The sequence below is a fragment of the Bactrocera neohumeralis genome, chromosome 2 (assembly GCF_024586455.1).
Source record: "Bactrocera neohumeralis isolate Rockhampton chromosome 2, APGP_CSIRO_Bneo_wtdbg2-racon-allhic-juicebox.fasta_v2, whole genome shotgun sequence".
NCBI classification, from domain to species: domain Eukaryota; kingdom Metazoa; phylum Arthropoda; class Insecta; order Diptera; family Tephritidae; genus Bactrocera; species Bactrocera neohumeralis.
In genome coordinates this window covers 73476164-73537860 of record NC_065919.1, presented here as the reverse complement: position 1 = coordinate 73537860, position 61697 = coordinate 73476164, and the positions used below count along the sequence as shown (strand labels likewise).

At 32.8% G+C, this 61697-nt stretch overlaps 4 protein-coding genes and 2 long non-coding RNA genes across 39 annotated transcripts; 2 read left to right on the top strand and 4 right to left on the bottom strand.

Moving 5' to 3' along the window:
• Positions 1-8556: 8556 nt before the first annotated feature.
• Positions 8557-44539, bottom strand: LOC126757014 (modifier of mdg4-like). 33 transcript variants are annotated; one of them, XM_050470765.1, is made up of 7 exons: positions 44385-44538; positions 43895-44203; positions 43698-43837; positions 42593-43394; positions 16682-16797; positions 16414-16586; positions 16072-16196 (listed from the first exon to the last, which is right to left on the bottom strand). In XM_050470765.1, the coding sequence occupies exons 2-6, from the start codon at positions 44106-44108 to the stop codon at positions 16416-16418; spliced, it is 1443 nt and encodes a 480-aa protein (XP_050326722.1). In that variant the 5' UTR covers positions 44109-44203; positions 44385-44538; the 3' UTR covers positions 16072-16196; positions 16414-16415. The 33 variants fall into 33 exon arrangements, with proteins under 33 accessions (XP_050326712.1, XP_050326732.1, XP_050326748.1 ...); XM_050470626.1 differs by lacking the exons at positions 16072-16196; positions 16414-16586; positions 16682-16797 and adding exons at positions 26705-26797; positions 27013-27173; positions 27229-27492 and having other exon boundaries at positions 44385-44539; XM_050470698.1 differs by lacking the exons at positions 16072-16196; positions 16414-16586; positions 16682-16797 and adding exons at positions 13724-14068; positions 14150-14294 and having other exon boundaries at positions 44385-44539.
• On the bottom strand, positions 20782-22757 carry LOC126757167 (phosphatidylinositol N-acetylglucosaminyltransferase subunit P-like). Its single transcript, XM_050470859.1, has one exon. It carries the CDS (start codon positions 21434-21436, stop codon positions 20900-20902), a length of 537 nt encoding a protein of 178 aa, XP_050326816.1. The 5' UTR covers positions 21437-22757; the 3' UTR covers positions 20782-20899.
• On the bottom strand, positions 27577-27970 carry LOC126757190 (uncharacterized). Its single transcript, XR_007666706.1, has 2 exons — positions 27893-27970; positions 27577-27826 (listed from the first exon to the last, which is right to left on the bottom strand). It is a non-coding gene; the product is annotated as an uncharacterized LOC126757190 (long non-coding RNA).
• Positions 28767-29526, top strand: LOC126757189 (uncharacterized). The gene is made up of 2 exons (XR_007666705.1): positions 28767-29122; positions 29185-29526. It is a non-coding gene; the product is annotated as an uncharacterized LOC126757189 (long non-coding RNA).
• On the top strand, positions 30962-32964 carry LOC126757174 (uncharacterized). The gene is made up of 3 exons (XM_050470871.1): positions 30962-31084; positions 31144-31431; positions 31694-32964. Exons 1-3 carry the CDS (start codon positions 31075-31077, stop codon positions 32146-32148), a joined length of 753 nt encoding a protein of 250 aa, XP_050326828.1. The 5' UTR covers positions 30962-31074; the 3' UTR covers positions 32149-32964.
• Positions 44540-45340: 801 nt separating the features above from the next.
• On the bottom strand, positions 45341-60190 carry LOC126757007 (ABC transporter G family member 20). Of its 2 annotated transcripts, none has more exons than XM_050470558.1 (12): positions 60049-60190; positions 49915-50302; positions 49663-49822; positions 48654-48916; positions 48246-48339; positions 47785-48179; positions 47459-47690; positions 47145-47322; positions 46697-46883; positions 46330-46595; positions 46170-46256; positions 45341-46088 (listed from the first exon to the last, which is right to left on the bottom strand). In XM_050470558.1, exons 2-12 carry the CDS (start codon positions 50016-50018, stop codon positions 45877-45879), a joined length of 2178 nt encoding a protein of 725 aa, XP_050326515.1. In that variant the 5' UTR covers positions 50019-50302; positions 60049-60190; the 3' UTR covers positions 45341-45876. The 2 variants fall into 2 exon arrangements, with proteins under 2 accessions (XP_050326515.1, XP_050326526.1); XM_050470569.1 differs by lacking the exon at positions 60049-60190 and adding an exon at positions 59609-59629.
• Positions 60191-61697: the final 1507 nt, after the last annotated feature.

Here is a 61697-nt window from a genome sequence, read left to right as displayed (position 1 = left end):
TCTGCAGGAGAACCTGCGAAAAAGTGTCTGACTGAGAGAAAGATTTTTATGCTCAAAACTATCTCAAATCCAAAAACCAAATAAAAAGTATTTTTACTATAGATGAATACAAGTAATGATCGAAGGGTTGGTAAAAATTTAGATTTTTGGCAAAATTTCGGCTTCTCCACAAAAAGTCGTTTAAAATCGAAATTATTATCAAAAATCGTATATCTTCGATCATTAACAAATATCGGGTCTTTTCATGGGGACGTTACAACAGTAGACCGATAGGGATAGCAAACGACGCCATATTTTTCCCGCTCTTTTGACATTTCTCTCCAATAAGGTTTGCCTTTTCATCATGGAAAGATATACGATCTAATAACAAGTCGAAATTATTGAAATTTACTAACGAAATTTGGAGTAAGTGGCCGCAACTTTTTCTGGTGCATTTACATTAAGAGCACTACAAATTTTTGTTTAAATAAAACAAAAACGATTTCGGATTTTTATTCCTGTGAAAGTTGTTTCCCGAAAAAATTACGATTTGGTGCGGTTTATGGGTCAGCGATGATCAAGATCGTCATCGAAAAAATTAGAAAAACTTTGCTAGAAAATCGTTGTGTTAGCACATAAAAAATACATAGGTTTCCATCTGCAACATATGAATAGGGCTAAACGTATTTGGTGAATCTCACCGCTAGATTCGTACAGAAAGTCCTGATTTTTTTACAAAAATAATGTTGAGTGAATTCTCTGAAGAGAGATTTAGATAGATGTCAATTTTTTTTCTCCTGAGGAAAAAATGCAACGCCTCGTAATATATCGAAAATTGCTTCGAGGCTTGAAAATAAATTCCTTGAAAAAACTAGTGTAAATAATAGTCTTCAAGGATATAATATCTTCTTCTTCACTGGCGTAAATACCGATTATAGCCGAGTTAACAACAGCGCGTCAGTCATTTCTTCCAAGCGAAGCCAGGTCCTTCTCCATTTGGTCTGCCCAACTGAGTGGAGATCTTCCTCTTTCTCTGCTTCCCCTGGCGGGTACTGCGTCGAATACTTTCAGAGCACGAGTGTTTTCGTCCGTTCGGACAACATGAATATAATAAAGACATTCAAATATTTATACCCTGATGATTTGAACCAGTTTTTGAGATATCGATCTGAAATTTTTCACACATCCTTTTCTTCCCAAGAAGCTATTATTTTAGTCAACAAGATATCTTAACGAAATTACGCATGGATGCTTGTCTAAAGCAACGGCAAAATCTATAAACAAATTTTCCAGATCGGAACACTATAGCATATAGCTGCCATACAAACGGAACCGCTAAAATCAAATTCTAGAATGGAAACTTTTTTATTTGTGAAAAGTATACATATATAATTCGTTGCATCCGAAGCTAACGTTTTCTTCTTGCTTTGTTTTGTTATTAATTGTTACTGTTTGGATGGTAAATATGTATTTCTGAAGCAGCTTTGAAATTCTTTACTTACGTGTTAGAAAATTAGCCAAACCGGCTGGAATCAAGCTATCGTCTCACTAAATCTCGGGTATCTACGAAAAATATTTACTTACTCACTTAGCGCCTCCATAAAATCGAGTTTTTGGACAGGCACAAATACGTGCATAACAGTTGTAATGTAGCGGTACATCAGCTGCAATTCCCAACCGGCTTATAAAATACTTAATGCACGTCTAATAACCCAACTTTTGCTACGCTATAAGTCTCACCTGGTACTCGAAATGATTTACAACTATACGGAGCTACCAATTATATGAGTTATTGGTATAATTGTCTAGCAGCCAGGGTAATCCCACAGCGGCACAACCACAGTGTATATATTAAATACCAGCATTAGAATTCATGAAACATTTAACATTTCCCCCAAGAACCAACAGAGAAACTCAACTTAACTCCATACCTTCACGCCGACATACCAAATACATACCTGTAACATCTTAAGTCGCCGTCTGCCCGCAACCTTTAAAATTGAGTCATTATTTTGAGCACAGCTGTATGTATGAATGAAACTGATTTATACACTGTAGTAAATTGAGTCAACACCTCGTTTTAAATGCATTTGTTGAATCAACAGAGCAGCCTCTGAAAAGACATGTGTGCTAATATACGAGTATATTTGTATATGAATGCATGTGAATATGTATTTATGTCAGCATACTTAGCGAAGACATATTAAATTTACACTTACACTTTCCAAACAAATTTGCGCACATTGTAAATGGCCAAAGCACTTATATAAACAATAAGAAAAATTTAGACTCGCTCAGGAGGGAATTCAGACAGCGGTCACTTCCGAAACGCAAGCAAGGTGACACACACAAATCCATACATACATACGTACATGGGATGCCACGTCTCACAGCTACCACCTGCTCGTTCGCATTTAGATATTATAATTTTTATGTTTGTAGACTTGCTGTCTCCAGCAAGCAAGCAGTAAGCTTTACCTTCGGCTATTCTTCTTGTTCAATGAGATCATGTTGGCGCAAACGTACACCCGCTGCCTGTCAACCCGTCTAACCCACCCACAGCCAGTTACAAAGCACTTGCCGCAGGGAACGATACAAAGCCCCATACACAAGCAAAAGCATGCATGCATGCATGTGTGTGCGTTTTGCCTTGTGTATTTGTGTTTGCATGAGAGCATGGCATGAGCAACAGTGGCATGCAAAACTACCATCGTCTACTTCCACATGGGCGACCAAAGAACCAACCAGCCAGCTAACCAACCAACCAAGCAAGCAAGCGACTGCGTGCATTGCGAACATTGTACATTTTACTGCTGTGCCAGCAATAAATTAAAAGCATTCCCGCGGGATTTATTAACCGCACACGCACGGACACACCAACCTAGATCCGAATCTTTGTGTACAGGGCTGGCTTTGTGTCCCTACGTCTATGCGCATGTGTGTGTGTATGTGTTTGCTTATAACCACAACAAAAGCATTGAGGAATACTGACGGCGCTGTCATTAAAAAGCAATGCAGCACGGAGAAATGACTAAGGACTGAGACATAAAAGTATCTGCGAGCATTTATGCATTCATAAATGCTACATACCAATATTCTAACTAACGTACAAACGTAAGACTTACTAATATACATTTAAACAATTACAAAAATTGCCATTTGTACATACTTAAGTACAATGTATTCACCTGCGAACCTAAGCAGCCGATAGATATGAATATACATATGTACATATGTATATCAGTGAGTTTTAAAGTTGTAAATTTGTGTATTTCAAAATAAGATTTTCTCGCTTTAGCCGACTCTAATAAGTCTGATAATTGTAATCTTATCGCATAGCAACAGGTACAGAAGATTCTTCAAAGAGGTTTGCTGTATTTGAAGGACAAAAAAGATTTTTATTTAATATTCTTTTTGATATAAATAATAAAATTTTTCCTTGATGTTTTAAACCGTTTCTTCCATTAGACAGCTTCCAAATATATGCATATTTATGTACATATGTAGGTGAATTTCCATTATAAATTCAATTTAACGGATTTATACATCTAACGGTTGAATTTGTAAGCATTTGTTAAATAATCACATAATCGTAAAAACGTAACAAAATGAGTTTCCAAAAATCTCATTTTAATATTAAACAAGAAAAAACGTAAATTTCTTACAATATACTCCACATGTCAGTTTGTATAGCAGCTACATACATACATACATATATGCCCTAATAATCCGCTCTAAGCAATTTCTTCGGAGATTGTTTCGTTGACTTTAACAATAATCCATGGCCTAATTTCGTCAAGATATATTAAAAACGATTGTAGCCGTTCAGTTTATAGATAGAGGGGTCCGATATCTACGGTTCCGACAAATGAACCGCCTCCTGGAAAGAAAAGGATGTGTTCAGAATTTCAGATCGATATCTCATAGAGGACTATTCACTCATATACAAACGTACAGAAGGACAGACACCCGACCACGCTTAACGTTTTACAAATACAGGGCTTTTTCATAGGGACGCAACAAAAAGTAGACCTGTCCCTATCGGTCTACTTTTTTCCCACTCTTTTGTCATTTCTCTTCAGTAAGGTTTGCCATTTCATCATGGAAAGATAAAAAATTTACTACCGAAATTTGGAGTCAGTGGCCTCAACTTTAAGAGCGCTTCGTCCAATTTATGGTCGTCATAATCATCCTGTTAGATCAACAATTGAGTGTCTAATGGAAAAATTTTAATCCACAGTAAAACAAAGAAGCGCCCGTGGTGTCGAGGTTATTGCTACCGCTAGTGCATATGTAAATTGAGGAAGACCCAAATCAGTATCTCACACGTCGTTCTCAAGCATTGGACATCACTGTGATGTCGTTGTGGCGAATTTTGCGAAAAGATCTTGGCCTACATTCTTAGAAAAGGACAATGGACGAAAATTTATTGAAAATTTAAATTGACGCAAAAACTGTAGCCGCTGGACCACCAGAATCGTTATATATTCCTAAATTGGGCAGAGCAACAAGTTGAAAATAAACCAGATTTTCATCAAAAAATCATCTTCACCGCTCATTTCTTGCCGAATGGCTTCGTCAATAAGCAAAATATGCGTTATTGGTCAGGCTGCAAACCACACGTACTCCATGAGTCACCATTGCATCCCGAAAAAATTATGGTTTGATGCGGTTTAAGGGCCAGCGGCGTCGTTGCGCCGTACTTCTTCCGTGCTGATCAAGACCGGCACGTTACTGTGAATGGAAATCGCTACTGCTCAATGATAATCGAATATTTTTGAGTCGAATTGGATGATATGGATTTGGATACACAGCGAATGCAATCGATTTATTGAAAACCAAGATTGGTGAACTTGTTATCTCACGAAATGGCCCAGTCAATTGGCCGCCTTTCATTCACCAAATAATAGTTATCGATAGGTAACGGCGTGAGGGTTTTTAATCATATTTAATTTATGAAACCCTTTAAAGGGAAAACGCGATTTTGGGCAAAAAAAAATAAAATTTTGTAAAAAGTTGGATAATAACTTCCCGGCGTTACCTGGTAAATTATGCACAAAAATAGTGCTCAAAATTTCAAAAGATCGGGGCACTAGTTTAGGGTTATGAAAAGCACTGACTTCGAAAACGTGAGTTGAGGGGTAAAGGTTTTAAAGTTTTGAAACCTACTGTGAAAAGTTCATAAAAAAGGTACAAAGTGACGAGTATTTGTCAATTATGCTCCAATCGACTTAAAATTCCGACACAATATGCTGGAAATATTAAGCATTCCATTAAAAAAAATTTAAAATAAAACAAATAAGGAAGGGCTACGTTCGGGTGCAACATTTAATACTCTTGCAACTCTTATGTACAAGGTTTCAAAGTAAACAGGACTTAAAAAAAAAAAAACAACAAATGGTTTTTTCGGCAAAATCAATTTATTTTATTCAAAATAGTCTCCTTCTGCTTCAATACAGCTTTTTGCACGGTCCAAAAGCATGTCGAACGAGTGTTTTAGCTCGTTGGCCGGTATGGCCGCCAGTATGCCGGTGCAAGCCTTTTGAATGGTCTCTACGTCTGCATAACGCTTTCCTTTCATGGGCAAATGCATTTTTCCGAAAAGGAAGAAGTCGCACGGTGTCATATCAGGTGAATACGTGGAGTGGTTGGTTGATAGTTAAAATGTGATTTTTGGTGAAATAATCGTCCTTCGAATGTAGGATTCTGAGCAATTTTTGGTCGTCAGTCAATTTGTGCGAAACAAACCGTGCACACACCTTTCGTAAACCCAAATGTTCGGCCAAAATGCGATAAATCAATGTTTTGGAGATGTTCCATTCCATTTTCATGAATTTCAATGATGATTTTGGTTGATTTTTGATGAATTCACGCACAGTTTCGATGGAATTTCCGGTGATAACGGATTTTGATTGGCCCACATGTTGATCGTCATTTATCTCCTCACGACCAATTTGAAAACGTTGAAACCACTCGTGCACTCTGCTACGGGATAAGCAATCATCGCCATAAACTTGTTTCATCAATTGAAACGTTTCGGTAAAAGTTTTACAAATTTAAAAACAAAATTTAATGTTGGCTCTTTGTTCGAAGCTCATTTTGCATCGATAACACAAACATACTGACACTTAAAACGCAATAACTTCACTACCGATCGATGAAATGTCATGAAATACTCACTGGACAATCGATAAAGATAGCAGTCGACATATAGATGGCGCCACCGGAAGGCGCTAGATTCAAAAAGTCCTTTTTACTTTGGAACGTAATTTGTATATCACACAGATTAACCGTTATATTCGATAAAAAGTTCGCAATTGAAGCTTGGGTTCTCATATTCGGTATATGGGGGCTTGTATAATTTTGGGCCGATTTTGACAATTTTAAGTGATATATCCCGTCATATTAATTGCTTCTAGATTTATACATTGGAAAGTGAATGAATCAGATGGAATTTAAAATTGTGTTGTATGGAAAGTACGCGTGGTTGTAGTCTGATTTCGCCCATTTTCGCTTTATAAATAGAATCGGAAAATTTACCAAATTTGGTTAAAATTGGTCGAGCAGGTCCGGAAATATGGGTTTCATTTAAATAAAAGCAGTGTCTTGCCTATTGTCCCATTATGATACTGGCATTTATAAGGCTTTTTGGTATCATCTCGGGCGTTAAATTTTAGTATCTCTGACGCTTTTATTTATAGAGTTATCGCACTTTTGGTAGTTTTCAACATAACCGTTATACGGGGAGTGGGCAGGATTAAAATCCGAGTTAAACTATTTTTACACTTTTGTTGTTTGGTTGTTTTAGCTTAAGTTGTTTTGGAGATATATATGTACATTAAACTTATTAGGGGTCGGAGCCACGTCTACTTTTTAAATATTTTCAAACCACAGATGATCCTCACCACTGCAATCTTTTGCACCAAATTACAGTTTCGTATCTCAGTTTGGAGCTTAGTTATAGCACTATATGGGTTTTCGATTAATAGCAGTGGTCCGATCCCACCCATTTGCAATACCAACCCTTCTTAACTGCCAAGGAACTTAAGTACCAAGTATCATCAAGATATCTCAATTTTTACGGACGGACAGACAACCAACTGGATTTCAACGAGCCTCGCTTCCTAACCATTTATACATATATACAGCTATGGACAGAGATTTAGCGCACTTGCTTTCATAATTAGAAATATTACCGTTACTTTTAGGAGAGCGATATTTTCATGAATTTGTTATTAGTAGATCAATACTGCTTCTGTCGCCTCTTTAAATGCGTGGAAAACAACCGTTATCATTTCCCCTCAGATACCGTTAATTTGTTTTTGTTAAATCTTGTCATATATTCGCTGGACAATGATTTAGCGCACTTATAGTTTTCGGTCATTAGTTGTGTTTGGTCCAACGAAGAATTAATCTCAATTGTGAACTTGTATTCAATAGTTTTAGTAATATTACAAATTAAAAAAAAAGTGTTAGAGGGATATACTGTTCGATTGAAAAAAGAAAAATTATTTGGGACCTTTACAAAAACGGTTTAGAAAAATGGTGTACAATGCCATCAAAAATGTTAAGAGTGATCCAAATTTGTTAAAACAAAACAAAGTTCGTAAGGCTCCCCCTCGCAAAACAACCCTCCGCGAGGATAAAATAATTCTTAGAAAGTGTAAAGCTGATCCTTTCAAATCCTCACGCGCGATTATGGTCGAAGTCCATGCAGAATTGGACTTAATCGTGTCAAGTAGACTAGTACAAAGACGTTTAAATGAAAATAATTTGTATGGACGTGTGAGCAGAAAAAACCGCTATTGTCGAAAAAAAATATTAAAGCGCCTTTGTCATTCGCTCATAGCCATAGATCAAAAGATTTAAATTTTTGGAAAAGGATACTTTTTAGGGACGAAACTAAAATAAACCGGATTGGTTCTGATGGTAAAACATTTGTACATCGTGAAAAAAACCAAGAAGTCAATCCAAGGTACACCAAAAAGACCGTAAAGCATGGGGGAGGAAATTTAAAAGTATGGGAATAATTTTCATGGCGTGGAGTTGGACCCCTAGTAAAGATCGAAGAGAATATGGACGAATTTGCATACCTTAATATACTGAGGAATACAATGGAGCCATATTCCTATGATATTATGCCTGTAAACTGGATCTTTACGACAATGATGCAAACTGGCTTGCACAAGAAAAAATTCCACTTCTCGATTGGCCAGCGCAAAGTCCTGATCTAAACCCGATCGAGAACTTGTGGAATCATGTCAAAGAAAAAGTTTTGCAAAGAAAATTTAAAAATTGCGACGAGCTTTCGGCAGGAGTACAGGAAGCGTGGAACTCTATTCCTTTGGACAGATGCCAAAGGTTAATAGAGAGCTTGCCACGCAGATGTGAAGCGGTGATAACGAATAACGGTTATTAACCCAGTTAGATATAATATCGGAGAAATTTCACGCCACGTGTTAATAATATTTATTTTTCCTTACTGATCTTTTAAAATGCGCTAAATACTTGTCCAAGCCAATTTTGACTTAATAATGTAAACTGAACAAAAAGTTCATAGAAAAAAAAACTACGAAATTTTGGACTACTTTAGTTTTTAGTGAGGTAATAAATAGTTTCTTTACATTATAACGATTCTATTTTCTTTAAATATAACATTATTAAGTATCATATTTCACATTAAGAAAGTGCGCTAAATCTCTGTCCATAGCTGTATACGGATATAATGTATTATTCCATATCTATTTCGATTAATTTAAGGTTTTGCATTTTGCACGAGTATACAAAGGATAAAATCTCATCCCTACCTTAATTAAAATACCCTTTCTAATTCTAACAGTTATTTATAATATAAATAATTTAATATATTATATAATTTCGAAATGTATTATTTATTTTTTAATTAACATTATTTCTTAAATTCCCTTATGCTATTAAAACTAGACGTTTTCAAAAGTAATAGAAAACTTGTTTATTGTGTAGCGATCACTTTTCTGTAGGCAATGTCTAACTACCTCTGTTTTTATTGTAAATATTAAGCTTTAAATGGATATCTTAAATGTTTATAGTTTTTGTAAATGCTTGGTTTTGAATATGGACTACTATTATCGATTTGTATGCACATCTGAACGAACGTACAACAGGAACTTAACGCCTAAAAACAAATTTTCGAAATAAATTGCAAACATACCAGATATACACAGAGATTTGGGCTAGTTTTCGAAATAGAAACTTTACGATATTGAACACCAAAAATCAATTCGTTATTTCGGCTTCGTTATGATTCGAGCTCGATCCACTGAAAACTCTTTCCGGCGGATGATTGTGTTCGACATTCCGCACCGAAAACTCCTCTTCATTGACATCGGTTATAAGGCGGGCTTTACAATTGCGACTGCGCTGCTTTGCACATATCCAATATTTACGTGATTTCACCTTTTTAGCGCATATATACGAATAGCCATCACAGATCATCTTGCGAGCGCCACGCTGCCCCAAAACATAACGAATAGATTGTATGGCACAAATATCAGAACCCTCTGTAATGAAAACAACTAAAAATCCAATTAAAATGATTAAGTATGTATATAAGAGAGTAGACAAATGAATTAATGTTATTTGTTTAAGGTAAATAATAAATATAAATGTGTAGTGAGTGAAACAAGTTTACTTATTTTAGCACTGAAAAAGGAGCAATACACTTTATTCATTTGTTGTTTTTCTTTTCATTGTATATATCTTTCACTATTACGTAGTCATATGCTTCCACAGATTTTTATTAATATCATTACAGTTCTTTTTTGAAATCCTTGCGATTATTTGCCGCGCCGGGGAGCGGTGGTGGTGGTGGATGGTTGTGGCTTTGATTTTTAATGAGCAAAGCGCCAGTCTTAGCGCAAGTGATGATGCGCGCACGGCAACGATTATCGCGATTTTTTGCGCACAGCCAATAAGTCTTGGGGCCCTTGCTGTTATTTCGGAAGTATGCAAAGCCGGCGAATAACAATTTCGGTTTTCCTTTTTTGCCTTGTGTAATCATTAAGCCGCATTTCTTGGCTAAAGACTCCAAAGCTGGAAATAAAAATAAGCAATAAGAAGGAACGGGTCAATAAAAGCTTCATAAAATTTCTAAACGACTCTGAATTATCATATTACTAAAAATTAGAAAGCTTAAAGCGTTACAGTTAATAATAAAACTCGTCAAAAGTCAGCAAGTTTCTATGTTTAATTACGATTCAATTATTTATATGTATAGCAATTTATTAAATAAATAAGTTATAATAAAAATAGTACATAACATTTTAATTTTATTTTAATTAAGCGCAATACAATCTCACAGCGAGTATTATTTGTATAAGCATTATAGAGTACTCAAATTACGTTTTAGGCTTTTATTTATTTAAATTTTGTCACAATAAGAAAAACTCATTACAAAATATTTCTTGATGCAATTTGTTATTTATATACACCATTTTTAACATCAACTCACCAATCAATGCGTACGTAATAATAACACTCAATACGAAATATTGAAATTTTGTATTATTTTCTTCCATTAAACAGCGTTTTATAACTGTAATCCACACACAGTTGAACTAAAAACTTCAAATTATTAAAAAAAAACAGAACGTATTGTATTCAAATTGAATTGGGTAGTGATAGTAACAAAAGAATTAAATATAGATGGTACATACCAGCAAATACATCAAATCTTACTCTGCATTAACAAGGAATTTATTCATATTAAGATTGTGTTTTAAACCGTGAAACTATAATTGTATCTAAGTAAAAAATCTTGATAATTATGTATTGATATAAGCCATACGCATTATTTTTATATATAAGAAAATCATATAGGTCAATTAGGATCATAGTTTCTGACGTCATACAATATCCTTTTCGGAGAAAAACTATTTAGCTGGCAAACATCGATTTACTCGTGCGAATGTTCGGCATTTCTTAAGACGTAACGTTCTACACCGTTCACCACTCGTGTTGTTGCACGTGCCTTACATTTAGCACTTTTGTACCGGGCACAACGCCAATTGGTACTCTGCTTCAGCATTCGATCGATAACAAATTCGAATGAGTTAATAATCAACTTTTTACGCTTCTTCTTGGTATTGCCAAATGATGCTAGAGCAGAGAACGGCAATGTCTTGGATTTTTTGCCTGTAAAGATTGGAAATTTGAATTAGTATATGGAAATGATTTCTATTCTACATACAGTATGATTAAAAATAAAGTAAAAAGAAATTGTAAAATGTTATGCTGAAAAAAAGGTTTTTATTCCAAGTTTCATGTAATGAAGTAATATTCATAATTATTCATTGCTTTCTCAATTGTTGTAAATGTCCTTACTCGTATGTATTTATGTAACATATGTATTTTATTTATATTTTATTTAGCTATACCAAACAATATCTTCTTAAAACCAATTTCGCTTAATCAGAATACAACAGTATCCTACATTGAATTGTAAACTATTTGTATCCAATCCTCGTTATTTTACACTTTAAATATTGTATTTGTATTTGTTATTTGTTTATATAGCTTACTATTCAATTTATATCAATTAGTCGTTCAATTGTTAGACAATTTTGCGATGGTAAATATATTATTGCAGTTAATGCGTTTTTCTACAACACAACCCCACAAATATTGTTGCACTTATGGTCCACTCGGCCAGATTTTTGGGGCTTCATTTATACATTCAAGCATCGGGATAAAGTTTTTGAGTAGTTAATAAAAGCAAATTTTTCTTCAAATTGCACTCACGTTCCGAGGTTTTGTTTTTATGTCAATAACAAAGAAGGCTAATATTTTATATCGTTTTGTTGGACTTATACTACATTCCCTGCAGCATCACCCTCTTACTTCGACAAACGATTTCATATTTTCTCTAAATTTTTATTTTTACGAACATTGTTTTCACGAGCTTTTTTTTTAATTAGAAATCTGTAATTGAAAATAAAACGCTATTATTAATTTGGTAATTGTTTGTCTCGCATATTTTTAAAATAAATACCTGAAGTGTTTTCGTGAAAATTGTTTTTGTACGGCGAAAATTTCTGTGTTCATAAAGGAGCCCTCTAAGAAATATATATAATTATATACACAACAAATAATACCATAACGATAAGATTGAAATATAATCACTTTAATATTTTACAACTAAACTGAAATCACTTCACATTCGAAAATATCATTAAAATTAACAGATATATGCATATTATGTTTTCCTCTAGGCACAAAATATATTGTATATATTATTACAATTTTTTTTTATATAATAAATTTGCACGTATTCTCACTTTTCTGCAGAAACTTTAAGATTAAAAAATATCTAGAATAAATACGTACTAAAAATATATATTTGCTGTTTTGTATACAATACAAATCATTCAAATTCTCCGTAACACAACTATCAGTTATAAGGGTTACGACCCCATCTGCATCCAAACTATAAGCGCCTATACTAGTTTTACATTGGTGCTTTTGAGTATCAGTTTAGTTATTACTACGGATATGTGATTTTCTCTCCATTAATGTATTCGCATTATGATTGTGAAAACTTTTATGTACAATGCGCCCATTTTCAGTGTGTACCCGACCATGACATTTTCGTCGCGTTGTATATTGCGTACACCGCCAATATACCTTATTTCGTATTCGCTTTTCATGCACATAATGAAATCCTCTATGTACTAATAATGTACGTCCCTTTTGGCTAGAAATATAATGGATATCTGAGGCATCATCCACGTCTAGTATAGACCGATGCATATTTTTAGCATTATTTATGGGAACCTCAAACGATGTGGCGCCTGCAAATGAAATTAAAAGCAATCATTATAGCTCCTTACATAAAATTGTATGCATATATGCTTATGTTAATAACATGTAATAATTGCAGTTAAAAAAATTAAACGCTCACCATTTTCATGAAATTTGTATCACAAAAACGTGCATGATCAAGCATCAAACGCCTCTATTTACATAATTTTCATTTCTATTCTATTCTATAGCATAGTACAAATATATATGTATATAATATCAATAAAACAGAATTAGTGTTTATTGAACTAAACATCAACATGTTAACTTTTTGTTGTTGTTGCTGTTAAGCATTCTACTGATGTTGCTGACGTTGCAGCGTGGAGCTACCGATACTTTGTGTTAGAATTTCAATTTTAACATTTCCATCAACTTCCAATTCATGCTCCTCATCGCCTTTCATAGCTGTCACACTGTAACACTGTTGGTTCAGTTCCTGTTGATGTTGATCGTACTGTTGCTGTTGTTGGTGGTGATGATGTTGTTGGTGCTGTGCTTGTTTGCTCGATCCATATTTGTTGCGCTTTAGCTCTGCATGAATATGTTCCGCTTTGTTGATGATAAACTTTGGTGGACTGCCCTTTATCATTGTGATCCGAGCTGGACACTTAATCTTTTTGGTTGCCATCGAACTACAGCGCCATAATATTTTTTTTTTATTTTCACTCATTATTAGAAAACGTACGCCGTTGGCCATTATAGCGGGTCTACCGCGCAGCGATTGTGTGAAAAAGACTAGCACATCCTCCGGGTTTGGCACCACATCATTGGCAAGAACAACTGCAACGCATCACGTTTGAGTGTTGGCGTATGAAAATATATAGAGCAAATGGTACAATTTGTTAGTGATTATATTTAAATAGTGCATAGTTTACTTTTTAATACACTCCAAGTGTTAGCAAACGAATATTTTTAAACGCCTAATTGTTTATTAATACCACAGTGCTACAATATGGAATTTGTTTTCAATTGTTTTTTTTTTTTTGTTTCACATAAACTTAAATAATATACAGTTATAATTTGTGAAGTTTAAATTGTGAACATTTCTTGCTCATTATCAATTTCCACATCGGCCACAGTTTGAATATTGATTGCCGCCAAATGAGGTGGAAGTGCGTTTGCTATTGCCAGTGGAGCGACATTGGTGCCTTGTTGCTTCTTGCTTGACTTCACATGACGGTGTTTATGAATTTGGCGAAAATCACTGCTGTCATATTTATTCATGCAAATCAATACGGGACAACGAATACGCCTACAATAAAAAGATATAAAAGAAAGTTGGAATTATTAGTACAGAGCAAACTTAAAGCGGCGCTGTAGATATTTCACTTACCTGTAGTACCAGTGACAGCGCCAGAATAAATTCGTACGGTTCTCATTGTTGCGAAAATATTTGAGTCCATCCAACCAAAGTAACTGGCCACCACGTTTCGAGACAGAAAATTGTATCTTTGGTTGTGTTGCGTTGAATTGGCATCCTTACATGTGTTGAAAGCAAGTTAGTAAAAGAAAAGAGATTTATATATGAAAAGTAAGTGTTAACTTTAGTTTTCTTTGTTAAAGTTACTGCACAAAATTTTAAGAAGAAGTTTCACACAAAATTTATGAAATAGACCATCATACTTTACAACTTCGATGGACAGCTTTTTATTATTAGTATTATTTTTTTTTTTTTTTTTTGATTTTATATTCATATGTACTTTTAAAGAAAATTTTGCTTTAACAACAACAACGTGCATCCTATCGTACAAAACCAGACTTGCTGCAAAGACTTTCAAGAAAAAGTTCACAAATTCGCGTTTAGAAAATCGAATTTCGGCTTATAAGACACGTCGCATAAAATAACTTATTCATACTACTAAATTTATATTAGTTTAGCTATATGTAATTAAAAATTATTTTTACAAGAATTCATTTCTCCATTCATTTTTGGTATGGCGATACTTCAACACACTGCACTTCAGATTTGTATACTAGATATACAACATAAACAATCGCCATATTTTTGGCTCAGATTTCATTATGCGCGTTTCAATATATTCTAAACCTTAAGATCGTCTATGTCGTCGTGCAATGAGTCAATATGATCCTCATCGACTAGTGCACAGTCTTTGGCTAGAAAAGGTTTAATTTCAATATCATTGCTGGTTACATGTTTATGCTGATGGCATAAACGTAAATTTAACGTTGTCTCATCATATATCGCAATGGCGGGACATTTCTCTTTGTAGTAATTACTGCACTTCCAATACTGGCGGGAGCCACGCTTCTTGTTACGAAAGAAGCGAAATCCATTTATAACCAATAATTTTCCACCATTCTTTTTCGAATCAATAAAATCGATTTGAAAACCTGTAAAAAGAAATAACAAACGGTTAGTAGAATAAACTAAGCAACTATAAATAAATAAATTTATACAAAATACAAATACACTACAAATTATGTAGTGCACCAAAGCTGGTTATAAGTAAAATTCATGGGAAACTTAACCAAATTAAAGTTGAACTCACAGTGTTCGCTTTACAGTCCAATGTGGCTAATGTAATTATAGTTTCCACTTAAATATTGCTAATATAAGCTATTGCTAGCTTACAAAAAAAAATAATAAAAATATACTTAATTTTGAGCAAACTAAAATTAGTAGTTAGTACATTCGATTATTTCCTAAAACTTATAAATCAAAAACGTTTGGTACAAACAAGATGTTTATTGTAGTTATATATAATAAAAAATAATGTTGTAGTACAGGCGTATTTTTGCCCATAGTCTTTTTTCTAAATATTTAAACTGTATTATAAAAAATTATCGAAGTAAATGGCAAGAATTTTCAAAGCGGTTACTCAACATACATATATAATTATGTATGTATTATGAACTTAGCTAACTAAAACGTCTACGTTTTGTATTGCATATTCCACATGAATTGCCCTTGCCATTATTAAGTTGTAAGTAGTGTTTAGTACAAAATTATTCCTCCTTCACAATCGAATGGTTATGTACGCCCTTTATAACGCAACGTGTGGGTGCTGCAAAACTAGTAATTGCTCGTGCCTTACAATTGCTATGCCACTTTGTGCACTTCCAATATACTTTCATGCCGTAAATGTTATTTTTGATGAAACGATGACCTTCATATGATAGCAGCTTGTTGCCTCTCGATGTAGTGCTATATTTGATAGCCCCCCAGTCATCCAAGGTACGATTTTCCAGAAACAACGGTTTACGCTTAGACAAGCCAGTCTTAACTTTAAGCGCTTTGCCTTCGGCGCTAATGGTTTTGGAATCGTGCAAGGTCGTAAATATGGGCAAGAAACTTTCATCGCTGCAGGGCATCTCAAATTTACAATTCGTTATGCTATACTGAAAAGTTCTCATTGAATCTGAAATTAACAACAAAGACAAAAAAAAGAGACAGTGACAGTTATAGAACAGGAACACAAATAACTTAATTTAGTAGTTATAATAAATATATAAACTGAACAATCTTAATCTATAATTTTTACAATCATAAATGTAATTGCTTATACAACATTTTAAACGCATTAAAAAATCGTTTTTTTAAAGGACGAACTAAAACATTTTATTTGGCAACACCACCTCTAACTGCGCAACGACATTAAATCTTTTAGAAAAAGTTCAGTGCGTTGCAATCCAGCCTGATTACGCGGATATTTTCGTGTGTGGTTATGCTCGAAAGTGCGATGAAGTATGCGTTCAGTGCCTTGTTTATCACGCGCCGTCACCACTCGCGCCCGACACCAAGTAACGTCCTGTGGAGAAACAAAAATGCACACTTACCAAATAACCACAAATTGTTCGCATAAGAGAGTTTTTTAGGTAAGTGAGGATATTAAGAATAAATTGCCTTTTTCGAGCAGATCCAGTAAGTGCGCGTGCTTGATTTGCGATTCTTCACGAACTTTTGATTTCCATAAACGAGTACTGTGCATCCGCGTTGACCGGTACTGAAAGTAGCGATTTCTGCAAAATACAAATTAATATCATTAAACCTTTATGCTTATGCGATGAGTAAATGTGATTAGAAACATCCTATTACAATATCCCATAACCAATTTTGAGAAGCGTTAAGCGCAACGGCTTAGCAGAAATATAACATTAGGTGTTTAGTTTTGTTTGTATGTGCTTGATAGTGTATTTTCAATAAGTCTTTTGGTTTTGCAATTTAACATGCATTGGAGTAAGCTACAATTCACAACCAAAGGAATTTCTTTATGTGAAAGCTGCATTCTGCGCAATGCACGAGATTTCTTTGTTCATATGTTCTTGAACATATTTGTTTGAGTCTGCAATACTTAAAATTGTGCTCCCTGACTGCTCTATCGATGTTTTGCGCTTTTTGCGAGCTACTTTTTGTGCGTGATTGTGACGGCAGGACTCCAACACGATTTTTTGTACACCATCAATAACATCAGTCACCACGCGTGCATTGCACTTAGTGCTGCCCTATAAACGTAATAAGTAATACACACTTTCAAATATGTTGAGGTATGACGAAAATATATTAAAACTTACCTTTTTCGCGCATATCCAATAAGTCTTCAAGCCGCTACGTCGATTTCGTACATAATTGTATCCCTTGAAAACTAGCAACGTGCAGCCACGCTGGCCCAACGTGAATGAGAGCAAACTTTCAGACACACCCATATCCCGTGGTTCATCTGTAAGAAACGAAATAAATAAGTATTCAATTTAACAAACGAAATTTTAACAAATTGTGTGGCTTTTTACTAACTGCTGATACATACATTGGAACAATGACCGCATTAATTTTGCGTATTTGGATATAAATGTTTTTTTTTTTTTTTTTGTCGTTCAAAGATAGTAATCATATGTTTTGTTTTAAATTTATTTGCATACTTCACTAATGAAATTAAAATAAAATAAATTAATTCAGTTCAACTAAAATATCCATATAAGTGAAAATACAAAATATGTATTTTATTCCATGTTTCGATTGGCTTAAAATGGCGGGTGATTATGTTGCTCGCATTTGACTATAACATCGTGTCGGCAATCCTCATCTATCGTCACAACGCGCGCTTTGCACTTATGTATACCGGCGCGTGCGCAGGACCAGTACGTTTTCGAGCCGGACGACTTGTTGCGCGTAAAGCTATAGTCGCCCACCTTCAATTTGCGGCTACCACGAAATCCCGTTATATAGGAAAAGTAGTTAATTGTTCGGCCTGTAACAAAATAAGTCGAATAAAACGAAAAAATTCGATTAGTAAAATTTTATATCTTTTTGGCTTAAAATCAAAAAACCTTCATAATTAAGTATAGTCCTGCTGCATAGTTTATTATGCGGAACAGATAAAGTTATCCATATATTTAAGTTTTTTTTTAAATAATTTTATTGCTTGCATGTCGTTAGCATATTGTTGTCATTAATAGCATTATTATTGTTGTTTAATATACTAATTGTAATATAAAATGAAGAAGAACTTCATAAATTCAGAATTAACCGTAATGAATGGCGTTAATACACCTACAATAATACATATATTTTTAGTCCAAAATATTCGTTTCACTTCTGCCACTGGCTAAGGTATATGTGCCTTTACAATATGTTATCGTATCGCCAGTGTTGGTAAGGTTTACCTTGCCAGCAACCGGAGTTGTATTATTAGAAGACATTGCAGCTGCCGCCGCTGCAGCTGCTTTCAATGATCCATACTTTCGAGCTTTTGTAATAACCTCGTGATTATGTTCACTATTCAACACCGTTAATGTGTTGCCTTTTGTCTTGATACGCGCACGACAGCGTAATACAGCGAATTGGCTACAGCGCCAATAGGTGACCTCTTCACGGCTAACGTGTCGATTGAATGTGTGCTGCTTCAGGACTAGTTGCCTTGTACCATATTTGCTCACCACAAAAACGGGACCCTCAAAGGCGTTATGTGTATGCAGTTGTTGTGCAGGGGCCCGTTCGGTTGGCTCATGCAGGATTGATGGTTGTAAATAGATCTCCTCTTCATATATACCTTTATCTGAAAGTGAAATAGTTGTAAAATCGTGCATTAGTTCAGATGTAAGAGAGAACTGTACAAAACTATAACAATACATGCGTGAATTTTATATAAAATAAAGGGAAATCATATTTTCGAAAAAGCTAGCTTCAATTAAATGTGATTTTTGCGAACTACTGTTTCTTTATTTTTCATAATTTGCTTATGTCTTCCTATATTTAGTTATAAATATATCAAATATGATTGCAAGACGAGTACTTCTTCCGACAAGCAGGCGTATGGGATCCTCCAATCAAGACAAGACCACCTTTCAGTTCGTCAATGGTTATATTGGCGGGACAATTAGGCGTTATGCAATACCAATGACTATTGTATGCTCTTGAACGTAATAATTTGTATTTTACTCCCCTCAATATGAGATACCTAAATTGGTTTTCCGTGATAATAATGGCTAAAAGAAAAAAGGTAAATTGCTAGCAATTAAAATATATTATTAAAATATATTATTTATTATTTAATTCAAAATATCTGAACTTGGCTTGAACTAATACAGTGCAGAAAAACTTTCCCAAATATACAATAAAAAGTTTCGCCCATAAATTATTTGGAATATATTTAGGGCTTATTAACATAAAGTAACCCTGAAAATCTTACAAAATTGTATTAATTTTACTTTTGTTATATACTGGTATTTGAGAGAGATATTTTATTTTCTTACTAAGTGATTTATTACTTTAAAAAACTAATTATACACGTACATTTTTAAAACTTTAATTTTCTTACAATTATTTTCAGTAGCCTTTATTATTCGGCACTTAAATGGCCATTCGATAATACTTAAGTATGTAGGAATAGACGAGTATATAAGTATGCATATGTTTACGAGCACATATTAACTGTAAAATTTTGATGAATGCACTGCTTGACTTATAATGTCAAAGCAAATTCTGCTCTTGATAACGCCTTCGATGGCATCGTTTCAGGCGTAAACTTGGGCGGGTGATTGTGTGGATGTTTGCCCAATTTAATGGAGCCATCCCACTTGGTAATGCAGCGGGCGGTACATTTGTTATCCGATACCCGCCTTCCATTACCTCTGGAACAAATCCAGTTTATCGTAGAACGAAAACTGGCTTCTTTTTTATACATAAACCCGTTGAAAATTAGATTATAACCCTGTTTTTGATTGCGCATGTATAATACCTCTTGGTTTTCCAACCATACACCTAATGGAAAAGGCATGGTGTATATAACGGCTTCTCTTTTATGTGATTCGTTTTCAGCATCTCTGCAATCCGAACTCCCTGGAATTTACGATTAAATTAATATTACAATTTATTAGGTATCGTTACGAATTTTTTAAATAGTATACATATATATTTTACAGAGAAAAAAACAGCAAATAATTATATTTCTTATAAAATTAAGATTTATTTTTGGTTTAGTTGAAATTGTGAACAATCATCAACGTATTGCTACTGCATTGTCATGTATAGCTCCGGTTCCACGTTTTCGTAACGCCGAAGACAATCATCTGGTGGCGTGCTTGCATAGTTTGAATCGTCTGTATTAAAATGTGGCTGTCGAACGGAGAGCTTTGAACCTAAGTCAAGTTCTTTAAGGCAGGTTGTTTTCAATTCATTGCAAATTCTACGTCCGCACTCAATTTTCTCCGATTCTTTGCCATGCGTGTGCATGCCGTACAAACGTACATAACGTTTCGGTGAGACAATTAAACGAGCTCTACACTTATGCTTCGTGCAACGTATGCAGCGCCAATAACGACCACGATTCTTTCGGTATAAGTAATTGTTGAGCACAATTAATGGATGTCCCCGTTGACTAAAGATGAATTCCAAATCAGCGGGGTCGTATTCAATATTTTCATCTGAAACCAAATACCCTTATTTAAACATATGCATGTACGTAAAGAAACAAAATTATATCGATTAAAACAAAACCGCAGCATATATTAGTTTCAAATTCAAAACTCTTTTCTCCTATTATTTATTACGAATTTTATATGTATGTACGTACATAACCAAAAACATATGTTTATTCTACGACTAGTGACATTCTTTAATTATAAGCTAATCATATACTAAACGATTAATTTCAGCCAAGTCGATGTGATACAGCGTAGGTATTGTTGTAATCACATTCACCTCGTGTTGAGCTCCCTTACAGCAACGACAGTTTTCCATAATTTTGTTTTCTAACGATATTTCCTTAGATTGTCGTCGTTGCACATTTTCCAAATGTTTTATTGTCTTCCAATTAATTACATCTTCCAATTCATTGCCACGTGTTAATAGTTTTACGTCTATGATTGCCGATATTTCGTCGACGTTCGGGGTCATTGCCAAATTAATTGCAGGATAAAAAACGTAATAAATCATAACCAAAAAACACGACACCACATTGGTCATGCATAATGCCAAATATTTGTATGGAAAATTTTGAAACCCCAGCTGCTTCAACGGCGCAAGAACCCAAATAATATACAAAGTAAACAGCAACACTGAACATAAATAACAAGCGAAGCCCTGTATTGCCCGATAAGATGTTGGTGCGGGGTTCGGCATTATGTGAGGAATAATTTTTATCGCAACTTTGACTGGCCACATTGAAAATTTAATTTAATTTTTGACAATCATGACAAAAAACAATTGAATAAATATGATTTAAAAAATAGGAAGTTAATAATTGTGGTTTTATACCCAACACATATTTTTATTTGTTCTCGTATAAGTCTCGAATAAGTTTCGCAAGCTTGCCATTTCTTTTTGTATATTATCTGATAATATATGTATATACATTTACTGTTTTCAATATCATCACAGAAGTAAAGTTCACTATTTGAAAACTTCCTTGTATAGGGGCAGCTGTTTCAAAAAGCCAGGTGATCTGATCAAAATTAAAATTTACTAAATAAACTTAAACATTCATAAAATATATTAGTTATGTTACATATGATTTAATTAATATTTATGTTCTGTAATTAGTATAAATTTTATTATTACCTTATAACACGAAAAATTTTGCATGGAGCGTCCAAATTTTGATACTTTAAATACATGCATCATCTTTTGACCAATTTTTTTCGCTATAACAACAACAACAAACAATTTTGAATCGCGGTGGTTGAACCTTACTCAGACTTAGCTTTAACACGATCTTTATAATTCTAGTGGGGTAAAACTAAAAGCAATATTAATTCCCTTACTTTACGTAATTTATGTAAAAAAAGAAAACACAATTTTCCAATAGTACTATTTCTTAAATTAAATTAGAGTAAATACAATGGGGGAATATTAGGACATATTCAAATAATTAAGAATTAATATAAATGACGTGATAGGCAAAATTTCAAGTAAAATGTATTTTTTTTAATGGAAATTAGAAATTTCTATTATGGAAAGTAGAAACGAATTTAATTTATTTACAAAGAATTGTAAAATTCTTTCTGTACTTCAATTTTACATTATTAAAACATGCTCAAAATGAGATGCTAGAAAATCTTCAGATTCCTCCATGACTACTATATTATATATGGTTTGTTATTACATATTATAAATAAATTGCGTTAAATATCAAAAATGAACAATGTTGTTTTTTTATGCATAACCACTATATACATACATATAGATATGTCACATACACGTGATACATGTTATATTTTTAGAATTGTGGCTTTGATTTAATAAAAATATGTATGTGGTAAGTAATTCCTAAACACCAAATGCTTTTATGCTCAAGGGGCAAAGTCATGTTAAACATGATAAACATGATATATTGAATAGTTCTGTAAATATTGCGCCAAATTAAGCAAAAAAAAGTCCATACTGACAAACAATCTGCGAGTACTCCTCAATAAAAAGTTTATATATGTATGGTTATTAAATTCATACTAGGAAAGTTTTAGAATATGTGTTATTATTATTCTTTACTCACTTGGATAATATTTGCAAATTATCAGCCATTTTCGTATATTGTTTTTATAGTGGATTTAAACTTCCATTCAAGAAATTCACATACTCTGACTAATATTTCCATTTTATTTTATAGTTGCATAGTTCTTGTAGGAACCAAAGCCCATTTACCAAAATTAACACGAAATACACATAACACAGTTTCACATATTATGGATTTTCTCAGGTATAACTTGTTATATAGATGATAACACAGAACTTATATTATTAGTTTCATAAAAATATATATAGATAAAATACACAATATTATTTTATAAGCGACGAAAAATGCGGCGAAAATAGTCAAACAATAATTGCGAAACAATATACGCTTCAAAATGGCGTTTCGAAGTACAGGTATGCATCAAATATACGATTTAGGGTTTGCCGAGAAGAGAATATTTTAACTGCACATATTATTGGAATATATTGGTGATACTTCAGAATATTTACTTAATGCAAAAAATTATCAAATATGTATTGTAATTGAGAATATACTTATAATTTGATATTTAAATTATGCAGCACTTTATCAAAAAAGTTATCGCACATAATGTCGATGTATATCGACTACATCCGAATTAAAACTAATGAGGTATGCAACCCTACCACATTTTTTTCGTTTACCGAATGACGCGTGACACAAACAAAATTTCACCCATCCTACGCAAAAATAAATAAATTTATATTTAATCCTCACAATTAGTGATTTTGTTGTTTTATTTCATGAATAGTTTAATATTTAATTATATACTCTAATGTGGTTTGATTGGAATATTAAATATATTTAAACTTTTCAGCAAATTTATCAGAGTCGGACTCGGCATGGATTGAAACTCGTCCTCTAAAAGGAAAACGCGGGCGTCGTCCTAAACAACCGAAAAAGGATGAGCGTTTGGCAGACAGAGTATTAGCTGCTGTACAACGCGGCCGTGGGCAACCTGCTTTATACGCTTCTACTACCAAAGGCGGCATGAAACTTATCTACGAAGGACATCATTTTCGATTCACATTCCGAAGAGGTCCATATTCAATTTTTCAATGTTGTTATAAGGAGTATATGCAGGAATGTAAAGTTCGAGTTGTTACTGATCAGAAACGTGTCTTCCCCCTGGACGGAGAACATGTACATTTCATGCAGGCCACAGATAAAAGTGTTACATCAATGACTTTTGAACCTGATGGTCATTTGGACGATGAAAATAGTCAAGAACAACACGAACAAGTTGACGCCTTCGATGAGTATGAGATACAGGTAACTGATTCAGTGCAGACAAATGAGCCGCGAACAATGGAATTGGATAATTCGGAAGAGTTTTTGGCAGAGCCAAACGAAGATACACCTGTTTCATCGGACACAAATGATTTTCGAGAAAAAATAAAGCGACGCTTGCAAAAAGCACTTTTAGGCAAAAAGAAATGATACGACAATGTCGAATCCTCCAACTACATATAATTATAAATATTTTTTTATTCTAGATTTTATAAACTTCTGTATACAGACATTGAATAGCAAGTGCCTTAAGTGGGTAGTACAGTGCATAAGAACATGAAGATAATTAATAAAAAAATATAAGTGCCTATATACTGAATTTTAATATATTACAGGACAGGCATCTTTGGCTAATATATGCGTATACTCGTTAACTAATACATTTTTTCCAATATTTATTTACAGTAATGCAACATGTACGTAACTGTGGTCCGCAAATGTTTATTTACAGTCGTAAGGGCGGCACACTGTTGGCGATAAATGATTTTATATATCGCTCAAATTTAAAGCGTTTCGGAAGAAATAGTGACAAGGTATACTGGGAATGTATTCACAATCGTTCCAAAAAATGCCGAAGTCGTTTAAAAACTATTGGCGATGATCTATACGTTACAAATGGTAAATATTCAGCGTTTAACTTGAAACTATTAATAAATATAAATAATTTTCCTCAAGATGTTCACAATCATATAGGTGATGGTCAACGCATTGCTACCGCTAGACGGGCTGGTTTGTTAATTTATAAAAAATTTAGTTCAATAGGACAAAATGTAGGAAAATTACAATGCAATACGATCTCTTAGAAAAGTTAAATATGTTTAAAATGTTAAACGAAAAATTTTTAGTTTATTTGTATGGACAATATACTTAGGTAGACATACATATATTATTTTTACATTAATAAAATACAGTCCATATATCATTCTCATTTTAAATTACATACTTACATATGGGGGTGAGATTCAAAACGCTAAACATTTAAAGTGACAATCGATTTTGTGGTGTTTTTACCACAATAAACCATATATATATTATAAAACTTAAAATGTGATTGTCTTTTAATATATTTGGATACATACATATAATTTTTCACGCTTCAAAATTTATGTTATAAAGTTGGCAATATAAAATGTATATCATTTTATTATTAATATTGATGTTTTCAATTTTTACTACAGCGAACGCCTTATTTTTTATGAAGCCCACCTAAATAATACTTAATACTTATGTATGAATATATCTAAGTATGCTTGCATAAGGCGTTGAAAATTGGAAAGATATCTAGATAAAACTTAAGAAAATGTATATCGATATAGGTTTTTTGTTCAGAAGTAAGTTAATTAATATTGATGAAATGAAAAGTATGACGCAACAAATTATTATCAATGCTGTTTTGTCATAAGATTCGTATTTTTATTATAGTGAGTTAGTTGGCAGTAAATTACTTAATTCTAAGATTTCATATAAACTAGTTATATGATTTATTATTTCATTTAAAATAAAAAAAACATTCGCACCTGCTTATAATTTTAAGAATCTTAACATACTTTTGAAGAGTATTAATTCTTATTCTAAGGAGGAGTGTTAATATAACACCCATTCGTTGGCATATTTGGCTTTAATTTTCTATATTGCATAGATGCAGTAGCTGCAATGGCGCTTGGGGTTACTACTGGCAATGCTTTATGCCATAAAAATGCTGCTGATGGTGTGTTATGTTGCCCGTGAAATTGAACGTGTGGTGATAATCCGGCTTCTGTATATATTGGCACACCCAAACTATCTTTACGTACTTCTTTGATACCAGTTTCTGCTTTGATACTGTCACACATATTATTGTAAGCATCAGATAAAACAGTGCTCATATGTGGAGCTTTTGTTTGACAATACATCTGGCATGCTGATAGTATCTCTCTGTGACGCCTTTTGATATGACTAAGAAAGTTACCTGTAGACTTTGTAGTCCCTGATATTACACCTAAACATGTTGTGCATGTTGCTTGAATTCCTCCAAAAGTTTTCCGATTCGGCTGAACGTCTTTATAAAATTTCCCATCCAGTAATTTTGGTAATGTCATTGGTTTTGTAACTAAAATTGAAATAAAGAAAATTTTAGTATATTAGTAATTTTAATTGAAATAAGTTTTTTCTACTGTATACGATAAAAGAGTTTGTCAATGCCAAAAAAAATTTTAAATTTACTTTAATGTAACACACAATGTTTATAAACTTGTGGAAAGCATATTCATATTAATTTTCTAGGTGCTTATAAGTCAGAAATAATTTATGGTGTTTATTGTACTTATCTATTGCACTTAGAATACATATATTACAAAAATAGAATAACATTTTGTTCCGTAGGTAAATGATTGCCGGATTAATTTTCCTAATTTTTTATTTAAGATCGCTTAGTAATGAAACCATCCTTAGCAAGCTTCCTTTTGATTCATCAATGAAATCAGGTGAAATTTCTACAAGATTATCTGTTTTCATTTCTGGATCATGTGTATGAGGTGAACCAGTAACTCGTATAGCCGATACATCATCATGCAGCTTTGATGTGACAACAGTCGCTCTACACCCATACTTAACGTAACGTGAACAGCGCCAGAATATATTTTTGTGACTTTGACGGTTCTCTACATAGCGATATCCGTTATAAATAAGCATAACACGGCCACGCTGTGTAGTAGAGTATTGTAAATATGTTGTAGTATTTTTGTCTTCATATATATATTTCAAATCTGAAAAAAAGTATTTTAAATGTTCATTAGTGTTAAATAACACGTTATAATTATAATGTATAATTATGCATAATACTATTTTATTATAATATCTGTATTATTTATACACCGTTTCATGTCGTAATATTAGATGTACTAAGACAATTGTTCTTTATTATTGAAAAATCATATATTTTATAAGGATTATAAACACGATAAACTTATTATGGATTGACCTGAGAACTGCGTTCAAAAGTGGAATTATTTTTTGAATGTTGTTCACTTGCTGTTGGCGGTGTTACATTTGACATGTTCCTAATTTTGTGTTGTATAAACGAAAGCACTGTGTTCTCGTCAATGGTCTCTCCTCTCATTGAGAATACCTGTACTACATGGGCTATCAAAGATACTTCGGTTATTTAAATAAGAAAAATATACAAATGGTAATTTACTTATTATGGATTTCAGCAAATTCTCGTCAAGCATTAGAAGTCGTTGTTTAGCATTTGAACGTGCTATATTTTCCAACACATCTAAACCAAATACCAGTTCACTTAACCGGGACGTATAAATGCAGGCGTTCGGTATAAAAATTTTAGCTAAATCATGTTTGGATACGTAAACTCTACTGCCAGCATGCAATGGAATTTTAGCCTCTGCCGACTTATTTGTAAGTTTTTTGTTTTGGTTGTTGTTATTTGTATGTATATTTTTGTCTGTAAAATAAGCACAATATAAATAATGTGATTAAATATTTGAATGAAATTTATGCATCAATTATGGAAATAAATAAAAACAAATTTATCAGCGGGATCGGAAAACCTTAAAATTGTATTTATTTAAATTATAATCTTTTAGTTCACAATATACATTTTATTTAAAATTTTCATAAATATTATCGCATTTACAGCCTCTAAATGTAATTCACGCAAGTTGATTGTACAGGCTTTGGCCATGCTCCACACTTATAGCTTCATTTCACTTTCAGTTTTTCAATTCATTAACTATTTTCGAGGCCGTTACTGTTGGATAATTCCCACAAATATTTGCCTAAAATAACAATTAAAACAGTTTATTCAATTAAATTCACACCATTTTTAATTTAATAAAGTTTACTTCTCAGGCTGTCCAAATGTATTTGTTGTCACATGAAATTAGCTGCAATACTAATCTATCGATATTCGACAAAGTCGATGTATCCTTTTATTTATCGATAAGAAAATAAATCAATGCGCATTAAATACGTATATTCAAATTGGGAAGATGTAAGTAAATTTAACCTATTATGTCTTTTAAATTACTATATATATGATATATTTTAACACAGATACTATAAAATATACAGATTCTAATTAAAAATCATTCTCTGCACTTATCCCTATAATGGAATTTAAGTAAAATTTAAGAAGGCTTGGAAACATTGGTTTTTAAAATTTGGCAACTCTAAATGTCAGCGGTACCTTAATTATTTGTTATATATTTGAAATTAATATTTTGAATATATTTAAAAAATTTAATTTCATCAGAAAAAAGTTATGTAATTTGCAAATATGTATACAAATTACATAATATAATATAAATATTTTAGAAAATGGAGTATGAAAAAAATCGAATTAATTAAAGATATTGTGAAATGTATGGAGGAAGCCATACAAATCGATAGTAAAAAGGGTGATATATCTTTGTTTTAATAAATAAAATGTATTTCTTATATATTTATATTATATTATGTATATTTGTATACAAAAATTACTTACCAAAAGATGAAATTAAATTTTTTAAATATATTCAAAATATTAATTTCAAAAAATATACGCAAATGCAACTATGTACTACGAAAGAAAGAACACGAATGCCGAAAAACGTCGCAGCGAACTGCTACGAATAAGAACACAAAGCGAGTTGCAGAACAGTGCCTATAAACCAAGAGTTGCCGCAACAAAAGTTGCTTCGTGATAGGGCTCTATAGTGCATCAGAAAAAAGTTGCGTGTTTTAAGAATAAGATGTGAAACGAATACTCAATGTGAAAATAATAAAGTTAAAAAAAATAATATTTAGATTTTACAAACGTGCAAATCTTTCGTTTAATATGTTATTGATATTGCATTATATTTTTTAGCATGCAGTGCTACTAATTTACGTTGTTTGCTAAAGCGTCTTCAATAGTGCGTTAGAAATGTTTGCTGGAACAATTTTTTTTTTGCAGCTTTCTATATCACAATTCATGAAAAAGGATATTTGATGAATGTTATAGAAATGTTTTGACAATAATAAAAACACAAAATTGTAAAATTTATGACTATTGTATATTAAGAATGTTTAATGTTAATATACTTATTTTATAAGTAAGTTTTGGATAAATTTTGCTACATATGTACATAAATGGAAATTCGTTTGATTTTTTCAGAATATGGACCAGCTAATACTTCAAATGGCTTATTTTGTGCGGAAATTAACAAATTGCAACAGCGCAAACAAAAATATGAGGATCTCGATGTATGCTTTACCAGAAGTGTTCGCGGGAACAATTTGTTAACTATCAACGGCAAGCCATACACATTGAATCGGCGAATAAAGGATGTTTGTTATTGGGAATGTGTAAAACTGCGATGCAAGTACACAAAATGCACCGCGCGTGTCATTACGAAATGTGATCAGATTGCATCGTTGCGTGGAGATCATAACCATTTATAAATATGTGTAATTATTTAGTGAATGCTTGAAAATAAATTTAGTATGTTAGCTATAAGCGGTGTTGGAACGTGTTATGTGTATTGGAGACATTGTTCTTCTAATTGCTGTGTCTAACAAACTTAAAAAATTACAGGTGTTAACAGATCTTGGATAGCAACACATTTTCAATTTAAACGAAACAGACGTGGTGGCCTCAATCTTCTTTATCATGGGTATATGTATACAGCGGAAAGAAGGTATAATTCTACAATAAACTGGGTGTGCAGTAAAAATAGTAGTCATACATTACGTTGTCCAGCGCGCTGCATCACAGCAGGTCAAAGTAATATTAAATTGAGTCAAAGATGTCATAATCATTCACCAATTATTTGAAGGTAAGTTGTTTTATATATGCATAAAATTTGTTATTTGAGTACATTAAAAAATAAATCAAAGTGAAATACTTTTAAAAAAGAAGTTTTAATATTGAATTTTATACAATTTGTTTTATGGGATATATATTAAATTTTTCATAACACATTTATATTGAGAGGATTTTCAATTAACTCTGAATTTCTAATACAAAAATGTATATATGTATTTTTTCTTTAGCTTTTTCAATTAAAAATGCTCTCGTCATCGGTACGAAATTTACAACTATAGAAAACTTTCGTTTTGTAATCGGATCACAATCTCCGAGCAAATATTATTTGAAGTGTGCAAATTTTCGTAACAAATGTCGCGCTCGTGCTGTTATACGCAAGGATACATTGGCTTTAATTTTGCGGCGGAAACATAATCACACAGTAGAACAGCAAAATTTAAAGAGAAAGTAATAATGTAGTAAATAAATAAGGTTTGGTTTATTTAATTTGTAATAAGACTGCTTTGTAGCATCATCCTACTAAATAAACTTATATACATAAATATAATAAAATACAAAATCAAACATCAATACATCAACATTTGTAACATATGTATCTCTTTTCTACATTTATTGTAACATCTATATTGTTTTATTTTAGCAGACAACAATCTTCCGGTGCAATATATACGCTCACGTCGAGGAACTCATCTCGTGCTACATGAATATAATACATATACCCCGAATGAAAAAGTTCGAGACGGCCGACTTTCTCGGGATTGGAAATGCTCTATGTATCATAAGGCGAAATGCCGCGCAAGACTTGTAACAAAACAAACATTCACCGGGGATGTAATCCATGTAACGTCAGCGAAACATACACATAAACCAATGTACACAGCTGCTGAATTGGAATTGATGCAAAAACAAAATCTTTTAACACATCAACCAAAACGAAAACATGAAATTACGGATGATACACAACAGCTAGAACCAATTCGTCCTATTAGCTCTTTGCAATGTTTGCCACAATTACAGCACATACAACAATTCCAGCCAATGCAGTTACGAGCGCTTTATCTACCGCCCATAACAAATGTATCCCTTCTTCCGCCACAATTTGATAAAATGCTGCCACGTTAATTTGAATGAAAAACCAAGTTGATAAATAGTACAAAATAAAGAAGTAAATTATCCAAAAACTCATTCATTGTAGATATATATTGTGAATTATTTTGCAAAAAAAAAAAAAAAATCAGAATGACTTTAAGTATATGTAATATTAAACAGTTAAAGATATCACATTAACCAAAGCTAAATTCTTTGCAGATAACAAGTCATCCTTAAACTTAGTGAGCAACCTTTTTACAGCCGAAACGAATACAGAGAGTAGAGATGACGGTAGAGAAGAAAAAATATCATCATTGGTTCTAACTCAAAAGAAAATGAACCTTTGTTTTATACCAGGACAACGGGGTAAATCTTTATTGTGTTTCAACCAGTTCACATACGCCAAAAATAATGTATGTGGTAATACAACGTATTGGAATTGTCGTAGTCGACGTGTCGGTATGAAGCCATGCAACGCTCGCATCACTACAACGAAACAACCAAATGGTCTGTTCAGAGTATGCCTTACCAAACCTGAACACAATCATGAACCCTCTCTGCGCGTGCTGAAGAAGTTGAAAAGATCACTTTAAGCCTTAACTAAAATAAAATAAGAAAACTACAAATATAAATAATAAACATTCAGAAAATTGTATGTTCTTAAAGTTGTATTTCTTCTTAGAGTTTATTTATGTGTTTTAATTATTTTTGATTATTGTAAATTTCCACTAATATTATATTTTTATTTATTTGTTTACCTCACCTCCAGAAGGCAGTGTTGCTATTTATTCGGCCACATCAAGAGGACGTGTGCAGCTCATATATGGCGGCCAACCATTCATCTTTGAGAAAATTTTGAAATTAGCCACTGGTGAGGAAAAGAAATTTTGGCGTTGTAATCAATGGTGGAACCAAAAATGTCGTTCACGTGTCTATACCATTAATGACATAGTTATGCCACTTAACCGCTACCATACGCATGAAGAAATCGTACGACGTAAAAAGCGTACACGTAGGATACCACCGATTGTCAGTGCACAACCAAAGAAGGATAAGAAAGTGGCGATAACAGAAAGTTCGAGCGTAGATGCGGTAGGAGTCACAACTACGGACCCAATCGATGTATCTGAATTAGGAATGCACTTAAAATATGAAGAAATCGTAGCAGATGTTACGGAAATAGAGGAGCCTAATATCGTCATAAAAAAAGATTTAAAGAAATAATTTCTGGAATATACATATATGCATATGTAAACATACAATTACTCCAACTTTAACTTTACATTTTTCAAGGAAATGTACTACATATATTGAGTATATAAAAATATTGCTTTTTTCTAAAGCTGATTTAAAATAGTTCTTTGAATAAAATCTATAACTACTTTATAGCAAATAAGTTTTTTTTTATAAGTTTTGCCGCTCCGGTGCAACATAATTAAACCAAGCAAACAAAATTTCCTACAACTAATTCATTTTATACCTGTGTATTTTTCATTTTAGTACCTATTTCAATACCTAAAGCTGGCAGTCAAAACTTTTACTTCACAGCTGGACAAAGGAAATCCGTTAAACTCGTATATGGAGGCTATCAATATGTCAAGTTCATGGAAAATTCCAAAGGTATTAAGTGGATTTGTTCTACACGATCTACCACCAAATGCAGGGCAAGAGTACGTACAACAAAAAATTCGCAACTCGAGGTGCTTCATGCTAAACACAATCATTCTTTTATACAAAAAAAATATCCACGGAAAATGGAAAAAGATAATAAGTCTACTATCGAACACATGTTTCTGCCCAATGTCTCACCAAATTAGATTCGTTAATACAAGCTGTAGAATAGAAATTAATACGTCTAATATGAGAGAAAATTGTTTGCAATCCTTGTATATTGAAAACTTATAATTAGACGCATAAATCTTAAAAAAAGGGATATATGTATTTGATTATATCATAATTGCTACAAATGTGAATATATTTTCAAATTTCCACGGTTGATGGTAAAAATTTTGTCATCAAAGCCGTTAAATTTTAAATAGATACCCGTCTGTTGTTGTTGTCGTTGTAGCCACTATCTTCTCCCATCGGTTACCTAGTCCTCTCTTTAACACCACACTCCCTTTGATCCGACCCAGTCGAAACAACACGTTTTCTGGGCCTCCGGTATGATGACTTCGATGACAATCAATTTGAACTTCATCATCCTAACGGAGTTTAGTTAACCGCTACAACTTTGTTTTGTCATTACCAACGAACAGATATTTATTGTAATATTATTAAACATTAGGGAATAGTTGAGATAATTATTCTGGTTTTGCGATAGATATTTCTGAAAGTAATACATTGATATGTTTCAGACAGTTACTGCTGTCTAATATTACTGAGCATGAGTTGAAAGATTAGTGAATAAATAAAAATATGTGGTATAATATAAGATTTATTGAAAATAGAAAAATAATTTGATTTCAAAATTATCTAATGAGCTTTATCAAAACAATCTTCACACATCCAAACACCACCGGGGCACTGTGGACAATACGTGGTGATTTTAGAGAGAGCTAAATGGTTTTTATGTGTTTTCTTCAAGCAAGTAACACACTTTCCGAACATCCGCGGTTTACCAATTTTAGTTAAGTGATGGTTATTCCCGGACGTTTTCAAAATTGTTTCGCCAGTTTTAATTTCCGAATATGATGACTTAACGACAGGCATACCATCAACTGTATATATCGTCAAGGATTTGTATGGCCTTTTATATAATGTGTTTTTTTGCTTCGATTGTTGATGTTGTTGTGGCATAATAACTGGAGAAATCATATTTACAGGCGTTCGCTTTTTAACTGAAAAGAAAATAATAAATATTAATAATATGAAAGATAAATTTATCACTAGCTGGAAAGTGTTAAAGTAAAATACACAAATTTTATTTCAGTTATTTTAAATTTTATTTCTTGAAAATACGTTGCTGTATGCGAAAATGCGCATTAAACCTGCTTGAATATTATGGGGCTACAACTAAGTGGATTTTTTGCAGGATGTGTATGTATACCACGCAGAGAGACTAACATTTTGCCACGGGTTTTTATATTTGCACGACATCGAAGTTTTGTATACGCCGAACAACGCCAATGAACCACACAAGTGTTACCGTTCTCCGAATGCATTGAATACGTGTAACCGTTGTAGACTAATTGACCTCTGTAATTATACTTTAGAGACGTAACAATTCCTGCGTTCGTGTTAGAGTTACAAGATGTTGCTAAAATATAAAAATATTGAATATTATATGATGTGAGTGTAATAAATTGTGCGTATGCAGACACTTTTCAGTTGACGTCGATTTAAATAATTGAATATTTTTATATTATCCTCCCCCTCTCTTAAACAAACAACAGATTAAGTTTAATAATGAAAAACAAACTTTTTTATGCTTTTTGCATTAATGAAAATTTTTCACAGCACGGATATTGCTATTTAAAACTGCAACTACGCTCCAGCTTGCGTTGCTCATAAACATATTTAAGTGTGCCTTTTTTACGTCGCTCTCGAACGATAGGATGATTGTGGGATTCGTCCACAATCGAAACACGATCTCCGGCAGGGTTAGTTCGAACTCTTGCTCTACATCTGTAATTTTAAATGTGTAAAAATATATAAATGCATACATTCCAATGTGAACAATTATGGTTTATACTGTTTTATACACACTTTAAGGGACGAAATTGAACACAGCGCCAGTAAATTGTGCAACCACGTATTCGGTGTCGTGAATAAGGAAAACCATCCAATACCAGTTGGTAAGTTCCTTTTAAACTTGAACGATAATTCACTCGATTCTGAGCCACATCGTTATCACAAGGTTCTTCGGAAGCTTCGTTATCCCCTTGCCTTGGCGACGTGTCTGTAATTTATTTATAACTTTGTTAAATAGTTGCGTTACTATTTTTTATTATTAAATAAGCAACACAATTATTCTCAGTTTTATAGGATATTATATGATTTAGTTGTTCTCAATTTAGCCTGAATATGTAACTCTATATTTTATGTATTATCTAAATACAATATAAAAACTAGGTATCAAATTTATTATTTATTAACATAATTGATGTTTCGATGAGCTCATCTCCCGCTTCTTGTTGCACTCGTATGGGCAAGTGATAAGTGCGACGATTTGGTTTTAGTTCAACACTTCCTCGGCTTATATTATAACCTAGACCGTTCCCTCCACCATTGTTAAGTTCAACCATACGGTTTCGTTCAATCATCTTTTCGATTTTTTCTGTGTGAGGCGGATGATTATGCAATCCACCAGTTTCAGACTTTAATTTTCCATCTTCCAGCACACAACGAGCACGGCACCGTTCTGATTGTACTTTCTTTGAGTAATTATGGCAACGCCAGTATTCTTTGCTATTTTTCCGACTGTGGCAGTTATACATAAAGTTGCGTAGCACTAGACAAGGTGTAGCCCAGGGACTGACAATAAACATTAATTCTGTATCTGCAATAAGGGAAATCAGAAAATACAAATGTTTAAGTCAAAATGTGATTTTAATATACATATATAAGAAAAATTCTAAGAGTTATAATTATGAATATATACCACAGTAACTTATTTTGTATTGGTTTTATCTACCGTATAGGCTTTATTTAAAATTTACAATTACAATTAGACGTAAATAGAAGTTGGTTTATGTTACCAAACACACAACATCTTATTCTGGTTGATAATTAGGCCAAACTGTTGTGGCTGCTCGTACTGCCGGTGTCGGGACAAATAGCTTAAACTCTTTGCCACTTTTCTGTGCACAGATCTCGATGTTGGAAACATTCATGAATTCGGCAAGTTTCGGGTCTTCAGGTTTAATTTCGATATACTCGCTGAGATCTTCCTCTATTTTATATAAAGGCCGTTGACCTATACGTTGTACATGATCCTCATGATTGTGGGAACGTCGTGCAGCAACTAATTTATTCTTTTTCGTAATGACGACAGCTTTGCAACGTAACTTTAACAGATCTACGCACCGCCATGTAGTTTGTCCATTTGCCTGAGTTAACTTCTTGTTGTATATGAATCCGTTATAAACTAACTGGGCATATTTTTTCTGACTTCGTATGAATTTCACTTCATCTTCACCTGTGTAACAATAACAATAATATTGAATTATATGATAAAAAAAAGTCAATACATTCATAAATAATAATTTTATAACAATTTAGGAATGAAAAGACGTTCACAAATTGCAACAGCAATCATTTTTAATCATTTATTATGGAATAAGTTATAAAAACTGGTAGATATTTTAGCGAACTGTTCAACATTTTAATAGGCAGCTTGCTATCTAGACGAATGCTTTAAAATGTGTGAAATGTACATTTATAATTAATTAACTTACCAGATATCAAGGTAAGGGGACGTCACTAGCCAGAAAATTTGCTAAAAACATTAATACTACCTTGAGATTGTTGATGTATATTTTTTTTGCGATTTATTCTAGGACATTGATGGTTTAGGTATAAAAAACTGCAATAAATTACAACTGTCATGAATATAATGGTTTAAAAAGCCATGTCGAAATTGGACTTACTGACCCCTTTAAATACAATCCTTTCCGCATCTCTATATGTTTCATATATATTTAACACGAAATAATGCACATAGTTGTATATATTTATTTAAATGCACGTTTTTATTATACTTGTTTCTAGTTTTTGAACTCACAAACTATTTACAACAGATTTTTCAAATGCACTGAAATCTGTAGGCACATACGCGTCCTGAACATTGACAATTTATTCGTGGAAAGTAACATTGCGAATGAAGTTAGTTTATGCCGTGTTATTGAATTTTATCCCAAGAGGATTTTTAATAATTATCACCACATTATTGAATTACTTTTACGAAAATCACTTTTATTAGCAAAACTTATAATTTCGCCTAGAAAACACAAAAATCACAACATACATCTAAGAAATATCTAGGGTTGCCTTGGTGCATAGAGTTGCTTTTCGATTATTAAAAGTTGTTATAATCAATGAAGAGAACCAACACAATTCCCAATGTATGACCCGAAAAATTAATAATACCTATTTTACATTTCTGTATTAAGAAGAAATAATATTATACATATGTTAGATATAGTAATTTGGATTAATCGAAGAAGCGTATCACACTGCGAGGAAGATTTTGCTCTTTACCTGCATTTCTTCTTTGACAATGTACAATGCATTAACCTTTACATATCTCGAAAACACCTAAGCCGATTAGTCTAAAATTTTAACACGAGCTTCTTAAATATAATTATTAATAATTAAATGGAGATTTTTTATTACCGATAAATACTATTTTAATAAACAATTAAAGGTCGAATTTTGGACAAAACTGGGTTTTTTCAGTAACCGCCATTTTGTCAAAACATTTTATTTTGCTTATTCTTTCAATTTTCTTTACTAGATTTAACATTACTTTAACGAAATCTGTTTGGATTTTTAATTTCAGAGGATCCAGTTCAGAGATATAGTGTTCTATGCAAAACGTATCGAGAGGGTTGCAGGAGATCAGCTGTAGTTCCTTTCCAATTAAAATTTTTTTTTGATACTAAGTCTTAAAATACAGTTAAAAGATACCATAATATGGGTACACATTTTGAGATTAATAAGTTTAAAAGTTTTCTCAGAAAAAAATCGTTTTTTGGCTTTTTACTCTACATAACCACTTAATAGTTTTATTATAATTTAGAACAGTAAAAGTAATTTCGTTTTATATACATATAATATTGTTTTTAATACTTCTAAATGTTATTAAATATTTGAATTAAGTGCCTTATTTTTATCCTTAACCATAATTTTTAAATATTCTTATTTATTTACTACAAAAAATGATAACAAAATTAAAATTTTTAACATGTCGTTAAAATGAAAAATATATAAAAAAAAAAAAGTTAAAATGAATTTGCAAAAAAGAACATAAAGCGTGCTAACCTTTCGTTTTTCCTCAACCTCTAAAACCGGTTTTGAGCCACAAATAGTCCGTTTGTGAACAGGCAATTTCATGCAAGGACATACAACCAGCATAAAATCTGCAGTACGTACTGCGCAGTGTTGCCAGCGTGCACTGAATTTCCGAAAAAGTTTAGCATCTCATTCAGCAGTCATTTTTGAGCGGGATTTATGCAAAATATCAGCAACTTTAAATTTATCTTGAATATCAGCAGAGGGTAGGCGTTTTCGATAATGCAAACTGTACAGTTGTTTGCCAAAATTGAAAGCTCAAAATAGCTATTGCGCAAATGTTGCAACATTTGAACAGCTGCACAAAAATTTATAACTAAACCAATTAGGGGTATTCTTTTGCTCTTGCAAAACTCTTGCACGGTGCAAGAATTGCATATATTTCCTCTTGGTGCACCGGCACAACAACAAACACACGCAGAAAATTATTTGCAATGACTGTAAAATATGTCAGACCAAAACCTATGTATATTTGCTTGCAATGTCACGCAAAAATATAATTGCAACCCTGTTTTAGCTGTCATTATACATAAAGACATATTACGTCGTTAAATTGTTGAGGAAGGTAAGTTTTAAATAGATTTTATAGTTTCTATTTAAATTATAAAGATTTGTTAGTTTTTTTTGTTAAAAATGTATGCAGAAGGTGCGCCAATTCACAATAGCTATGCATAATAGTCATTCACAATAAATTGACCGAATCAGCCGTTCATATATCACTAGATTCTGCAATGGGTGCTCTCGTGCTCTTGTAAATTTCGGTATAGTATTTTTGCAATCTTGCAAGAGCAAGAGAATATCCCTATTGTGCTAGCTAAAATATCATTGCAGGTTTGGGGGTGTTTGTTGTGCAAACATCAAGTGCTGAACACATAGAGCGCGACACGACATGGCAGCACAACAGTGAACTGTAAATGGCGTCGTGAATTCTCCTACATGAACATTTGTCAGAAGACAGCGACATGGCCGGCATGTACACAAAACAACACAGCTGTCCATTTTGCATGTACACAATTTCGTTGTGACCATACTAATACCTTTCATTTCAATGAAATTTTAATATTTTGTGCAGTGAAATTTTTTATGCAAAAAATAAGTAGATAGGAAAATTTTATGTTTTTAATTATCAATTGTTATTATAGAGCTATTTTATGCTTTTATTTGTAAAATAACGTCAGGTTTGTTAGAGCTTTGAATAATTTTACATTTTACATGTTAGTGGCATCACTCCTCTCTACTGTTGGTAGGAATTTTAAGAATATTTTCAAGTTAGCGAACGGACGGCCTGCAGCTGTCTAAATAAGGCTATGTGCGTAAATGCATCATGACTTGCAGCATAAGCAACAGTAGCAACACTGCAAGTTTGACGTTTGATACTTCTTATACAATTTTTGACAATTTGCAGATACATTTGTTTGCATTTTTGAACGCGTATAATACTAAAATGGAAAAGAACACATTTTTGCTGAATCTAAAACCGGTTTTGACTTTCATGACGGAAATTTTAAAATCTGAACAAAGAAAAAGTGATAGAAAATTTCTTTAAATTTAAGAAAAAGATGGGTATTGAAGTCAAAAAGAAAAATTTGTAGGTACAAATGTTTGTCTTTAAAAAGACAAAGTATTTATAGAACAAACTTTCGATTTTTAAGAAATAGCTTAAAAAATATAATTTAAATTATATTGAAGCTTCGAGCATTAAAATGTATGCAGAAGGTGCGCCAATTCACAATAGTCAATAATGTCATTCACGTAAATGACATGAATCAGCCAAGATATATCTTACACAATTTTATCATAAATATAGTTACGTGTTGAGAAGAAGAAGAGGTTATTCTTGCAACATTTGGGGGTGTTTGTTAGGCAAACGATAAAATAACAATGGCGTCGTGATTTTATGGAAACCAACAATGAAATCGAAGGAATTCTAAGATGTACACAATTGATAATAAAACGCCTATTAAGTTGATTCAGATGAGATAGAAATTATGAGTATATACTGATATGTTTTTAAGTGTCAGATTTGAACGCTTTTTGTGAAATTATTAATTTAGTATTAAATTTTGGCATTTTGAACGTTCTGTTTGTTATGCAATCGTCATGATGCATTTACGAACATAGCCTAACTGTCCGTAAAAACGTGTATTTTAACATTTGACAGATGTCGGTTGCAGTCTATCGCGCTCTATGTGTTCAGCACTTCACGTCCTTCGTGAGAATTCTGGCAACACATCCAGTCACATGTTTAATCGGTAGTGTACATTACTAGCGTAATAAATTTTGAATGCGCAACGAAGAAATTGTGTTAAATTTCAAGCTTGATAAAATAGATGTCTGGGGCCCTATTCTGTATTCTATTCGAAATTCGGTTGCATCTACTTTATAATTATCCGAAACATTGTACCAATCCGGCTAGTAAATAAATTGCGTTTCAAGCTTGATAAAATAGATGTCTGGGGCCCTATTCTGTATCTCTATTCGAAATTCGGATCTAACTCCGAAAGTTGTACAAAATAAATACGTACAATTTTCGTTTTTGCTTTCTACAACTCAAAAGCTAACGAATATTTTATTCAAAAATTGTCTTGAAAATCCGAAAATCAAGTTACAGAATATAAAAAATCCGAATTCGAGTAAATTTTTTTTCGAATCGAGTTACAGAATAGGCCCCCTGGAAGTCTTACTTTTATTCCTTTTTCCAGTAATCGGTCCTACCACGCAAATCATCGTATACCTCACTTTTGGGATACGAAATTGGTATCATTTCCAAACGAAAGTTCGAAATTCGTAGCGACAATTAGCGGATCCATATTTTATATTTAATTTGAATATAAACGATTCTAGTTTTGTCAAAATAAAGTATTGTAAAAAGGGCTATGTTCGTAAATGCATCATGACGATTCCATAACAAACAGAACGTTCAGAAATGCAATATTGCAACACTGCAATAATCAAGCGTTCAAAAAAGCAACACTTCTATCAACTGTCATACATAATTTCTATCAAAAAATTGTTTATTGCATTTAACTACGATGTCTGACGAAAAGTGCAAAACTGTTTTATTTTAATTTTTGTATTGGAATTTAGTTAAATTATGTTGTATAAATTATTATTTTTAAATTTTTAGTGAAAATTCCGCGTAATGCGGAGACGCAGTTATTGCTGAGAGTACGGTTGAATATGTCCTCGGGAAACGACTTTATTGTTTTAATAAATGATTTGTTTTTAGGTATTTTTCTTTTTAAAGACAAACATTTGTACCTACAAATTTTTCTTTTTGACTTCAATACCCTTCTTTTTCTTAAATTTAAAGAAAATCTATCATTTCTTTGCTCACAAATTTCGTCTAGTGTTAGATTCAGCAAAATTTCCATTTTAGTACTATACGCGTTCAAAAATGCAAACAAATGTATCTGCAAATTGTCAAAAATTGTATAAGAAGTATCAAACGTCAAACTTGCAGTGTTGCTACTGTTGCTTATGCTGCAAGTCATGATGCATTTACGAACATAGCCAAGTTTCGAATTCAGCAACAGCAAATTACGCGCATTTGCGACATATACGATGAACTGCGAAGGGAATATTTTTAGCGAAAAAAATCTCAGCATTTCATTTTAATTACATACGTACGTTCATAATTCTATTTTTCAGCGATTGCGCAAAATTATCGCAGTATTTCGACAAAGCATTATCAACAAATAGTACCAAGTATTGCGGTAATTAAGCAGCTTGAACCTCCAACCTACGTCTATTTTTTAATCACAATACTTGTCAAAATCACGAAACAGATTCGGCAATAATGTATCGCCATTGCTTGATAAACAAACAACATCTGACATCAATTTCAAATTAGAAGTCTTGACACCGATCCCTTTATATTTGCACCATTAGTTTTTTAAGTACATATTTACTATAACTTAAAGAAACCACTTATAAAGTAAAGTAAAGGATATTCAGTGGGATTTGCAAAACAAAATTCATGTAAAATATGTAGGTATGAAAACCACAATACTAGAATAATATTTAACGCGTATTAAATATGTAAATATACTAATCAAGTAATTACTCTAAAGTATAATTCAAATTTTAAGACTTACCGCAAATATTTCTTCACATTGTTATATTTAATTTAAATATTCACTTATAACGTTCACCAAATTTTTAAATTTTTCACAAAATTCTTGCACTAGGTAAGAGTAATCACAGCCGTTTAAATTCTTCACAAAATCTTGCACTAAATAAGATTATAAAACCGGAATCGCGATCATTTAAATTATTCACATAATCTTGCAATGGATAAAAGTATAAACCCGAATTACGACCGTTGTATCGTCAATTAGACAACACAATTTTATAAATAAAATCGAAATCTTTGGAAAATACGTATAAAATATATAAATTTTAAAGTAAATATTTCGTTGGTGAAAGATCATCTTAATGAAGGCATATTTACGGTTCTAATACGAACCAACCCTCTTTAAGCCGACTTTACGCAACGTGGAAATACATGTAATTGAACCATTAACTAAATGTTGACTGTACTAAGAACAATTTCTATATGTAGATATACGTACTACAGAATACTTAGTTAATAGTTCAGTTGCAGTTATACCACTTTCTTACATTCTAGAAACGAAATGTATTTTCAACCAACCTTGTGCGTCACTGTTTCCTTGGTCCGCCACATCCACGTACGAGGTGTCGGTGAATGATGATTGTTGCTGTTTCACCAAAGCTTTTGATGTTGTTGCATTTACACCACCACCTGAACCTGTTCCAGTTTGTACCGTCGTCGCACCTGCAGGCGTATCGTCATTTTCGGTAAAATAACTTTCGTCATACCTAAGCTCTCCATAAGAATCATCCTCTACATAAGTGGTTTCATTTTCGCCTCCATCTACATCACCAGCATCTTCTGCATAGTCTGGTTCTGATTTCGTAGGCAACTCTATTGGCAAGTCTATATATTCCGGCTCACTTTGCTGTTGCTGTACTTGTGTTTTAGTCTCAGGCGCAGGGGCAGCAACAACTGCTGTTTGCACAGTTATTTGTTGGGTTCCGGTCGACACATCAGTTGTATCTAGCGGATCAATTGTACTTTTGGTGCGTTTAATGTGGGGCCCACTTCCAATACTTCGCGCTGGTCGCTTATGCGTAACAACAGTTGTAGTAGTGGCGGTGGTGGTGGTTGCGATTTGTTGAGGTGCTATATGCGTTTGACTTTGAGTCTGCAAATGTTGTGTTTGCGGTTGAGCAACGACTTGCTGTGCTGCAGGAGCCGCCGTAGTTTGTATGACAATCTGAGTTTGCTTATCATCTCCAGAATCTTCAACAGATTCAATTTTGAACGAACGAGAAGTTGATGTTCGTTGGCGGACGCGAGGCGAAGATATCTGTTGAATTTGAGGTGAAGGTGTGGAAGGTTCCGCTGGCGATTGCGATGGTGGAGGATCGCTCTATTAAAGAAGAATAATATTATTACATATTACAATACATATTAATGTGGGGAGAAGCACACATTGTCTCAATTTCTGCTTCAACAAGCATCTTCGTATTACATTCACTTTCAACTTTCATATGGGGTGGGTACAGTTTCGGGCAGATACATACACAAACACAAATGTAGATATTTGTGTATGTATACATACATATTTATGTATTTATATAAAAATGGCGCAAAAACAAAAGCGTGACATGAACAAATAGCATTTTTTTTGTGTGCTTTCCATATTTTTATATTACAAACATTTGATACTTACATCTGTTAAGCCTTTTATTTGAAGAGCTTCTGCTGTACTAATAAACGCTGGTAAAGCTTCTTGCTTTACGTTTACTTCTCCACAGTACATAAATTGAATAAGATCTTTTAATGCTGTATGAGATACATCCTTGAGAAAAACTAGAGAAATAAATATTATTATTAATACTTCCTTCAATAGAGAAATTTCGCACTTACCAAAAGCATGTTGATTGGCCGGCATTTGTGTGAACATTTTGCGAAAATAGGGTGAGCATACAGACAAAACTAAACGGTGCGCTTTGACAAATTGCCCTTCCGCCGCTAGCGTCACGTCCACCAGGTCACCGCGGCAAAGCGATTCATGAAAACCAGCCGACAAATTACTGTTGAAATTATTCCAACATAGCGAGAATTGCTCGTCGTCCGCCATGTTGGCTGACACAATACTAGAGAATTCGTCGTCTGATCCGATGTGTTTGCTGACACAAATCGATAAATTTGTGTATGTACCAAGTACTGAAGATTCTAGAAAACATTCATTTTAAACATTACAATCACAAATCAGATATTCAATTATTTCAATTCATTGACAATTACATTGTTTATTCAAAAATAAAACCAGTTTTTCTTTACCAAAAAAAACTGGGAAATTATTTTTGCTGCAGATAAAATTTCAATGAATCTGTGGTATTATCTTCAAACTTACAATTAATTACAACTGCTTTCAGTAAACTTGCAGAACTACTCTAACTTTGGATTCACTTTAAACTATTTTCTTTCTAAAATAGAAATCGTAGTAACAACATCAATAGTATTACGCCAGACACAAACCGTTCTCGGTCAAATTACGAATGAAATCCAATTTCGACCAAACGCTTGGCGTTGTGTGCGTTTCATGGAAGAATTACATTTCCGTAATTGAAAATTTTAGAAGCTTCATTTTGATTGGCTAACGCAAATATCAGGGTTGCATTGCATGTTGCCAGACTAATGTGTCTAAATAAATTATTTAAGCATGTAAATAGAATTTTAAATATTTTATGTAAAACTTTCTGTTTTCGTAAATATACATAAATATATAGTTAATATTAGCATAAAAGAACACGCGCATAGTTTTAAGGAGGGAATATTGTTTTTTAATTTTCTGTTTTGAATTTACTTTTGCCCGAAATGAATGTTGTAACAGTAGGTTAAATTTTACTAAAATCGGTTCAGTAATTTAATAATTTACTTCGGAGAAAAACTAAGCGAGCTAAGTGTTAATAGATGTGAAGAACTCCTCTCAAATCATCAACGGAGTGAGAGAATAACAACAGCTTTTAATAAATTATATATTATAATTATTAGTAAGTTTGGTTGTCGAACAATTTCGAGTAACCGCCATTAAATTTTATCTCACTAAATTCGAGACTCTGAAATAGTTGAAATGTCACATCCGATATGGAACCGCAATTTTCATTTCCATACATTTAGAATAATTATAATAAAAGTATTTTTATTAAATTTTTGTATATTTAAAAAAAAATAATTTAATTTTAACGAGATTAAAATGAGGCTTGTATGAAGTACATATAGGGAGAAACATACAACATATGAGGATCTGTAAGTACGTACTTTAAGTTGAATAATGTATCTTTCATTGCAAATAAAATAACGAGACTGTTGCGATAATAAAGACTTTCTTTATGCAAAATAATATTTATTCAATATTTGCTCGTTTACGTCCAATAAGTATTTACACTTTTTTCTTACATAAGTACATAAATACATAAACATTTGTTGTTAATTCTATGCGATTATGTCTATACTACATACATATATATACATATATCTGTATATCTCCTACCACATGCATTGTAGCTAACATATTACAAAAATATTATAAATTCTTTAACAAGGAGAAAACTTATGTTCATAATGAAAATTAGTGAATGTGCATGCAGGATAACAATTTAGATGATTGATTTAGGAATTTACATATGTATATGTATTTTAAATTTGCAAGCGTATGGCGTGCTACGTAATGTTCGGTTCGCAATTTTAGGATAAGCCATTTTTGCTAAAATTAGAATTTTTACCAATAACTTTGTATGTGTACTTGTAACATCTGCTTTATTTTTACCTATTTCTATACACGTATATACATATTTAAAATTTAATACTACAACTTCTTCTTTGGCGCCAGATTCCAGATCGGATTAAGCTTTACGTTTAAGGCCCACCATACAGAGTGTAAAGAATATAACTATCCATACTGACATTACTATGAATCCATTGTACACTTGCCAATTTGTAATTGACCAGCCTTTCTCTATAATGTTTCGTGCTGATATAGATGGGATCGTAAACGGAAAGAATAAAACAATGTCTTGTAGAGATTTCGGCATTCCTTCCAGTGGCCATAGCAATCCTTGATATTGAAATTAATTAAAATTATGTATATGTATATACATATGTATGCGTAGGAGTAGGTAAATATTCTAGTACTCACCACAAAGAATTATCATTGGATAAAATGCACCAGTGGCCACGAAATTCGCTTCTGTGTGCGATTTACAATACACCGATATGAGCAAACCTTTTTATAGTAAATTTTCATTTTAAAATATTACAAAATTTATAACAACATAATATTAGTGGGGTTTGCTTACCGAAAAGCATTCCACAAAAGGCTGTCATTGTTAATAGACCAATTAGTGTTGCTGTATCACCTTTGTTGTAAGTGTCAAATACCAATCCAATATACATTATAACCTCAAAAGATTGGAATGCCATTATAATGAGCTGTGTGAGTAGATGCGCCCACAGCATTTCCATGGCGGATACTCCAGCCACCAGTGTGCGATCCCACACACCGTCCATACGCTCCGAAATGAAGACGGCGGCTGTCATCAATGTAGCCAAAAAGAACACCATGCTGACCATTCAAAGAAATTTATATATGATTGGCAATCATAGTAATATAATGTTGAACCGAAAAGTTTCATTCGATTTGACAAATAAAGCTGAGAGACTTACGTCATGACAACACCAGGCGCCACATATTGCTGAAATTCAATATCAAAAGAACCGTAAACGGGTTCCTGAAATTGTATAGGAATATTTCCCAAGCCCGCTGGTAGATTACAATCAGCTAACACGTTTTTGACAAAAAGACCAAAACTATCACGTAATTTGCGTTCAATAAAGTATCCAATTTGTTGATCTTTCATATGGTAAAAGAATTTAATAAATTAAAGCAAAAAATTAGGAATTATTTATTAGGCATAGTAAGGTTGTCAAAATAGTGTGAACAAAGATGTAAATAATAATTCAAAAATAATATTTTGAGAAGAGCATCCATTGTTTGTAAACTAATTTTCTTTATAAACTTAAGTTAACTGAATATGAAGCTTTGGCAATTTTTTATATCATACATACATATGTAGAAGAGTTAACAAATTTGCGTCTGCTGACACCTATTTACCTGTCATATCAATGTGTACACTAAGCACGGAGTTTTCCACTGCGCCGTCATCCGCGTAACGTCCCTCCTCCATTCTCACTCTCATTGATTCGGAAAAATTGCTGGGGAACATGATATAACCGAGGACTTCAGTGCGCTTGGCTGCATTATAAGCTTCTTCCTCTGTTTTGTAGTATACCTGAGCAAATATTGATATATGTATTTGTACGTTTGTTAATTGCTTTTTATTTTTGAAAATACTATTTGCATATTTAGCTAATTTTTCCAACTTTTGTTTGAAGTTTAATAAAAAATATATGTAGATAAATACATACTCTCTCAGCGATGTCATCACCCAACTCGGTTATATAACGACACGATATCTTTTTAAATTCGCACGTGTCATTGTGATTAAAAACCGTCCTTAAATTGTGATCAAAACATGTGGCATAATCATTTACTTCACCACTGACGATACCGAGTTTTAGATTTGTTGGTGTTTTGCCTATGGCTAAATAAAAGCAGGTGAGCTGGATTAGTGGGAAGAGCAGCATAAATATTATTCCACTGAAAATGGCACATAAAATTAGAATTAAAAATCAAACTTCTTAAATAGTAATTAAGAATAATACATATACATATGTACGTTCTTTCCACTTACGATGGCTGTCGGAAAAGTTGAACAAAATTTTTTGTCATCAATGCTTTAATGCGGCCGCGCGTCGTGAAAAATATTCGCTTTCTATTCTCGGTTTCTTGCTCTCTACAATGGCCCCCTTGATCAGTTCGTTGCGTTTTGTTGTCGTTTTCATCGACCAATGGAAGCTTTTTGCACATGTCGTTGGGTTCTGGAGAGGTTGCGTCGATTACTTCCACAGAATGCATAATTGCAGGTGGCTGGGATGTGTTAATCGTGTTGGGCTGCACTACGTCGGAGTCACCTTGTTTTTGGCTCAATATTAGAAAGGCATCCTCAATAGAGTTGCACTCAAATTTTATCATTATATTTATTGGAGTATCTTCCGCCAATAGTACACCATTTCGCATTAATCCGATCTAAAACGAAATTTATTTATACTATATATAATATATCTATATTGTTAAAGATTTATATAAACTTACGCAATTGGCTTTTTTGGCCTCTTCTATATAATGTGTAGTAATGATCACAGCCATTTTGCTATTCCTAGTGCTTTCCACAAGGAAGTCCCATATTCTGGTGTAAAAAACGAAGTTTTATTAGAAAAATGTAAGGAAGAGGTAAATTTAGGTTTAGGCGAATATTATGTACTTTCGAAATTTTTAAAATTAGAGAGATATGCATATTAGACTTTTAGACAAATTTAAACCGCATATTTTGTACTAAATTTATAGCTTATTTCAATATACAATTAAATCATTTTATATTTATACATTTAGCGGTATTTAGTGGGCGTGTTTTTTCAGAGTTTCTTTATCGACTACTTATATTTGAATATAAATTATTATAGCTATGTACCCAGTGACGAAATATCTCACTTGAATACTTACTTTTCCCGTAGCATGGGATCTAAACCCACTGTCGGTTCGTCTAGAATCAATAATTCTGGTTCGTGTATCATGGCGCATGCGAATGAGACTCGTCGCTGTTGGCCACCGCTGCAATTCTTCACAAGCTGCCTTGGTGGTGGTAGTTGCAACAGTGAACGTAATATTTTGAATTTCTCCCGAATCTGTTCTTCCTTCAAACCATAAATGCGGCCAAAATAGAAGATAGTCTCTTTTACCGTCATCTCATCGACAAGAGCGATTTCCTATTTAATAAACATATAAACAAATTTGTGTACATAAACTAATTATAAAACAAGTAAGGAAGGCTAAGTTCGGGTATAACCGAACATTTTATGCTCTTGCAACTTGCAAGGAAGGATTAAAGCCAGGAAAGTACATTGAAGTATGTACATGTTAGTTATATGGGGTCTAGACGAGTTTTTACCCGATTTTATTCATTATAAACACAAATGTGTGTTAAAAGAAAACACACTTACACACAAGATGACTCACATATTGGCGGATATATGCGGTATAAAGTTTCTCGGAAGTTCGAAAGTCTTTATATTAGGTATATGGGAGCAAGTATTGACTCGATTCAACCCATTTGTAGTACACATACATACTACTAACAGGAAAGGATTCTATCGGAAATTCAATTCTATATACATATATCTTACACTTTGGCCGATATTTGTAGTAAAAAGTACTACTATAAGCACTGGGGTATAAATATTCGGTACCAAGGGGCTTGTACAGTTTGAAATTTAATGTCTAGGGCATATTTAGTTATTGATTTATCGCCTTTTAAGTAGTTTTTAACAGTACCGTTATATGAGGAGTGAGTAGGGTTATCATGCAATTTCATCCATTTTTACGCTGTCAGTAAGAATTCTTATAATATTTGTGCTAGGTAAATTGGTTTAATAGGTTAGGGGATATGTACATATGTACATGAAATCTTTGCCAACTTTAAAGGAAAACATTGGAGTCTTAGTATGATACTCACCTGCGGCATATAGCCAATACGTGCACCTGGAATGCCACTGCCCGGTTGGCCAGGCTTCATGCCCAGAACTGTGACTTCACCGCTATTAAGCTGACGCTGGCCGACTAAACAGGAGAGTAGCGTAGTTTTGCCGCAGCCTGAAGCACCAAGAAGACCATATCTGTGAATCATAAAAAAAACAAGGAAATGCATACAAATAAACAAAGCCGTACACACTCAGTAGGGTGATTGAAGTAAGTTAATCGTACTCACATTGAACCGCGCATTACATTCATATTCAAGTAATTGAGAATAATTTTGGGATTTGATTTACTGCCATAGTATTTGTATCCGTTGCGTACCTCTACGGCCGCCATATTGAAGGAATTTATCGCTTATTTGTATCTATATTCGCTAAATTGCTAAATTCGGTTTATGCTAACTTATACTCGTACATATAGATGACTCGCTGGAAATATTCTTTTCGGACCAGTGTGAGCCAATTATATGTATGAGTACTATAAAAAAAACCTGTGGATATATAAATGTGGACGTGGCTGTGATCTGATGTTGGTATGCTGCTGGAGACGTTGACGTTTAAGTGGTGTTCACACTGGCTTTAGAATCATGGACGGCATAAATTATTCAGACCGTGTACAAACTGGAAAAAATAACATACAAATGAAATGATGAAAGCCGATAAGTCGTAGGAAGTATACATATGTATGTATGTACATAGCGTAGATACAGAGATCTACATCTTCTTCTTCTTAATTGGCGTAGACACCGCTTACGCCATTATAGCCTATAGATAGATAGATCTACATACATACATATACATGTATATCTATTTGCATATATCATAGCTGCCAGTGCTCACGACTCATTACATAATGAAATAAAAACGTATATTTATTCCCTACGTATATTCATACATATACATATTTACATTTGTGAAATCGTAGTCAATTAAGTAAAGCAAAAAAATGCTTTTATTATAAATATCAATAAGTATTTTGATAGCTTTTCTTTATTAAGACACGTAATTATTTAAAGTCATCTTAATCGCAGAGAACGGGAATAACCGTCCCAACGGTTAATTTACACATCTACTACATCACACAGTATGCTGTTATTTACTACCATCAATATTTTAAGGTCAATCAATATACTACAATATATTACTCAATCGATTTTCGGTTTTAAGAAGCAGTTCGTAGATGGGCGTAATCGGCCCACTGGTACGTCCACAAAACACTATCAAAGAAAAACCTATAAAGTGCCATAACTAAGCACTAAAATAAGATATAGAAATGTAATTTGGCACGGAGGATTGCAGTAGCAAGGGGCATCTGGGGCTCTCTAATAGGTTTAATGTACATATATCCTAGACTAATACAGCTACAGTAGCAAAATTCATGTAAGACAATTTTTATAAGAACTATTACTAATAAAGTGAAAATGTATGAAATCAGATGATAACTCTGCCCACTTTACATATAACGGTACTGTTAAGAACTACTTAAAATGCGATAAATCAATAACAAATACGTCAGAGATATTGAATTTCACCATTGAGATGGTATGTAAGAGCTTTAAAGAAGCTGGTGTAAAAAATGTACAATGTAAATAGGCGTGGCACCCACATTTCTTAAGACCTGCTCAACCGATTTCAACCAAATTCGATACATAACATTGTTCCAAAGTGCTAAAATGGGCAAAATTGGATTGCAACCACGCCTTCGTCCCATATAACTCAATTTTAAATTTTATTTGATTCTTTCACTTTCCGGTATACAAATCAAGAAGAAATTAATATAACGGGATACAATTCTGCGCGAATAATCTCTTTAGAGTATTCCACCTTGTGACCAAAAAATGTTCAAATCCAACGAGAAGATTATATTAGTATGTTGCATATTAATGATATGTATTATAGTTTAGGCAAAAATTGGTCAAATCGGATCGATATAATCTAGAACTCTCATATACTTTACATGTGTAATGATTTTCGTTTTTCCAACAAACCTTTTATCGAATAAGTCGGTGAGTGTATGAATCTCAAAGTTCCCCATAACTCGAATTTTTGATTTGCCAATAGAAGTAAAATTTCATACAATTTTCTTTCCATAACTCAAAGTTTTTTTGTGGATTATGGTGATTCGAGTTAAAGAAGTTCAACTGTATACTATATAATTACTTGGATTCCGATCTTCTAATTGACGGTTTGCACCTTAAGGTATTTTTATAGCCTTGACTCTTACAAGTTGCAAAAGTATAAAATGTTCAGTTGCACCTTAAATTAGCCCTTCTTTACTTGTAAAAATTTGCAATCGTATCTAAGTTCTAATCGACGCGCTAAATTTTGGCCTATCGTTACTTTTTTCATAATAATTCATCGTTAAAGTTCGATTATCTATTGTTATTGTCTATTAGTAAGGGTGTATTTGAATGCATTTACAAAATTTAATATTGTCTCATTCAGAATAGAAATTCAACTTTAAACAGATAATATAATCAACAAATATTTGGTCGTTGCCTAACTATTTTTGCTCATGAATATTATTTTGCAATATTATAAGCGCAAATAGTGCAATTGAGTTTTAGAACAAATAATAAAAACATATACATAGATGAAAGATAGATTTATTTACACACATCCACATACGCAAATATATCCTACGTGGTTTCTGTTCTTTTTATTCTTCAATAATTAATATTCCAAATGCGTTCATTCGAGGAATCGCTCATTCTGTGCGTACCTATATCCGTCAAATTGTTATGTAATAAATATAAACATATTATATATGTGTATATATGTGTATATTTATATGTATGTGCAAGTTAGTGCTAATACTGTTGTATATACATACATAAGTGGGTAAATGCCTCTCGGAAGTACATATAATTTGTTTAATAAATTTTTAACAGACGTACGTGCAGCATTTCATTAGTTTAAACACTTAATTAAAGTGCATTTGTAAATTTTTGCTAACTTATACATATAGACGAACAGCGTACCTATATGGGGTTATATGACGCTATTGAAAATAATTCATTTAGAACTTTTTCTTTCAGCAGGAAATTTATTGCTCGTAGGCGGATTCCAGTTGATGTTCTATTGAACAAACATATAAGTTAACGATTTATCGCCAATATTAGTGAAAATTCATATGTATGTCTATGTATATCTTACAAAACCAAATTATACAATGTTAAAATAGATTTGTTCACCTAATTATTGCTTGTAACATTTCTTATATTGAGATATATTTATTTTCGAGTATATCGAGTTGATTTCGACGGAAACACATACGGTTCAAGTGAAAATAGAATTAAACAATTTTTATGATGTTTAAAGTACGCATCTCATAAGCATAGACTCCGAAACAATTTTGATGGGAATATATATTGCTTCAGTAAAAATTTGTATAACTTGAAGAGAGTATATTAAGTTTGCCAATCCCTCAATTTTCGAGATAGTGATCGGACATTTTCTTGTAGATCTTATAGTAAGAGTAATCGCCAATTTTGTTTTCTTAGGTAAGTTGGCTCTCGGAGATTTCTTGGAATTGTTTGCAAGCCTGTTTTTTTTATTTTAACTACTAAAAAATTTGGCAGTTAAGAAAGTTCGAGATAGTTATTAAACTATGACTTTGATTCAAGTAATAACGGTAAATAACAATAAACAATTTATTATATGCATTTATCTACGTATGGTATATACCTTAAGTTAATAGCTAGCTATTTTATAAACCAAAACAAATTCGACACTGGCATTAATTTTCCGCTCATCAATTAAAATTTGTTTCTTCAGGTTTTGTTGCACATATTTACATATGTACATTTGCATGTGTGCATGTGTGTCAGTTTCATAGCAGTTCTTATGTTCATATAAAATAATTAGTGTCATGGATAGATACTTATGTATGTGCACAAATACCTAGCGACATACATATATAGTATATATGCACGCTCAGCCAGAAGATCGTTAAGTGGAAATTGTGAGTTTGTCTTTGGCTATTTATTTTGCACTCTTATAAAGCGGTCGCTTGTCTAAATGACAAAATCAACAAAAAACTGTAGCGCTAATAAACTGCTTCTGGTTTTACCAATCGCTGTTGCTCTCTGTCAGCTGGTGTACACAATGGTAGCTCCAACGCGCCAAACTACGCTCACTCGGCTGCGTCGTGGTCTCGGTACATTTTCGACATTTCATAGTATTGCATAAAACTCAATGGTGGAGCCGGCACGGCAGCGCATTGCTGATATTACAAACCTGCTGCCAACCTTGGATTTTTTACTTCAGACCATCCAGTCCATTTACCTGTTGCGATGCATCCACATGTGGATGTACTATATATGTAGATGCGCATGCGTATTACATTTTGAGACTTATGATACCCTTTAATTTTTTAAATATAGTATATGTGTACACGCTGGTTGCTTATTTTAGTTTTATTACAACGAATTTTTGTAATACCTGCATGTTATTGAATGCCATGCAATACCGCAGTCTCTTATGGGTTAATTGCTTTTGCAGTCTGCGTCTCTTCGTGGTTAAACTCGTTTTTTTTTGTTTGTAAGCTGACCTCGTAACTCTCTTTTACATTAAACGACGCACCAAAGGCAGTCGGCCGTCTTTTCGCATATTTCCTATGTGCATATACATATACATATCTATATGTATGCATACAAACATATGCACATGCATTCATAAATAAACGAAGTGTTTGACTTTGTAAGTGAATATTTACGTTCAAATATTCATTTACATTCGCTTTTCGGTTTCGGTTTACTTCTCTTTGATTACTTCATTTTCTTGGAGGTTAATGTATTAGTTCTATTGCGTTTGTTGTAACACCGTTCGTAGAGAGTTTTTGTGCATAGTGTGTGTTTTTGCTTTTGTAAACAAAAAGTGAAAAATTGGAATGGTGTTTGCTAGGGGGCCTAGGCATGAAAATTACTCAACTTGATTTTAGTTAAAATAGTAATTAAGTAAATAATGGCTTAAATCGTAAAAAAATGTATGTTTGTACATATGTATATATATATACATACGTACAAATACATATATAATGCATACTATGTAGTTATAGTTAAAAAATGCATTTAAGCAAATATTTGGGTTAATATTTGTATTTGCACTGAATTGGGGGTTTCCAACATCGTACTTTGTTACACAAATGTACACACATTGTGACAAAAAATACCTGGTTGTAAATAAAACGCAAAATAGTTAATTATTTATCAAAATTTATTTTGTCGCCTCTACAAAGTAATCCCCACCAGATGTAATACACTTATGTCAACGATTTTTCCAGTCCTCGAAACACTTTTCATAAGCACTTTTTGGGATATTCATCAGCGCTTTCAGTGACTGACAACGGGTTCCACGGATTCTGTTTCTGTTTGGGGAACAAGAAAAAATCACATGGAGCCAAACCTGGTGAATACGGTGATATTCATTGCGTTTTTGGCTTAAAATCCACAATCGTGGTATAATCCATTAATTGTTCCTCCACAATTCCGGCCGTTTTCGACTGATGTTTTCACGCAAACGCCTCAATACGGAATACAAAAAGAACTCTTTATTGATCGTCTGTATTTCCGTAAACAAATCTTGATGCTCCATATCACGAATATCAAAAAAAAAATCATTTAGCATTACCTTGATTTTTGAGCGGATTTGGCGTGTTTTTTTGGTTTCGACTAATTTTTTCTCCCACTTCGATGATTGTTGACTTGTTTGCATGTCATATTCATAAACCCATATCTCATCGGCAGTTATAATGCACTCCATGAATCTAGAGTCGGAATTCGCACAAACAAGGACGTCCAAAAGAGTCCAAAGAGATCTGTTTACGGTAATCTTTTTGAAAAAATTCGACTTCATCGGAACGAATCGGTTGAGCTTACAGTCCAATTTGATGAGACTTACAATTTATTTTAAACTGTCGTATTTTGTAGAGCCGGCCGCTATTTAAAAATTTTGATGTTGGTCAACACAAGAATCAAACGCATACCGTGCGTTTATGTAGAATAATTTAGGGTCGTTTTGTCAATATCTGGTTAGCAGCCATCAGTCAGTTAAGTTTTGATAAACTCAACCAAAACTCCTTCTTCCGATAAAGAACTTTTTTTAACTTAGAACTTAACTGAACAGATAATTGTTAACGGCTACAAATGAATTGAATGAAATATGATTTTTTTTTATTTTCATTGTTTCCAAATTTCTACTACTGTCATTTATTCAGATATAGGTTAGGCTAGATTCAGAGGTCGATCAGAACAGGGATCCCAGTTGGACAGCTATAGAACGCTGATCCGTTGTGGTATCCAAAAAACTCCTGTATACTGGATCATAAGACGATTACAAATCGTCGAAGCGCTTTGAACCTCCCAAAAACTTCTTAAGACGGGTAATGTCGGCCATGTCTTCTGGTTTGCCGAAGGTAAGACTACTGAGAAGTTTCAGCCTTAGTCTTCGACCGGTATCTGCTAAGCCCATGGGAAATTTATGGTGATAAAGTTGACAACCTCGGTGATATAGAAAAGACTTTTAACATTTTTGATATATGGTATACCAGAAATAAAATTAATGTACATATGTTTTAAAAAAAAATAGTCATTATCGTTTCAAAGCTAGACTCATATTGAGTCAGAAGCTCTAATTCATAAGTTTCCCTTTCCCTTTCCCTTTCCCTTGATTATGATCTTACAACGTATAATGTATTTTATGAGAAACTAAGGGATTATTTTACACACAATAACATCTCTCTTACGTATCTATAATTGCACGAGAGCTGTCATTCGACTTAAAAAGTTTTAATTTTTACTAAACTCTGTGTTTCAAAAAATAAGGGTCAAATCAAAAGATGCGCTGCTTTTACTATACGTACATACATGTGTACATACATACATTTGTGCTATGTAATTTTGTACGATCGAACGTATGAAAAAGGTGTGTAGTATGCCTCCAAAACACATCAGCACACATACTCCAAGGTCAGTTAGCTCGAGTGTGCTTGTGTAGCTGCAATTACGAAGGAAACTACAACTAATAAACAACAACAAAAATATTTAAATGCGTGTTTAATAATTTCTCATCAGATTGCATTGAATTGTTGAGCGTACGCAAATCAATCTAAGTATTCAAATTTTACGATATTCACTTTTTCTAGGTGGGCCGCAGGCACATGTTTGGTTAAAAAGTGATTAAGATACGTCACAGTCGTTATTATTAATCATATTTCCCACTTACTGACATGGAATGACACGAATGCACGTAAGGATTATCTTTGCAAAATCATACATATCGGTATATGTATGTATGTATATTGTTATTCGCTCAGTCATTGCAACGAAAATCACCTCACATGCGATAATTCAAATGACAGCTGAACAATTGTTAATGTTGTATGACAAATTTAAAAATTATCTTCTGGTTTATTTATTTAATTATTGTATTTTGTGAATCTTTTTCTAAACGCTTCCAGAACAACAATTAGCAACGTTATTATTACCTGTACTGATGCCCCAAAACGCCTCTTAAGCGATTACTGGTATGAGTATGCAAATAAAATCGCAATAAAAAAACATATAAACAAAGAAAAAACCAAAGTTATATAAACAAAGTGGATTGCAAGCAACGTGTTTGCTTTGGCAACTGAGATAGGATTGGTAAAATTGTGCTCGACTCGTATGTGGAACTGATAGTTGAGTCGGCTGCATGGTACTTATGTGGCATGAACAACGTCACAATACGCTGAGCAACCGTATGGAGTTTCGCATATTACTCAATATGGCTCTGTTGCAGAGTGTGGATTGTGGTTAGTGGCGCGCTACCGTTGCAGCGAATGTTCGTATTGATATTGCCAAAGTAGTTGTGGTGAATGATTGCTGACTGCTGCTGTATGGTGGAAGGCAATGGTCGTGGAAGACAAGTGCTTTGAAGCATTGGACTACCCAGATTGTTGCTTTGTTGAAGGTGCGTTCCAATAGTAAAGATAATAACGAACGAAATTCTCTTAGTGTTTTAACCGTTAATATATGTTTACATATGCAATCCTAGTGCAATCGAGTAAAAAATGCTTTTTTGATACAAAAAATATTGCGTGATATGTTTTAAAATTTTTTTTAATATATTTTTTCCCAATTAGTCAATATACGCAAATAATTAAAAAAAAAATATTCTTTAATTTTAGCAAGTTATTGACTCTTTCCAAAAACGGTACGAACTGCTTCAATAATTACAGTAATTTCCGAATTTAAAAATTAAAAACAAAATTGTGTACCAGGTTTTAACTATACATTGTCGGTTGTTAATAATAGAAATTTAATAAAATGGTAGATTTTGAAAAAAACAAATATTGAATTTTGCTCAATAGTCTGATAATTGCGGGCTCTCCTTAATTTTATTTGTTATACGATCAAAAAAATGTACAGATAAATATGTATATGTATGTATATCGAATAAAAAGAACAATAATTCAAAGCGATTGAGAGCCAATTTTAAAGAAGTAGTTTTGAAAAAAAAGACGAGTTTAAAGATAAACTGACTGAGCTTATTGAACTGAGTGGATAAACTTTAGAAAGCTGTAACTCAAAAAATTTTAAATATTCAATTAAAATTTTCTTATGTTACATTTAAAGCTGTCGAAATATGCGAAAACCAATAACAAAATGATTTTTTGGAATTATTTCATTAGTTGTTCCCCCTAAGATAATAATTTTCATCAATACCTTTTTTTAAGAAGCTTAGCAAAATTATTTGATAATACTTCTTTTGTTATAAATTCAGTATGACGAGCAAACTCACAAACTATGGTTCTGCTGAACATTTGGGATATTCTGAACTGTGACCGATTTTAGTTTTTATTCCAAAATGCATTAAATTTAGCAAAAAAAAAATTCCACAAAATTTTTGATAAATCTTCTTAACCGCATAATTGGTTCCAGAAAGTAAAAGTGAAGATTATTAAGCACGCAAGTTTATTTGAAATACTGCAAATTAAATATTTTAGACTGGGCATTGTAGGCGATAAAGTGCTGCATTGCCGATGCCATTTTTCAAGTTAAATATTTCGTTAACCATTTTTTATTAAAGCATGATATTTTGTTAGAAGCTGATTTTTACCAAATAAAGTCACGAAGTCATATACAGTTATAACATTAAGTGCTAAAATAAAAGCACTATTTATTCTGTTTATCCTGGAATACGCCCTTGTTGTTTATTTATTTACATTTGCAATGCATTTTCGGTCTCTCCAACTGACATATAAGGAAGTCCAACATCATACATATGGTATATACATAGGTATATACAAACTTGCACACATACAAGTCTACATAAATGTCCATTCACTTGCTACTATGATTGCGAATGGAACAGACAACTGTTGTTAAATGGATTTTTCCTTTTGGCAATTAATGTTAGCATTGTAGAGCTTCAATGACAAAACAGCTGTAAAATCCTGTACTCACATCCACACTAACACGCATTACATACATATATGAAACTGAAATGTTGACAACAATCAGAATATAATTGCCAGAATATGTAAATAACAGTTTATATGTGTATGTATTTGTATGGAATGCAAATATGACATATCCTTAATTGTAATTTGTTGATAAGTATTTGTTGAAACCACATTTTAAATGAAATTATCTTCAAAAAGTTGTCATATTATTCTTTTATGCGTTTTTTTTTTTTTTAAAAGTTATCAAGCTCTTAAAAAATCACCCGATATTATTCTTTGTGAGAGTATTGTAAGTGCATGTTTTTTTTTTAATATTTATAATTAAATTTAGCTTTTGCACAGTTTTTATCCAATAATTGTGGAACATAATACAGTTTCATTTGACTTGCTCAACGCACATTTGTAGGTATGTGTATGTATGCTTGTGGCTAGCAACACTAACATTGTAAAAGAAACAGCAACTTGCCGCAACACACACTTACACATTTTTATGGAAAAATTAACACATTTTGTAATGTTTGCTATTCCACTTTTTCAACATGTGCACGTAATTTTTGGTTAATCAGTAATTCGAAGCACAAATAGCAGCACCAGCACTAGCACATAGTAAATGCGAAATCACTAGCTCATAACATGTTTGTATCTATGCAGTTTGTGTCTTAAGTCTTTTGTTCCAGCGGCGCTTTGCCATCTACAATCAGTCTAGGAATTAGAGCCTTAAAACAATGCGCTAAAATGCAATAAGGGTTTTTAAATTGATATTCCAGTTAAAAAAAAAATATTATAATGCAATTGTATTTCTTTCACCACACTATATTTTCGTATATTACTGTTATTTATCATAACACCACTCATTTTTTCAACAGTTTATTGACAAACATTTGTTTGTCTCAAATATGTAGATTTATATTTTTTCGCATACCATAAAACCAGATGATTTAGCAATTCCTTCACTTCCTTCACACCAACAAAAAACTACAACGGTTGCGATTGCGCACCGTGCCAAACTTCGCGTATCAGAGACAATTCGTAACTGAAACCAAGCGATCGCGCAAACGACTGCCAAACCGTGGCAAAATCTGTTGTTAAATCATCATACTGCTTCCACTTAGCGAAAAAGCGCACTCGTACACCCATATACCTATCTATATACGAATCCATGTGGTATCTACAAATAGATGTATGTGTGCTTATGCACATGTGTATAAAACATCCATGTTTTACTCACTCTCAATTGCGAACAGTAAGTCATAGGAGTAAACTAATAAAAGTATTGCATTATCCATGAAGACGACTTCGTGGAAACAGCAGCTCAAAATATAAATAAAACCCCATACCAACGCACAAACATGGTTTATAGTGGGAGTTAAGAAATGACTGTGGTAAAAAAATATTTAAAAATTGTGAGAGAAATATTGCCGGTAAAGTTATACTGCATTAAAAAATTTATTGTGTGCAAAAATGCGCATTAAGTTTTAGAACACATTTTATATACATATGTATGTATGTGTATTATCTGATCACATTTGACTCTTACTGATATTCACACATACTTAAGAACATTAGAAAGTTAAAAAGCTTGCATTAAAGGATGAAGGATGAAATATTAGAATTTAAAGATTAAAACAATACCTTTATACACACACATACATCTGAATGGGTCAGAGTTCGAAATTCGTACTCAAAATAGAAACACTAATGTATATTTTTGTGTAAAATACAAACGCATCCTCATACATATTTATATTGTTGGCTAAACGAAATAAATTTGCGCAAAAATAGCTAAATTACATAAAAAATGTTTGGCTGTTATTGGGGTCAACGAGTAGCATATTGCCAATCCTATGTTAATTTGTTAAACAAACTTTGAAGTTTTTGCCGATTTCAGTGTCGTTGACTTTACAGGCTCTCACATGTAAAATACACGATTTCGATAATAATGTTGGTAGATTAACTGGAGTAATATTCGAAAAGCGCCAAAAAAGTTTTTATTACTCCCAAGAAAATTTTATAATTTTATGTAAATTAAAATAATGTTGAGTTTCGAACCCAGTACATATTATTAGACGGTATTAACTTCTACTGCATTCTTATTTAATTTGAATTAGGTACTCGATCATTTGAGAATATTACTCTTTCTTATAAATGCGAAAATCCTTAAGTCGATATTTTCTTAAGCCAATTAGACTCTAATTAGAAAGAAAGCAAAAGCATTTAACACGGTTACATAAATATACATATGTATGTATGGCTAGCAATATTCAATTACAATAAACAAAAGCAAAAGTGTATGTGTATTTCTGTTGATTTCTAATTTAATCCAAGTTAATGTATACTTTTTTACCAACTCAGTATACATAGTTTTATTAGAACTAGTCTTAAAGCGACCAGTATACAAGTAATTTCCCTCAGAAACTAGCAGAAATTTCCACTGCGGCGATTCACCTGTCTTACATGCACATATGTATGTTTGTAAAAATGTATATGATTTTATATACGCACATATTTATGCTCTTTTGCTCCAACACCATTTCGGGCTTTTTTGTTTTCAAAAGAGGGAATAAACCATAC

Bases quoted from the DNA above. Each gene is read 5' to 3' on its own strand.
- LOC126757167 (XM_050470859.1), bottom strand. From the start codon at position 21,436: ATGTGGCCAGTCAAAGTTGCGATAAAAATTATTCCTCACATAATGCCG.
- LOC126757174 (XM_050470871.1), top strand. The intron at 31,432-31,693 runs GTCTGTTCAGAG...CCTCACCTCCAG, and splicing joins TACAACGAAACAACCAAATG to AAGGCAGTGTTGCTATTTAT.
- LOC126757014 (XM_050470583.1), bottom strand. From the start codon at position 44,108: ATGGCGGACGACGAGCAATTCTCGCTATGTTGGAATAATTTCAACAGT. The intron at 43,395-43,697 runs GTAAGTATCAAA...CTTCTTTAATAG, and splicing joins AAATAAAAGGCTTAACAGAT to AGCGATCCTCCACCATCGCA. The intron at 26,143-42,592 runs GTTGGTTGAAAA...TTTCAATTTTAG, and splicing joins AGGAAACAGTGACGCACAAG to TTACAAAACCAATGACATTA.
- LOC126757007 (XM_050470558.1), bottom strand. From the start codon at position 50,018: ATGGCGGCCGTAGAGGTACGCAACGGATACAAATACTATGGCAGTAAA. The intron at 48,180-48,245 runs GTAAGTTTATAT...ATTTCGTTTTAG, and splicing joins AGGCCAAAAAAGCCAATTGC to ATCGGATTAATGCGAAATGG. The intron at 46,089-46,169 runs GTGAGTACTAGA...TTCAATATCAAG, and splicing joins TCCAATGATAATTCTTTGTG to GATTGCTATGGCCACTGGAA.